The sequence below is a fragment of the Erpetoichthys calabaricus genome, chromosome 16 (genome assembly GCF_900747795.2).
Source record: "Erpetoichthys calabaricus chromosome 16, fErpCal1.3, whole genome shotgun sequence".
Lineage (NCBI taxonomy): Eukaryota > Metazoa > Chordata > Cladistia > Polypteriformes > Polypteridae > Erpetoichthys > Erpetoichthys calabaricus.
This window is the reverse complement of record NC_041409.2, coordinates 96,725,983-96,798,071: the sequence shown is the minus strand read 5'-3', so window position 1 is coordinate 96,798,071 and position 72,089 is coordinate 96,725,983. Positions and strand designations below refer to the sequence as shown.

General features: G+C 43.9%; 1 protein-coding gene across 2 annotated transcripts; it reads right to left on the bottom strand.

Moving 5' to 3' along the window:
- Positions 1-31,729: 31,729 nt before the first annotated feature.
- Positions 31,730-63,451, bottom strand: LOC114666528 (E3 ubiquitin-protein ligase TRIM39-like). 2 transcript variants are annotated; one of them, XM_028821426.2, is made up of 8 exons: positions 63,348-63,451; positions 59,788-59,836; positions 57,575-57,990; positions 52,440-52,535; positions 47,953-48,186; positions 45,046-45,193; positions 36,349-36,375; positions 31,730-32,715 (listed from the first exon to the last, which is right to left on the bottom strand). In XM_028821426.2, the coding sequence occupies exons 1-8, from the start codon at positions 63,438-63,440 to the stop codon at positions 32,171-32,173; spliced, it is 1,608 nt and encodes a 535-aa protein (XP_028677259.2). In that variant the 5' UTR covers positions 63,441-63,451; the 3' UTR covers positions 31,730-32,170. The 2 variants fall into 2 exon arrangements, with proteins under 2 accessions (XP_028677259.2, XP_051775994.1); XM_051920034.1 differs by lacking the exon at positions 47,953-48,186.
- Between the last annotated feature and the right edge of the window lie 8,638 nt (positions 63,452-72,089).

Below are 72,089 nucleotides of genomic sequence, written 5' to 3'. Positions count from 1 at the left end.
GATGGCCCGATGGACGTCACTTCCGGTTCCCGGCACCCTGACTGACGTCACTTCCGGCTCCGGATTAAATACACTTCTTGGCTTATAAAGCTGCCATCTTTGCTTATCATTTCAGTTCACTCTTGGAACTCAACGAGAACACATCTCTCTTGTTGTCTTTACCCTTTTGCAGCCAGGGACAATATATGGATGGCTGCCCCAAACCTTTACCGTGTGTTGAGACTACTTCTTTTTCACTGTAATTTGTTTTTAATTGCGGAGATTCGGCAGGGTTTTGTTCTTTGTTTTCTTGGCTGACTCTGCTAAACAGTTGATAAAATACACCAAAGCAGCTGCAGTGCAATACTGTGAAGCTCCTCATGCTCAGTGACATTTAGTCACGTTAAAAAGACGCTGGTGTGGCACCTGATATGCCAAGCAGCTGTTCTGTGGCCTGGCGAGCTCCTCAGCCTCAGTGAATCAGATTGAAATGTCACACAGACCGGGCAGGGGCACAGCGGTCACCGAAGTGGGCTTTGACTCGGGGATAAAAGAAAGAAACGAGAGCGCAGACGTCATCCATAAAACGTGGCCATTCCTCCGTTCATCTAGTGAGTCACTTCAATAATAAGGCGCTGTAGGAAGTAAGGAGCGGACGGTGAATCACGCATTTGCAGTAATCTCCCACTTATCCCAGGAAGAGGCTCCGTTTATCCACAAATGAGATCAGTCACTGCTATCAAAGGCAACGGCCATAAAAAGTGTAATCCTGACTGGATTAGGTGTGGGGAGGCAGTCTCTCGCCGAAAATGAAATCATATAAAGATTAAAGTCTGGATCCCTGCCATCTCAGACATCCAAGTAGAAATGGTGTCCATTATCCCAATAGGAGAAACAGAGAGAGATGTGAGAGATGAGTCTACGAGGCGCCCCTGGTGGGTGACCCTTCGACTCTCTGCTTGTTTCTAACTAGCCAAAAGACCTCGGCTTTGCCCGGCTATAAAAGGTCTTTTGGAAAAATCAGCATGCAATGTGACAAAAAGACACACTCTTAGGCAAAAGCTGTAATCTAACGTGATGAGCAGGGGGCACCGTTGGTGGCACAGTTGTCAGTGCTGCTGCCACCTGTGTCCAGGTAGTTACTGTCCGGGTGGTGTCACACACGTGCGCATGGGAAACAGCTTGAAGGCCTGGGTGACAGTAATTCTCCACCGAGACAGGAGGTGGTGCTGTGTACTAACGGCCTCTCTTCTACCCCTTCTGCGGAAAGGATGATCAACATCATTCCAGCTGATGGGGTCTGTCCACCTGGGCCCGCCTCTTCTTCCCAGAATGCCTTAAATGCGGAAAAGAACCGAGATCCCAGCCAGCCTGCCTAAGATGAAAGTCGGGACAACTCGTTTTGCATCATAACGCGCGTTGTCTTTATAATTACTGCTTTGAATTATACGGGGATGGCCGCATGGTGCCCCAAACCTCTAACTTTGTCCTGTCAGTTCTTTTCATAATGGAAAGGTCTGCCATTCACTTTTTAACCCTGCCAATCTACGTATTACACGGTTGCACCATTGGGCAAAATGCTAGCCTAACGTAGGGCACACTTACTCACTCCAGCTTTCAAAGACATCGGTCAGATGAACCTGCATGCCAGTGACCAGGCTGGAGAAGTAGATCAGTGGCAAACGTGACACCAGAGGGGTGCCCTCCCCCAGCTGGTAGCAGTGCCCCTACCAGTAGGTCAAGACAAACTATCAGCTCCATCCTGAGTGAACGTAATTGAGTGAAGTTCAGGTTCTGTCCACACAGACCCAACTTCCAGGGCTGACACTTTCTCATTATGTTGAGGACTTTGTGGTGCCCCCCTTCTAATTGTGACAACTTGAAGCAGATGCCATTGCTACATTTCAGCTCCTCTGGCTGCACCGTTGGCCATCATGGACATCCGTAGATCCCTGAAGAGGCAGCGGGTCATACACACATCAGAGGCAGATTAGGCGAGGGTCTTCGAATTGCAAAATCTGGCAGAGGGTCATTTGACTGAAGTCCCTGAAAAGACAGAAGCCATCTGACCGACTTTTTTCTAAACCCCTGAAAACCCCGGACTCGTCAGATGATTGCAAAATGTGGCAGAATCTCATCTGACTGGAAGTTTTCAAAGTTCCTACAGAAGTAGGGGGGGTCATGCAGAGAATGGAGCCCAGCTGTTACTTGAAGTAGCTCATGTGGATGTGGGGACTCACAAAGTCAGCTGGCACAGAACAATGGAAGGTTACTGGAGCAGCAGTCCTCATGAACGTCGTTGTCATCATCCATCACGGCTCTTCATTCTTGTATGCTGGCAGCAAAGGAAATGTGACCCTGGACTGGAAGGTAAAATGTCAGAGACTGGCATCCTCAGTGCCACACGATCCCTCCAGTGGCTTCCATGGTGAGGCTTCATGAGTGACAAAAGCGGGCCTGTACCCACCCCGGATGGCTTTTCCAGCTCTGTTTTAACGCCAAGGGCTCCATGTAGAGACGCGGCGCTCCAGAAGTTGATTGATTTGTTTTTACCGCGTGCACATGGCAGGCAGCACTGCGTCTCATCTTGCAGAAAAAAACTGTCAAGAGAAAGTTGGAGATGAAAGGGGCAGACGGCGAGATTTGAGTCCAAGGGAGGGGAATTAAGGGGCGAAAACATCATTGGGAGTAGACAGACGAGGGGGGTGGGACGCCGGGCTAACACAACTGTCTTGGGCGACATCCAAAGAAAACGAGGAATCGAGGCAGAGCGCTGACTCAGACAGTACGTTTTATGTGTCTGCTTTCCGTTGGCGTGTTCTCCCCGTGTTCACATGACCAGTGGGAGATGGGGGACCTCATCACCATCTGTGACACTCCATTTGGCCATCTGTTGTCCACTCAATGACCTCCAGCAGCAGAGGATGCTGCCACCTGGTGGCTCTGTGTGTCAGTGCATCTCTGACCATTAAACCCACTTTAAGAGTTCCAGCTGGAGCTACTGCCCCCTACTGGCCACACAGTCCTTTGTCCTCTCTCCTGTGTCATGTTTTCTTACTTTCTATGCCTAATGGCTTGCAAGACACATGAATACAAAACGTCATGTTTTAGGTGGAGGAAATAAATGTGTGAACAGCAAGTGGTGGCTTGTGTCCCATTTCATTTTGTGGAGACCTTAAAAAGCGTTAGGACAGGACAGCACCACGCTATGACCAGGATTTGGATGTCAAAATTATTTCTTTTTCCTCTCTTTGATGACATGGTGTTCTCCTTCTCATAATCCACATGAACAAAAATGTAGATTTGTCACATGGGAAAAAGCAAGCCCACCCGTCCAGTTATCATCACATCAGATCCATCAATCAGAAGCAGGTGAGGCGAGGTGATCAGAAACTCCTGCGGGTGGACCTGAGTGCCATATTTAACCTGCAGATATCGAGGGTCTGGTGTTCTCTTTGCTATTGACGTGTGTGGTGTCATCGTACCAAGAGGTCCTCAGAGAGAAGGTTATGGACGCCTAGGAGTCTGGCACGGGATTTCAAAAGAACAGCAAATTATTTAGAAATCAGTCATTCTTCTGTAAGGAGAATCACCTACAAGTGGCGTAGATTTCAAATGACTGCTAATTCGTCCAGGACTGACCAGCCCAGCAAATTCAGCCCAAGAGTGGACTGTTTGATACTAAAGGGAGTCTCCAAGAACCCCATCACGGGATCTGTGGGTAACTAATGCAGATGTTAAGCTGGCGTGGAGGTGAACACCTCTACAATCAGAAAGAGATGACATAAAGTTCACCTGTAGGTGAGGAGTGCCAAGCAAAAGCCCAAGAGAACTTTAGAGGAAGACCTCAGTATGCCATTGAACCTCTAGACACAGCCCAGGCCTTCTGGAATGGTGTGCTCTGGACAGGTGACTCAAAGATACACTCGTCTGGCACACAAAGTAACAGTAGACATGTTTGACAGTATTTCAGGAGAAGAACCTCATGGCAGCGATGAAGCCTGCTGGTGGAAATGTTCTGCATTGGGGCCTGGGCAACTCGCAACCATCGAGTCAGGTAAGGATTCCGTATTAAATGAAAGTGTGTGAAACCACCTGTCTGAAAGTTGAAGACAATACCAGAAATTGACCTTGTGACACAATAATAACACACTAGCCAGGAATGGCAGAAAATGAAGAAATGGAGGGTTATGGACTGGCCTGGTCAAAGCCCTGATTTGAAGCCCATTGAGATGTTGAAGAGAGCTGGACATGCAAGAAAACCCACAAACATCTTTCAAGTGAAGGAATTTGGCATGGAGGAGTGGTCATACATTTCACCGGGTTGATGTCAGAGACTGGTGGGCAGTTATATTAAACCCCTACAAGCAGACCTTTCTGCTAAAGGGGGCAATACCAGCTTCTGAGGCCAAGGGTGGACTTACTTATTTTATTCCCCAGTAGACCATTCCATCTGTTGATATTTTTGTTGATTGAAAAGACAGTTTTTCCTTTTGTTTGTATTCAAGTTCATCGCCTTTATCTGACAGCACTGTTTGCATGAAGATCTACTGTCTGGCCGATCAAATATGTTGACAAAGTCAATACTTACTATGGGGTGTACTTACTTTCTCACACTACTTTACATAAGAAATGCACAACCATGACTTTTGGCACATCAAGTATCAAAAGTATAGTGACGGCCTAGTGGCTTGGCCTGCATTAGAAGGGCACAGCGATGAACTGGGGGCTCAACTGACATACCTCTGCACCATGATGACCGAGTGGCTTGGCCTACATGAGGAGTGTACAGTAGTAACCGGACTCATTGGACAATATAAACAGTGCACAACTATGACTTGGAGAACAGGCTCTTTGAGATGATCTGGGGCTGGGCCTGTGCAAGGAATACACAAGTTATGACCTGGGAGCTTGGCCTACATGAGAAGTGTGCATAGATGACCAGGGAGCTTGATGGGGTAGCTTAGTCTAAATGAGAAGGGCACAGTGATGACCGTGGACTCGCTCTGCCTTAGGAGTGTACAGTGCCAGGGAAGTTGGCCTACCTGAGGGGTAGAATCATTTTGTATGTGAACAGTAGGGAGATGACCTAGGGCTTGGCCTGCACAAAGAGTGTGTAGTGATGACCAGATGGATTGACCTGTGTGAGAAGAGCACAGTGATGACCTGGGGCCTCAGCCTACACCACAGTGCACTGTGATGACCCAGTGGCTTGACCTACCACAGAAATGTACAGTGGTGATGGTACAACTCAGCCTTCTTGAACAGCACACACCCAGGGCTTGGGGATGAGCCTTTATGAGATGACCATGGAGCCTGAGCTACATAAAGAATACACAGTGATGACCTAAGAGCATGGCCTTTATGAAGATTGCACTGTAATGACCAGAGGTTCAGTCTTCATAATGACTAGAGAGCAGGGCCTCATGAAGACTAAACCATTATGACCAAAGGCTTGGTGTTCATGAAGACTGCACAGTAATGAACCGTGAGCTTGACCTCCATGAACACTACACAGTGACAACCAGGGGCTTAGCCTTCTTGAAGACTACCAAGCGATGACCAAAGGCTCTGTCTTCATGAAGAGTGCACAGTGATGACCATGGGCTATGTCTTCATGATGACTTAGGAGCAGGGCCTCCGTGAAGACTACACAGTGATGACTTGTGAACATGGCCTCCATAAGGACTGCACAATGAGGACCAAAGGCTCAGTCTTCATAATGACTAGAGAGCAGGGCCTCATGAAGACTAAACCATTATGACCAGAGGCTTGGTGTTCATGAAGCCTGCACAGTGATAGATAGATAGATAGATAGATAGATAGATAGATAGATAGATAGATAGATAGATAGATAGATACTTTATTAATCCCAATGGGAATGATGACCCATGAGCTTGACCTTCGTGAAGACTACACAGTGATGAGCGGGCTCTCAGACTCCAAGAGGACTACAAAGTGATGACCAAAGGCTCTGTCTTCATGAAGACAGCACAGTGATGACCTGTGAACATGGTCTCCAGGAAGACTACACAGTAATGACCAGGGGCTTGGTCTTCATGAAGACAGCACAGTAATGACCTGTGAACATGGTCTTCATGAAGACTGCACAGTAATGACCAGGGGCTTGGTTTTCATGAAGACTGCACAGTCATGAGCTGTGAACATGGCTTCCATGAAGGCTCAACATTGATGAGCAGGCCCTCAGACTCCAAGAGGACTACACAGTGATGACCAGGTGTTTAGCCTTCATGAAGACTACCAAGCGATGACCAAAGGCTCGGTCTTCATGAAGACTGCACAGTGATGACCAAAGTGTCGGCCTGCCTGTGTATTTTCCAGGGATGACTGGGCAGCTTGGCTCAGTTCCCAGCTCTTCTGCTGCCCTCTCCCAGCTGTCAGCGCCTCTGATCATCTGTGAAGGTGGGACTTTCCATCTGAGTCTATGGCCAGCTGCCGGAGTCCCAGGTCCTTTAATCCCCTGACTTCACTGTCAATGAGTCTACTTTTATTATCTCTGCAGTGCAGATTACTGTGTGGTTTCTTCTGTCTGATTCACTGGTGGCGCCTCCTACTGGCCTTATGCAGAAGCCTCTCCTGCCTCTGCTCACCCTGACGCACAGAATGGCTCACTGGTTAAGGAGATGTACTGCAGGTTTAAAGCCCTCTACTGACTCAATGTGGTGCTCTGAGGGATTGACATTATAGCCGCTTGTAGCTCATCTGTGTTCATTAAAGCCGTCACTATAGAAAGGCACTATATAAAATATAAGGCTGTGCGTTTAGCTGAATTCCCCCTCAAAGAGATGACTGATAAGGATCAGCACCTCCTGCAGGCAGGAAAGCCTTCTTTTGAGTAATGTGAGTCCAGTTCAAGGTACTATGTGGCAGCAACTTAAATGCCTACCTGAAGAGACCGATCAGTGCCCCCCACAACCAGTGATGTGTTCTGCCTGACTGTGTAGAGAAATTAAAGCCTCAACTGGTGCAAGTGAGCTGCCGCCATACAGTAGAGGAGGCCATGAAAGAGTTAAGCATCTGTGCGGCTCCTCTTCAAAGCCGCCCGCTGTGCTCTCCATTTCTGTATTTATTTTGGACTCCTTAGATGGACCAAAGCCGTGGCGCACCGTTAGATGAGCCCTCGCTCACAGCACGTCTGCTGGCTGGAAAGCGTCCAGAAGCCAAAAAGCCACACAAAAACTGCTGTGTGAGCGGCTGTGCGTTTCCAGGCCTCTTCAGAGGGCCTCTTAAAAAGAAGGGCAACTGTCTCTGAGCCCCCACGTCGGCTCTTTGAAACATCGAGAAAGTGACACTGGCCACGAAGGTGACATTGCAATGTTGGCATCTTCAACAGATGGGCATTGGCTTTCCAGGACAGGCTGCCAACTCTAAAATGCTCCAGAAGCCTTGTCCATTCCTTTCATCCAATACCCTCTCCACCTTTGCAATAGCCAGACATTCACTAGCACTCGAGTTACCATGTTGTGTGCCTGCTGTGAAAGGTGCTATAAAATCCAGCGCCACTCTGAGGAAGCTGAGGCCCACTGCAACAACCTGGTCAGCTGAGATTTAAACAGGTCTGCCCAGCAAGCTGTCACTTAGCCCCAGCTGAGCACCCCCTAGTGTCACAAAAGTCACTTCAGCTTCTGCTCTTATATACACTACAAAGGAGATCAAAAAATATGGAGAAAGAGGAAAGGCATTCTATAATAGAGTGAAAGGTGCTATATATCTATCTAATATAGTGCCCTTCGCACTAAAACAAGTGGAGATAGGAAATGCATTTTACAGTGTAATAGACAGATAGAAAGTTAGACAGGATAAGCAAGTAAAAGTGCTATATAATATAGTGCCCTTCACTCCTAGATAGATAGATAGATAGATAGATAGATAGATAGATAGATAGATAGATAGATAGATAGATAGATAGATAGATAGATAGATAGGAAAGGCACTCTTCTCAGTTCCATCATCCTAGCTAAATTCTTCATACTCCATAGAGTCATAAATCATTTGATGATCATTTTTTAATTTTGTGTTTTGGAATTTGATGATCGTTTCCTTCTTGTTAGTTATGGATGTTGATGACCATTGATGATAGTTTCTTGCTTTTGTATTTTGCATTTTCCACAATTTATTTTTTGGTGTACATGTTCACAATCATTTCCTCCTTCTGTAAATTGTAGCTTGATGGTCTTTAATTGAATAAATGGTTTGGCTTTTGGTGATCATTTCTTGCTCCTGTGTTTTAGATCTTGACGATTGTTTTTTATTTTTCTTCCTAACTCCTCAACAGAAACCAACAACAAAAATGGCACCCATGGTTTGGATTATTATTATCATTTCTTGCTTCTGTATTTTGTATTTTTTGCTGTTTCTTGCTATGAATTTTGACGTTTGTTTTTTGCTTCCATGTTTTGGATTATGATGATTATTTTGTATTTTTCAAAATTTATTTTTGCGTACATCTTTTGGATGTTAACAATCATTTCCTGCTTCTGTAAATTGGACTTTGATAATCTTTTATTGTAAACATGGTTTGTCTTTTGGTGATCATTTCTTCCAACAAAAATATCGCCCATGTTTTGGATTATTATTATCATTTCTTGCTACAATAATTTGGATTTTGATGATCTTTTATTGTATAAATGGTTTGGCTTTTGGTGATCATCTCTTGCTCCTGTGTTTTAGATTTTGATGATTGCTTCTTGCTTCGGTGTTATGGATGTTGACTATCATTTTTTTTCTCCCTAACACCTGAGGAGAAACCAACAACAAAAATGTCACCCATGTTTTGGATTATTATTATCATTTGTTGCTTCTGTATTTTTGATTTTTTGCTGTTTCTTGTTTTGGATTTTGATGATTGCTCCTAGATTCTGTGATTTGGATTTTGATAATCATTTCCTTTTTGTTTGTTATGGATGCTGATGATCCTTGATGACAGTTTCTTGCTTTTGTATTTTGCATTTTTCAAAATGTATTTTTGTGTATAAGTTTTGGATGTTGACAATCATTTCCCGCTTCAGTAAATTGGATTTTGATGATCTTTTATTGTATACATGGTTTGGCTTTTGGTGATCATCTCTTGCTCCTGTGTTTTGGATTTTGACGATTGTTTCTTGCTTCAATGTTATAGATGTTAACTATCTTTTTTTCTTCCTAACTTTCAAGGAGAAACCAGCATCAAAAATGCCATCCATGGTTTGGATTATTATTATTATTTTTTGCTTCTATAGTTTGGATTTTGACAATTGTTTCTTGATTCAATAATTTGGATTTTAATGATCTTTTATTGTATACATGGTTTGGATTTTGTTGATCATTTCTTGCTTCAGTGTTATGGATGTTGAATATCATTTCTTTTCCTAACTCCTGAGGAGAAACCAAAAGCAAAAATGTCACCCATGTTTTGGATTATTATTATCATTTCTTGCTTCTGTATTTTGTATTTTTTGCAGTTTCTTGCTTCAATAATTTGGATTTTGATGATCTTTTATTGTATACATGGTTTGGCTTTTGGTGGTCATTTCTTGCTTCTGTATTTTGGATTTTGACGCTTGTTTCTTGCTTTAGCAGTTTGAACTTTGAGTTTTAGTTTCCTTTCTACTTTACTTTGATTACACATCTGCTCATTTTCTTCTCAGTTTTACCGTCCCAGTCATACTCTTTAGACTAAATGGTAACAAATGTGAGAAAGGTTACCCATATTGCCAAACCCTAGACAGCTGCCATGCGACTGTAGAAATGAGCAGAGCCACCGGGCTCACTTTCACGTTACATATGGCCAGGGCTGTCTTAACATCTTATGGGCACAATGGGCGCTGGTGTCCCCAGGAACATAAGGACCCACAATGCTTCTGATGCCAATGTTTTTCTGTTTTGCCAGGGTCCCAGTGCACTTCTTTGCCCAGGGGTCTATGATGCTGTTAAGATGGCCCTGCATGCGACCCTCATGTTTCAGGAGCTGACCAAATAACTGGCCATTTGTGCTGGCACACCAGGTTATAGTGAATACAGGACCACCACTGAAACCAGATGGACTGTCATTATGACACTGGCATTTAGGCCCTATGAATTGTCAATTCTGATTTGCTCTGATTGCTTGTGATCCTGTTCTCAGCCTTTCTTATTTTTGCTTGTTCCTCCTTCCAAACACAATTTGCACTGCTGTCACCAACAGGAAGAAGCCCAAAGTTATCAAGCAGTCTTCCATTATAAAGCACCCATTAAGGTGTAGGCCCAGCCCTGAGACAGGCTGAACGAGCCACCAACAGGTCACAGGCATTGTTAACAATGTGAGTGATGAGGAAGAGCCAGGGACCAAAGGTGACAGGTGGCATCACTCAGAGGGGAGAGGATAGGCTGCCACAGTGCTGAGCCGGCTACTTGCGTGCGTTGCTTGTTTAAATTTTCAGCTCGTCTCCAAGTCTGCCTGCAGCGCCGGCGAGTCTCCCTCACTTCAAGAGGCCTGATCGCTAATAATTCATCATGAGCTAACTTGTGGTCACTTTGGATGCGCTTCATGAAATCGGAGACACACAGAGATGAGCAGGGGCCTGCATCAGAACTGAGGTCACATCAGCTGTAGGATTCAAACAGGGGCCTGCCCTCAGTTTTTTACTATATAGCGCCTCTCTTCTGCCCAGATAAGGCACTTTACCAGCACAGAGCTACAGTGCTAATGTTTCTAAATGATGAGACTCATTCGGGATGAGTCCCTGAGTCAGATTACAATCCAAAGTCTTAACTGCTAGGCCACCGTGAGGGAGGCTTCTCATGTGTCAGACGAGTTGCCGCTCCTCTCCTCTCGTCTCCCTGGCTGCCATCGAGATTAATATAATCCTCCTAGTGCTCTAATTCTCGTCTCGCCATCCGTCTTAGTAGCACTGAACCTCCTCAATCCTCTTACGAAACACGTTGCTATAAAAATAAAATGATAAGTGGTGTGCGGGCGGCCCCTTATGAGAGATACGCGGCTCTGGCGCCTGAGTGAAATGTCCTCAGAAGACCAGTTGAACACTCGTGGTGCTCACTACCTCCACAATGAAGGCGAGACTAAACAGAAAACATGGGGAGGTTCAAGGACCCCAGACAAATGGCATGAAGCCAGTGGCAAGTTCCCCATTAACAAAGGAGGACCCTCCAGGGACCTGGACGTTCTTACGTGGGTGAGTATCACTTTAGAACTTCAGTCCATCTATTAAGCCCCTTATTGTGTGGAACTTCTGAACATCTTGATAGCAGCACATGACCTACGGGTGGACATCAATAGCCCCTTCTCTAAAGTGTCACCCAAAAGGGGCTTGCATCACACTGTCTGAGCCCTACCACAACTGTTGGGGTACAGCTGAACAGAGTCACCAGAATAAAGCTGTAGTTGCCCAAAGGTGTTCACCAGGGTCTCAAATGGAGGGTCACACTAAGAGCGAGGCTGAGCAGAAGGAGACACAAGGACTGGGGTAGATGGGAACCGCAGCCACACTTATATAAAACAACAAGCCGTCTGTGGAGTTTTATCTCTGAATGGATGGAAAGGCCAAGGGTGACAAAATCTGCCAGTCTGAATGAGCCTGGTGTCATTTTAAAGAAGGATATTTTGTGTCATGCTATGAAAGGCGCTATACAGGTGTGCCGAAGAACTTTAACTCTTTCAAGGCGGGTTGTCGACTTCTAATGACATATAGCAGGGGCTTCATGCAGCTGCCGGCCACTATGGGGTTACAGTCAGCACTGTGATCAGCTGGAGACTCCAGATCTCCACTTCAATTGCATCAAAATTGGAGTTCGATAAGTCAGACTCCGACTCAGCAATGATACACAAAACGTTGTCTACGCCGTATTTTACTTGGTGCATTCGCTTGACTCTCTCGCCAGATTCACCTTTAGCTTCAGTGGCCGGCAGCTTCTCTACTGTGCGTTCCTGCTGAAAAAATATTCAGCCCTCAAAGAGTTAAGGAAGCTAAGTGGCTTTACAGTTTAAGGAGTCACATATCATCAAACAGCCTCATCGATGTTTGCATTTCACCACTGGGGGGCAGCAGGGAGTCACCACCATCTATCTGTCTGTCACCTTCTTGGACTGTAGGGGGCTCTCTTGAGCCAATCCAAAACCTACATAATAATCAAGGAGCCCAAAGGTAAAGAACAAAACATGCCTTAGTATAAAGGAAGGATAACAGAACAGGAGTGACAACTGTCACACACGTGCGCATGGGAGGCAACAAAAGGGCCTGAATAAGGGCAATTTCATGCCAGACCAGGGGGTGTCGGAGTGTACTGATCCTGTCTCTCTTTCTACTGAATACCAACTGCAGGAAGTTCCGCCTGCTGCTGCTGATGTCACTTCCGGTTACAGGCCCTGATGACCTCACTTCCTCTACTCTCCCTTAAAACCTCCATCTTCACCTCATCAAGACAGTTCTGTTTTGAACTCAAATCTGTACACAGATGTATTCACAATTCAACTCTTTTGCAGCCAGGAATACAGTCATATGAAAAAGTTTGTGACCCCTCTCAGCCTGCATAATAATTTACTTTCAACAACAAAGTTAACAGTGGTCTGTCTTTCATTTCCTTGGAACATCTGAGTACTGCTGTGTTTTCCGAACAAAGATTTTTAGTGACGCAGTATTTAGTTGTATGAAATGAAATCAAATGTGAAAAACTGGCTGTGCACAAATGTGGGTCCCCTTGTCATTTTGTTGATTTGAATGCCTGTCACTGCTCAATGCTGATTGGTTGGATGAGCTTGTTAAGCCTTGAACTTCATAGACCGGTGTGTCCAATCATGAGATATAAAAGGTATTTAAGGAGGTCACTTGCAAGTTGTGCTTCCTTCCCTTTGACTCTCCTCTGAAGAGTGACAGCATGGGATCCTCAAAGCAACTCTCCAAAGATCTGAAAAAAAAGATTGTTCAGTCTCCTGGTTTAGGGGAAGGCTACAAAAAGCCATTTCAGAGGTTTAAACTGTCAGTTTCAACTGTAAGGAATATCATCAGGAAATGGAAGGCCACAGGCACAGTTACTGTTAAACCAGCAGGTCTGGCAAGCCAAGAAAAATACAGGAGCGTCATATGAACAGGCAGGATTGTGAGAATGGTGACAGACAACCCACAGATCACCTCCAAAGACCTGCAAGAACATTTTTCTGCAGATGGTGTATCTGTACAGCGTTCTACAATTCAGCGCAATTTGCACAAAGAATATCTGTATGGCAGGGTGATGAGAAAGAAGCCCTTTCTGCACTCACGCCACAAACAGAGTTGCTTGTTGTATGCCAATGCTCATTTAGACAAGCCAGATTCATTTTGGAACAAAGTGCTTTGGACTGATGAGACAGTCATAAGTTATCTGGTCAGAACAAAAAGCGATTTGCATGGCGGAACAACAACACCACATTCCAAGAAGAACACCTGCTACCTACTGTCAAATTTGGTGGAGGTTCCATCATGCTGTGGGGCTGTGTGGCTAGTTCAGGGACTGGGGCCCTTGTTAAAGTCGAGGGTCGGATGAATTCAACCCAATATCAACAAATCCTTCAGGATAATGTTCAAGCATAAGTCACAAAGTTGAAGTGACGCAGGGGTTGGATATTCCAACAACACAATGACACAGTTGGAAATCTACAAAGACATTCATGCAGAGGGAGAAGTACAATGTTCTGGAATGGCCGTCATAGTCCCCTGACTTGAATAACATCGAAAATCTATGGGATGATATGAAGCAGGCTGTCCATCAAATTGAACTGAACTGGAGAGATTTTGGATGAAGAATGGTCAACAATACCTCCATCCAGAATCAGACACTCATCACAGGCTATAGGAGGACAGCGTCTAGAGGCCAAAAGGAGGCTCAACTAAGTATTGATGTCATATCTCTGTTGGGGTGCCCACATTTATGCACCTGTCTAATTTTTTTATGATTCATATTGCATATTTTCTGTTAATCCAATAAACTTGATGTCACTGCTGAAATCCTACTGTTTCCATAAGGCATGTCAGATATTAAAAGGAAGTTGCTACTTTGAAAGCTCAGCCAATGAGAAACAAAAATCCAAAGAATTAAGAGGGGTTCCCAAACTTTTTCATATGACTGTAATTATACGGGTGGCTGCCCCAAATCTTTTTGTGACTCTTTTGTCTCATTTTTGACCCAACAAGAGGAATAAAAAGACCAAATGCCCAGGAGCCTACTTCCAGAATTGATGGTTGTTTATTACCCAGTGGGGTGGCTTAACACACAAAATACCCCACTAGACACTTCCTGCCCTTCTGCACCAAACTCCTCCACACTCCTGGTCTCTCCTCCATCCAGCAGTTGAGATTGTGCCAAAAACTCACCTGCCCACTTCTGCGTCACCAGTCTGGTAAGTTTAAGGAGATTTAAGGCTTATCTAGGGATGACTATGCCATAGAAATCACATCCAGGGTCCCAGGTACCCCATATGGATGCTTAGACAGGCTGTCCACCCAGGAACTTGGTCGAATCCAAACATACTGTCCTCTAGTGACTTGAGGGGCTTCTTATATATTAATGGAAGATCTCCACTGAGCCCTGGCACACTGTTCAAGGTCTTGTAAGACCCTAAGGCCATCAGGCAGTGCCCTCTGGTGACCATCAACAGGGTGTCTCCCTGTATCCCTTCTACCCAACACTGGAATACTGGATATGATGCCAGCCTGTGACGGGGCACATAAGGCCAAACAGCCTCCCACACTCACGACATCCTAAGGACTGCCAAGGAGATTGCCGAGATTAGTCGCTGCCCCCATGTCCCATGGCACGCTTATTCAAGACGTTCCTCCTGGCATTCCTTTCAGGCAGCGGCCATGTCTGTGCAAGTTGTTCTTCTTTCATGGCTATCTAAGTTTCATTTGCTCGCTTTTGTTCTTTGATTTTCTTCCACACTGCAAACTCGAGCAATGAAACGATCTGAACTCTGATAAAGTGTCAAGCACGCATCTCGGCCCCCCCACGCTGCTGTAGGTTCTTGCTGATGACCCGCACGCCAAGGAGAACTCGACAAATTGGACGGAAATTTGAAGATTTGCTCCCCAGTGTTAAAATCAGGAAAACTGTGAAAATCACATCATTGGACCTCAGTTAGGTGAAGAAACGATGGGAGGCACAAATAGAAAACGGGCACTGGAGGTCTTGGCTGGCCCTCCTACTGGTTACCTGAAGCTCAATGCCTGGCAGAGCCTTGGTGGTGCTAAACAAGTTAATGGCAGTGAGTGTGAAGGTGAGACCTGCTGCTTCAGTTCTGTTTCAACAAATGTCACTTCAGCAGGTTTCACTCCCTCTGCCCAAGCAGATCTCATTACGGCGCGTTATTCAACAGTGGCGCAGTCCTGCAGAGGAGCGTCCTTTTTCATTTGACCTTGGCTCCCACTACACTGACGGCTGAGTGCTGCGCATGTTTGAGCTGCCAGCAGGCATCACGAAGGTGTTGTACTGCGTCAGCTTCTATCTGTTGTGCTTACTGCATAATTTACTAATCGCCTTTACTTTCTGATTTACCCTCTTTTTATATATATATATGTATGTGTGTGTGTTGGCGTGTGTGTTGTCACACACGTGTGTATGGGACACATTAAGGGCTCAGGTGATGGTACTTCTCCACCAATCCAGGTGGTGGTACTGTGTGATAACGCTCTCTGTCTTCATCCCTCTGCAGACCAGAAGACTGACAGCTCTCTTCCAATGACATCACTTCCGGTGTCCGCCCACCTGGACCCGCCTCTTCCTGCCTGGCAGCCATCATATGACCAGAAGAACGCCCATCAGTGACAGTTGGAATAGGATTCTGTCCTGAGGAGAATTGTTTCACGTATTAAACATGCTTTTTTTTTCTTCTATTTCAATTTTATAATAGGTAGAGTTGGCCGCAAAGTGCCCCAAAACATTTTTATTGTCCTGTGTTTCTATTAATATATATATATATATATTATATATATATATATATATACAGTGGTGTGAAAAACTATTTGCCCCCTTCCTGATTTCTTATTCTTTTGCATGTTTGTCACACAAAATGTTTCTGATCATCAAACACATTTAACCATTAGTCAAATATAACACAAGTAAACACAAAATGCAGTTTGTAAATGGTGGTTTTTATTATTTAGGGAGAAAAAAAAATCCAAACCTACATGGCCCTGTGTGAAAAAGTAATTGCCCCCCTGAACCTAATAACTGGTTGGGCCACCCTTAGCAGCAATAACTGCAATCAAGCGTTTGCGATAACTTGCAATGAGTCTTTTACAGCGCTCTGGAGGAATTTTGGCCCACTCATCTTTGCAAAATTGTTGTAATTCAGCTTTATTTGAGGGTTTTCTAGCATGAACCGCCTTTTTAAGGTCATGCCATAGCATCTCAATTGGATTCAGGTCAGGACTTTGACTAGGCCACTCCAAAGTCTTCATTTTGTTTTTCTTCAGCCATTCAGAGGTGGATTTGCTGGTGTGTTTTGGGTCATTGTCCTGTTGCAGCACCCAAGATCGCTTCAGCTTGAGTTGACGAACAGATGGCCGGACATTCTCCTTCAGGATTTTTTGGTAGACAGTAGAATTCATGGTTCCATCTATCACAGCAAGCCTTCCAGGTCCTGAAGCAGCAAAACAACCCCAGACCATCACACTACCACCACCATATTTTACTTTTGGTATGATGTTCTTTTTCTGAAATGCTGTGTTCCTTTTACGCCAGATGTAACGGGACATTTGCCTTCCAAAAAGTTCAACTTTTGACTCATCAGTCCACAAGGTATTTTCCCAAAAGTCTTGGCAATCATTGAGATGTTTCTTAGCAAAATTGAGACGAGCCCTAATGTTCTTTTTGCTTAACAGTGGTTTGCGTCTTGGAAATCTGCCATGCAGGCCGTTTTTGCCCAGTCTCTTTCTTATGGTGGAGTCGTGAACACTGACCTTAATTGAGACAAGTGAGGCCTGCAGTTCTTTAGACGTTGTCCTGGGGTCTTTTGTGACCTCTCGGATGAGTCGTCTCTGCGCTCTTGGGGTAATTTTGGTCGGCCGGCCACTCCTGGGAAGGTTCACCACTGTTCCATGTTTTTGCCATTTGTGGATAATGGCTCTCACTGTGGTTCGCTGGAGTCCCAAAGCTTTAGAAATGGCTTTATAACCTTTACCAGACTGATAGATCTCAATTACTTCTGTTCTCATTTGTTCCTGAATTTCTTTGGATCTTGGCATGATGTCTAGCTTTTGAGATGCTTTTGGTCTACTTCTCTGTGTCAGGCAGCTCCTATTTAAGTGATTTCTTGATTGAAACAGGTGTGGCAGTAATCAGGCCTGGGGGTGGCTACGGAAATTGAACTCAGGTGTCATACACCACAGTTAGGTTATTTTTTAATAAGGGGGCAAATACTTTTTCACACAGGGCCATGTAAGTTTGGATTTTTTTTCTCCCTAAATAATAAACACCATCATTGAAAAACTGCATTTTGTGTTTACTTGTGTTATGTTTGACTAATGGTTAAATGTGTTTGATGATCAGAAACATTTTGTGTGACAAACATGCAAAAGAATAAGAAATCAGGAAGGGGGCAAATAGTTTTTCACACCACTGTATATATATAGGGCGGCACGGTGGCGCAGTGGTAGCGCTGCTGCCTCGCAGTTAGGAGGCCCGGGTTCGCTTCCCGGGTCCACCCTGCGTGGAGTTTGCATGTTCTCCCCGTGTCTGCGTGGGTTTCCTCCGGGCGCTCCGGTTTCCTCCCACAATCCAAAGACATGCTGGTTGGGTGGATTGGCGATTCTAAATTGGCCCTAGTGTGTGCTTGGTGTGTGGGTGTGTTTGTGTGTGTCCTGCGGTGGGTTGGCACCCTGCCCGGGATTGTTTCCTGCCTTGTGCCCTGTGTTGGCTGGGATTGGCTCCAGCAGACCCCCGTGACCCTGTATTTGGATTCAGCGGGTTGGATAATGGATGGATGGCTGGATGTATATATATATATATACAGTATTTAAGCTTTCAAGGCAACTCAGGCACCTTCTTCAGGCAAGAAGGGGCCTGAATTGCCTCGAAAGATGGATATTGTAATCTTTTTAGTTAGCCAATAAAAGGTGTCACTTTGCTTGACTTCTCACTATATACATTGTAATAGGCACTATATAGCGCCCGACCCGGCACAGACTGATGCAGAGGCACGTGTAAAATCACAAGACTTTTTATTTTTCTCTTCAGCCGTGGAGCACGCCTTCCCCATGTCCCACAGGCCCAACACAGTCCCAAAGCACTTAAACACAGCACACAAACACTTTTTGTTCTCCACCTTGGCACCACCACTCCTCCCAGGCAATGCCTCGTCCTCTTCCTCCCGATTCTGGCCGTGGGGTGGTGGCCCCTTTTATAGCCCACCCGGAAGTGTTCCAGGTGCTTGACCACCTGGTCCCAATTGCACTTCCGGGTGGGGCTGAAGACTTGTCCATGATGGCTCAGGGATCCACACAGCACCCCCTGGCGGCTACCCCAGATCCCCACAGGGTTGTGGAGAACTCCATTTCCCATGGAGCCCTGTGGGAAACTGAGGCACCAACATCACCCAGGGAGGCTGCCACCAAGCGTCCCAGGGGAGGTACTGATGAGCCCACGGCTGCTCCCCTGGAACATATGCAGCAGGGGCATCCCTGCCAGGCATGGGACTCAGCCGCCCGTTTTATATATATATATATATATATATATATTCACGGCATTCGTAGTCTGTGTCACAATCTGATTGTATGGGTGGTTACCTACCAGGTAACGCTTGTGGTTGGCCAGCAATCTGCTAACATCCGCCACGGTGCCCTCAGTTTGTGAGGAGCAGATCATAGAATGGTTAAAATAGTTTACTGTCAAATAAATGCAAAGAGTACACGACACGACACGAGGGCGAAACACGTGTCGTGTACTCTTTGCATTTATTTGACAGTAAACTATTTCAACCATATATATATATATATATATATATATATATATATATATATTATTTAATTTATTATAGTTATCTATCGGGTCCTCCCTGCGTGGAGTTTGCATGTTCTCCCCGTGTTTGCGTGGGTTTCCTCTTGGTACTCCGGTTTCCTCCCACAGTCCGAAGACATGCAGGTTAGATGGATTGGTGATCCTAAATTGTCCCTAGTGTGTGCTTGGTGTGTGTGTGTGCGCCCTGCGGTGGGCTGGCGTCCTGCCCGGGGTTTGTTTCCTGCCTTGCGCCCTGTGTTGGCTGGGATTGGCTCCAGCAGACCCCCGTGACCCTGTAGTTAGGATATAGCGGCTTGGATAATGGATGGATGGATAGTTATATATATATATTGTGAATACTAGAGGGCACTGTCGCTCCTCAAACCCAACAGACAGGCAGCCACAGAGGACACAAGTTAAAAGCACCAAGAACTCGTTTTATTCTTTGTATTCTTCACAGTGCTCACCACCACCACTGCCACAAGTAAACAGGCAATACTGCCAACAATTATTCTCTATTTCTTTCGTTTCTTTTCATTTCTCCTCCACACCTTCCAGCAAGCTTTGTTCACCCTTCACCCGACTCTGGCTCCCCGACTGGGTTTAAGGTGGTCCTTTTTATATTAGTCATCCCAGAAGTACTTCTGTGCTACCGCTCACGTGGCCTGCCAATACTTCCGGGTTAGGCGAAAACCTTGTCCCCACATGGTCCTTCTACAGCACCCCCTGATGGCACCCACGGCACCCAATAGGACTGAGATACCGAACTCTAAGTGTTGTGTACTCTGACAGTAAAACTATATATATATATATATATAGAGAGAGAGAGAGAGAGAGAGAGAGCATAAAAATGTATATATATCTATATATATAATTCACTAAGCTGCCAGCGTGCAAGACACCCATGGAGCACGCAGGACGGAGCCACGGCTACCAAATGGGATAGGACGACAACTCACAGAGCCACGCCCACCAACTCAGACGCGACAACTCACAAAACACGGTGTCATTCGCGTTCGTCTCTGCTACAGTCCACATGCACCTCTGAGCCACGTTGACTTTTTGGTTACGACGCACAAACCGCGTCCACCATCGCAAACTGTTTTACATGCTACATACAGTGATTCGCATCCGCGACAAACATGCTTCTTCTTAGATGGTCCTGCAGGAACATGGAAAACGTTTGTCTACACAATACTCCTTATTCCCCGGCCTGCGTCCACCCTCGCTCTCCAGGCAACAAACTCCGCGAAAGTCACTTTCGTCTCCATGGCACACACACGACAGAGCCCCGTCCACCAACAATTCGCACAAGAGTGAAAGCATTTGCCAAGAATGTTTTCATTAATCAAGAACGAAACTCGGAGGTTCGAACACCATCACATACCATCGTAATTCTGACCATACACGATGCCGACTGGCGATCCGGCTGCGTTATTCCCATGATCCGCCGGGCAACCAAAGTCTTTGGGTTCCGGGGGGAGTATGGTTGCAAAGCTGAAACTTAAAGGAATTGACGGAAGGGCACCACCAGGTGTGGAGCCTTTGGCTTAATTAGACTCAACACGGGAAACCTCACCCAGCTCGGACAAAAAAAACAATGAAAAGTCAACGTGGCTCAGAGGTGCATGTGGACTGTAGCAGATGCGAAACCGACCGAGGCGGTGTTTGGAAAATGAATAGTCAACGTGACTCACAAGTGCATGTGGACTGTACACAGACGAAAGCAATTCAGGTGAGGAGTTGGGGGCGGGCACATGAGCAGGCAGTGCATACTGAATGACGACTAAGAGATGACTGTTCACCCATCAATAATACATCGTCCTCACTGGGCGTCCTTCCCCTCACACCCCGTTCCGCCCTCCGCACGCGACCGACGTCCGGCCCGGTCCCTCGCTCTGGGAGGTGGTGGCGTGGCGGTGGTCCTCCAGTTTTCAGTCACGGACAATTGTATGGTGCTCTCTCCAGAGTTCCCTTACAGTGGTATCCTCAAACCCACCCCATAAGAAGAAGCATGTGTATTGCGGATGTGAATAGCTGTGTGCGGCGTGTAAAACAGTTTGTTTGTCGCGGATGTGAATCGCTGTATGTGGCATGTAAAACAGTTTGCGAGGGGTATCCCATGGTCTTATGGTTGGTGGGTGGGTCTCTGTTAGTTGCTCTTGCGAGCGGGCACATGACCAGGCAGTGTGTATGCTTTGAGAGCGAGGGTGGATGCGACAGGACCATCTAAAAAGAATCATATTTGTCGCGGATGTGAATCGCTGTATGCAGCGTGTAAAACACTGTATTGTATGTTGCCCTCTCCAGAGTTCCATCTTTTCATTCACCTACAGTCGTATCCTAAAAACCAACCCCATTTGGACAACTGTGTCTTTCAGGAAGTGTTCACCCATCAATACATAAGTATGCGGCGTATGTTACGCCGCAGGTTGGCTAGTATATATATATATATATATATATATATATATATATATATATATATATATATATATATATATATATATATATATATTGTCACACACGTCTTTGTGAGACAGCCTTAGGGCTCATCCACTGTTAATTACATTCCAAACCAGAGGGTGGCGCGGTTGCCAAATGACTTTTCTCTTTCTCTCTCTCTTTCCAGAACAGATGATTGACAGTCGCTCCACTTCTGACATCACTTCTGGTTACCGCCCTCCTGAACTTGCCCCCCCCTTCTGAGCGTCCACTTTGAAACCCGCGTCCGGCGCCATCTTGTTGCAGTCTGTAGAATTCAACGTTACTTTTGTTGATTATTTTGTTTTTTCCATCCAATCCTTCATGAATATTCAGGGACCACCTAGGTGCCCCAACACTTTATAACATGTCCTTTGCTTGACTGACAATATTTTTATATATAGTTCATAATTCTGGATGCTGCTTCTATGTTTTTTTTTCAGCTATCCATACACCTTTTGCTTACCCCCACACTACCTGCTGTTCTTGTGTGGCGCCTGCTCAAGTTTAGGTGACTCCTGTACTTTGATATTACAGGCTGCTGTTTCCGTAGGAGTGGGGCAAATGGTGGTCCGAGTCCAGGCGGGGCTGGCTGTCGCATTTTTGCTGCCCTAAGTGAAGCTGTATGTGGCGCCATCTGTGTTTTTGAGTGGAATCATCACTGCCAGACTTTTACATTGAAACCTGGAGAGGGGCTTGAATATTAAACAGTGGAGTTTACAGCAAAAAACACTTTGGAATAAGGCGGCAAAAGAGGGCATTATTTATTTATTTATGGATGAATGTGCACTCAAAAAAATGATTTCTTAAATAAAACTAACTGTCATGAACAGCAGTTGCACAAGATTAGTTTGAGTAGTTTTAAAATTAAATATTGTTTTTAAGTGGATGCTTTCACCTTAACCTAGTGAAGGTCATTTAAATGAATGTCTTTAGAATTAAAATAACGGACTCCCTTTAAATCAAACGTAAATTACATGCGCACTCTTTGTTCATTAGTTGAGTACACAGATTTTTTTTCTTAAGTCAATTCATGTTCAGCGTATTTTCCAGCACATGAATTAAAACTGTAAACGGGGACTTCATCGAGGAAATGCAGAGAACACAAAAGTTTGGTTAAAAAGTATAAAAAGGTGTGGGGATCCCTTGGAATGTGTGGTCAGCAAAAGGGGCGGAGCTTTATGCAAATATGGGACAGTCATGTACATAAAAAGTCAATTATTTTAAGTTGATTGAAGTTATGTGTGTGTGTAGGGAAAATTGGAATACTAGGTTTTTGAGGATTAGAAAAGTATTAATTTTGTGTCAGATTAACATAAAATAAGTGAGTGCGAGTTTGGTTAGTTGTGTTAGTGTGACATCTAACAAATTAATGTCAATGTAACTCGAAAAAGTTAAGTAACTCTTTTAATTGCAGGTATTATTTTAAGTTAAAGTAACACAAATTAGATGCATAAATTAAACATTCTCAACTGCTCATTTTTGAGTGTGTATTTATTTTTTATATTTAACGTTTTTCAGTATGGAACTAAAACACGGAAAAATTTGCTGGCGTAAATACTATAGGTCTCTATTTAAACCTCCAGCCATACGTGTATTTTACGATGATGGTGACAGTGAAATTCTAATGTTTACCACAGTACCTCCATAACAAATACATTTTATTTAAATTGATAAATTAGTCAAAAACGTAATATAATCCTAAAATTCAATGAAACTGAGGTATAACGATTATCTTTTACCCACGATTCCGTTTAACTATTTCCTAGTGTATGCAAATATGGCACAATAACTATCCAATCAACGCTCGATTTTATAGGTTTTTTTTTCAGTTAGAGGCGGACTACAGAAAACATTTTAGCGCGCCAAGAGTGAATCTCAAAGATGGCGGTGAACAACGGAGAACAACACTTGCAAAGTTTTAATACTGGATTTAATAGTAAGCCCATTTGGGAGATGTTTATAGCTCGAATTGAATCGGCCTTTAGCAACGCGCTCATGAGCTGCAGTCATGTTGCCGTTTTGATCTTTCAATTTTATTTTGCCGTCTCTATGCCTCGCATGCTGCAGTTTGAGGACGTATCGTTTTTGATGTTCTTGTTATCGTTGGGTTGTGTAGATCGTCAGGCGTTAAAACAAACATCGCTAGTACGCGAAAAGAATATAAAACAATATGATCGGACAGTCGAACTCAGTCCCGAGTGTTCATAAGTCAGAGTCTATAATGTTTTTAAAAATGCCGCACGCCTAAATGGCAGAACTAACGTTCTGTCGAGTCGCGCTACCCGTGGAGCAGTGCGGCTTAAGAATACTGCGCAGGCTCACAACTCAATTACGTCACGTTTTCGCGTGGTTTCTTTTTTTTACAGGCCCATAGAATCTTGCTGCCCGAGTTTCTGACAGATTGTTCGACATTTTGCCTGCAGTTTTTAAAACATTTTTCTAGAGTGTTTGAGTGAACTGCTCAATACTAAACATTTTGCTGTGTCACTGGACATGGACAATTGTGTTTGTATTTTTTTGAGGTTGCTCTGCAGTGTGCTTGTGTTAGCCTTAAGTGCCATGACAATGGTTCTGACTGAGTGGGAGCATACTGTAGCACGATAAGGCATGTCACATTACCCATTAGCCATTGCTCAACAGCAGATGTTCCCAATCTGGAGTGTGATATGGCATTTCAGGGAGTGCAATAAAGAATAAGGCTGTGTCGCGATTCGCCTAAATTGAGTGAAGTGAGTCGTCCGACTTTATTGTGGTGCGATCGGTGTCTTGCAGTGTGCTGTCATTTATTCGTTGGTGTTCCTGTACTATGATATGAAAAGAAACAAGCATTGCACGCGCCATTGTCACCTGTGAATGAGCCGCAGAAATGTGCGATCTGGCGGGTACCTTGCTGTGGCGGAACGCCCGTAAAGGTGAACAACTTGTTTTTTAATAGAACTGAATTTGGACCTTGTGATGATCCTTTGAGAAGGCCGAGATCGGGTACTGATTTCTGTGCAAGCTCCGATTGTCAAACGTCACTGATTTTGAGATGTGATCTGACTATTTTACCCTGATCAGTTGGATGCACCACCCGCTGCATACACTCAAAGCCCATCACTCCTGCTGGTGGTCCTGGCAGTAGTGCAGCAATTTGAACGGTGTGGCACATCTCTTTTTGAACTGCAGTGCAGATGTTATGGAGGACAAAGCCCGTCGACGGTGTTTCTTTGCTTAGTGGCTCACCTTCACCCATTGCTTCACGGGGGTCTCCAATCCCCCAAACCTCTTGATTCTTTATCACGTGTCATTTCCTCGCTGTGCTTGATGCTTCACGGGATACCTCAACCCCCGGATCGTCAACCAAGTGTCTAAGCTTCAGGAGGGGACACATTTAAAAGATTATTGAGTTTTATAAAGGTAAATTGCTCAATTTATAATTACATTTTATGCACCGAGTTAAAGGCTTTTTTTCATTCGTTTTACTCACCCGCAGTACTGTATGTAGTTCAATTTGAGGTTCAAAAATGAGAAATTTGATATCTTCATCTTCAAATGTGTTTTGACTTTTGTGGGGGGTGCGGACAAAAATGAAAAATTTTCCGGGAGTGCGGGATATAGAAAAGGTTGGGGACCCCCGCTCTACAGTATGTCTTTATTAGACTTGGGGGCTGTGACACTCTTGTGACTGCCTGGAAGAACATCCAGATATTGAGATGCGCTGCCCTTTGATTTGAGCATGGGAAAGGCACTATATAAATAAAATGTATTATTATTATTTTAATCCAAAAGTTTGTCAAAATTGGCATCACGTGCCATAACATACTTCTGGCAGCCTGGCAGTTTATGTTAATAACGTAATTTACACGATCGAGATCACTCGTAAAAATGTCTTTTACATTCCTGGTAAAAGAAATAATTCTCTCAGTGTGTCCTACGGAAAGTTTTCAAGTTCCATCCATCCATTTTCCAACCCGCTGAATCCGAACACAGGGTCACGGGGGTCTGCTGGAGCCAATCCCAGCCAACACAGGGCACAAGGCAGGAAACAATCCTGGGCAGGGTGCCAACCCACTGCAGGACACACACAAACACACCCACACACCAAGCACACACTAGGGCCAATTTAGAATTGCCAATTCACCTAACCTGCATGTCTTTGGACTGTGGGAGGAAACCGGAGCGCCCGGAGGAAACCCACGCACACACGGGGAGAACATGCAAACTCCACGCAGGGTGGACCCGGGAAGCGAACCCAGGTCCCCAGATCTCCCAACTGCGAGGCAGCAGTGCTACCCACTGCGCAACCGTGCCGCCGTTTTCAAGTTTGTCAGTCCAATTTATAAACTCACGATTTATTTAAAGTCATTTTCCTGTCCAAAAAAAACGACCTTTAATTTCTCTTGGCTGTTAAAGTTGCCTAAATTGTGCGCGGTAGTAAATTTCGATAGGGTAGCACAGATCGACAGGCATAACTATCCGTTTGTACTTCAGTAGTACAATTCGACAAAGCAAAGACCGCCGTTGCATACCGTGGATTCAGAACGTATTTACACCCCGTTCACTTTCTGCACACTTTATTGTGTTGTAGATTTCATTTTAAATTGATACGTTTGTAATTTCTGCCCATTAATCTACTCTCAATAACCTTTAATGACAAAGTGACAACATGCGACCAGAACAGCTTGTAAATGTCCATCCATCCATCCTCTTCCGCTTATCCGAGGTCGGGTCGCGGGGGCAGCAGCTTGAGCAGAGATGCCCAGACTTCCCTCTCTCCGGCCACTTCTTCTAGCTCTTCCGGGAGAATCCCAAGGCGTTCCCAGGCCAGTCGAGAGACATAGTCCCTCCAGCGTGTCCTGGGTCTTCCCTGGGGCCTCCTCCCGGTTAGACGTGCCCTGAACACCTCACCAGGGAGGCATCCAGGAGGCATCCTGATCAGATGCCCGAGCCACCTCATCTGACTCCTCTCGATGCGGAGGAGCAGCGGCTCTACTCTGAGCCCCTCCCGGATGACTGAGCTTCTCACCCTATCTTTAAGGGAGAGCCCAGACACCCTGCGGAGGAAACTCATTTCAGCCGCTTGTATTCGCGATCTCGTTCTTTCGGTCACTACCCATAGTTCATGACCATAGGTGAGGGTAGGAACATAGATCGACTGGTAAATTGAGAGCTTCGCCTTGCGGCTCAGCTCCTTTTTCACCACGACAGACCGATGCAGAGTCCGCATCACTGCGAATGCCGCACCGATCCGCCTGTCGATCTCACGCTCCATTCTTCCCTCACTCGTGAACAAGACCCCGAGATACTTGAACTCCTCCACTTGGGGCAGTACTGTGCTCCCAACCCGGAGAGAGCATTCCACCCTTTTCCGGCTGAGAACCATGACCTCGGATTTAGAGGTGCTGATTCCCATCCCAGCCACTTCACACTCGGCTGCGAACCGATCCAGAGAGAGCTGAAGATCACGGCCTGATGAAGCAAATAGGACAACATCATCTGCAAAAAGCAGTGACCCAATCCTGAGCCCACCAAACCGGACCCCCTCAACACCCTGGCTGCGCCTAGAAATTCTGTCCATAAAAGATATGAACAGAATCGGTGACAAAGGGCAGCCCTGGCGGAGTCCAACTCTCACTGGAAACGGGTTCGACTTACTGCCGGCAATGCGGACCAAGCTCTGACACCGGTTGTACAGGGACCGAACCGCCCTTATCAGGGGGTCCGGTACCCCATACTCCCGGAGCACCCCCCACAGGATCCCCCGAGGGACACGGTCGAACGCCTTTTCCAAGTCCACAAAACACATGTAGACTGGTTGGGCAAACTCCCATGCACCCTCCAGGACCCTGCTAAGGGTATAGAGCTGGTCCACTGTTCCGCGACCAGGACGAAAACCACACTGTTCCTCCTGAATCCGAGGCTCGACTATCCGACGGACCCTCCTCTCCAGGACCCCCGAATAGACTTTTCTAGGGAGGCTGAGGAGTGTGATCCCTCTGTAGTTGGAACACACCCTCCGATCCCCCTTCTTAAAGAGGGGGACCACCACCCCGGTCTGCCAATCCAGAGGCACTGTCCCTGATGTCCATGCGATGTTGCAGAGGCGTGTCAACCAAGACAGCCTTACAACATCCAGAGCCTTGAGGAACTCCGGGCGTATCTCATCCACCCCCGGGGCCCTGCCACCAAGGAGTTTTTTGACCACCTCGGTGACCTCAGTCCCAGAGATGGGGGAGCCCACCTCCGAGTCCCCAGGCTCTGCTTCCTCATTGGAAGGCATGTTAATGGGATTGAGGAGGTCTTCGAAGTACTCCCCCCACCGACCCACAACGTCCCGAGTCGAGGTCAGCAGCGCACCATCCCCACCATATACAGTGTTGACACTACACTGCTTCCCCTTCCTGAGACGCCGGATGGTGGACCAGAATCTCCTCGAAGCCGTCCGAAAGTCATTCTCCATGGCCTCACCAAACTCCTGCCACGCCCGAGTTTTTGCCTCAGCAACCACCAAAGCCGCATTCCGCTTGGCCTGCCGGTACCTATCAGCTGCCTCCGGGGTCCCACAGGACAAAAGGGACCGGTAGGACTCCTTCTTCAGCTTGACGGCATCCTTCACCGCCGGTGTCCACCAACGGGTTCGGGGGATTGCTGCCACGACAGGCACCGACCACCTTACGGCCACAGCTCCGGTCAGCTGCCTCAACAATAGAGGCACGGAACATGGCCCATTCGGACTCAATGTCCCCCACCTCCCTCGGGATGTGGTCGAAGTTCTGCCGGAGGTGGGAGTTGAAGCTACTTCTGACAGGGGGCTCTGCCAGACGTTCCCAGCAGACCCTCACAACACGTTTGGGCCTACCACGCCTGACCGGCATCCTCCCCCACCATCGAAGCCAACTCACCACCAGGTGGTGATCAGTTGACAGCTCCGCCCCCTCTCTTCACCCGAGTGTCCAAGACATGTGGCCGCAAGTCCGACGACACGACCACAAAGTCGATCATCGAACTGAGGCCTAGGGTGTCCTGGTGCCAAGTGCACATATGAACACCCCTATGCTTGAACATGGTGTTCGTTATGGACAATCCGTGACGAGCACAGAAGTCAATAACAAAACACCGCTCGGGTTCAGATCAGGGGGGCCATTCCTCCCAATCACGCCCTTCCAGGTCTCACTGTCATTGCCCACGTGAGCATTGAAGTCTCCCAGCAGAATGAGGGAGTCCCCAGAAGGTATGCCCTCTAGCACCCCCTCCAGGGACTCCAAAAAGGGTGGGTACTCCGAACTGCTGTTCGGTGCATACGCACAAACAATTAGGACCCGTCCCCCGAAGGCGAAGGGAGGCTACCCTCTCGTCTACCGGGGTAAACCCCAATGTACAGGCTCCAAGTTGGGGGGCAATAAGTATACCCACACCCGCTCGGCGCCTCTCACTGGGGGCAACTCCAGAGTGGTAGAGAGTCCAGCCCCTCTCAAGGAGATTGGTTCCAGAGTCCAAGCTGTGCGTCGAGGTGAGTCCGACTATATCTAGCCGGAACCTCTCAACTTCGCGCACTAGCTCAGGCTCCTTCCCCTTCAGAGAGGTGACATTCCACGTCCCAAGAGCCAGTTTCTGTAGCCGAGGATCGGACCGCCAAGGTCCACACCTTCGGCCACCACCCAACTCACACTGCACCCGACCTCCTTGGCCCCTCCCATAGGTGGTGAGCCCATGGGAAGGGGGACCCACGTTGCCTCTTCGGGCTGTACCCGGCCGAGCCCCATGGGTGCAGGCCCAGCCACCAGGCGCTCGCCATCGAGCCCCACCTCCAGGCCTGGCTCCAGAGGGGGGCCCCGGTGACCCGCGTCCGGGCAAGGGAAAACGCCGTCCAAATTTTTTATTCGTCATAGGAGGTCTGTTGAACCGCACTTTGTCTCATCCCTCACCTAGGACCAGTTTGCCTTGGGTGGCCCTACCAGGGGCATAAAGCCCCGGACAACAGAGCTCCTAGGATCATTGGGACACGCAAACCCCTCTACCACGATAAGGTGGCGGTTCGAGGAGGGGCTTGTAAATGTATTAAAAATAAAATCAACAGCCTAAATGTATGTCGGCTCACTGTGAGCTGACTCCGCTTTTCGGTTGTAATACACAAACCCACCGAGACTGAAGAAATGCTGACCTTCGGTTATATTTAGACATGTGGCCAATACCTCGTCAGCCCAACGACAATTTTTTGGTTTATTTGAATGCAAGTAGGACGACTTTGAGTCTGCCGGCCGCTTATGAAGATGTGAGGTGCACCACGCAGCGACCCCTCACCCCGATTGATTTCGTACATTTAAGAAATGGGAGTAGCAATGAAAAGACGGGAGGGCTTGGACGCCGATTTACTAAACAAATGAAGATGTGCGTTCAGATGTCGCCATCTAGTGGGAAACTTTAAAAATGCCGAGAGATAGTACAGTAGTGGGGTCTGGCGGACACACAATAAGGATCGTCTGCTAACGTTGGGCTCAAATCTGAAGCTAGGCAGAGGGAGCGCCAGCCACCACGTGCCCACAGAGAAAAGCAGTGAATAAAACTCGGCGAAGTGGTAGAAATGGACAAGTGTTTGTGAGCCGTGACGTGTGATCGCACAAATACGGCTAGGCTGCTTTTTGTTGTGGCGCTTTACATGATGACCGCGATAAAGTGCCGCACCCCGCTAACACGTTGACTTTATCAGTCGCTAGTCTTGTTCGAGGATGGAAACTTCAATCAAATCCGTCAATGATTTACAATGGGGGGTGGCGTCCGTTGGCACGGGGGTGTCGCACGCAACGGAGACGTGAAGGGTAGAGGGATACAGGGGATTTAAAAATGGGTGGGTTGGGGATGTTGATTGTAGAGAAGACCACGTGCAAGTTTTGGAAATACGTTTCATGAGCTTGAATCACCAGGGTTAACTGTGCATGTCAGACGATGGGAAACTGCATTTATAGCACACGGCAGTGCCAGAGAGGAAAAAACAAAACAAAACAAACAGAATTGGAACTGTTTCAGTCATATTCGGTATATTCATTATTCTTATTGAAAACAGAGGACGTTAAGTTCTACGACACAGCCTTGCCTGTGAAAATATTTTTTTCTATAGAGAGCTCCAAGGAAACAAAGCAACGATAATTATTTTAAGAACAACGATATGTTAAAATAATATTTTAAAGGTTCCAGTAGATAAGGAAACTACCTGAATAAAAAACACAGGACATCGTGTAGGGAGCCCGAGGAGGAGGGCATTTCTCATAAAGGGCTGTTTTTTTAATGTCATTGTGCAGAATTTTTTGGTGTCAGGAAATGTGTTATTTTTTATTATTATTTTACCTACTACATATTTTAAACATTTCTGTGTTTATGAAAGTTAAATTAAAGAATTTAATTTACACGTGCGCCAAACTGAAAAATGGCATTTTTTGTCTTTCTTTCTTTCTTTCTTTCTTTCTTTCTTTCTTTCTTTCTTTCTTTCTTTCTTTCTTTCTAGCTATCAATCATATAGAGACTTACATTTCAATACATTATACAGTGCCTTTCATATCTATCTATCTATCTATCTATCTATCTATCTATCTATCTATCTATCTATCTATCTATCTACAGTGAATTCAGAAAGTAATGAGAAAGTATTGAGTCTTGAAAAGCTCTCAAAGTTCTTTAAACCGTCGTGTACAGGACACAAAACTCTCTTGGCCAGATGCTGCACAGGGCAGGTTTTGTATGATGGAGTCCCCTAAAATGACAACAACACTTTGGTGGGCAGCTTGTGCCGAGCTGAGAGTTTCAAAACAGATGCTTAACTGTAACATCTGCGCCTCTCTGGACGCATGAGGAGGAGGCCTATTTTTTTGTTGGTGCTCCCACATTCTGTCCTGCGTAACCGCTGGGATTAAATAGATACTCACTTGCTTCAAGCGCTGTCTGGGTGAGGCCAAATCTGGCAGACAATAACCGTAAGGAGAAGGCGGTTTAGGACACCCTGATGCATCGTGCTGTAGCTTAAGGGCCGTCTATTGGAATGACAAATGCACTGCACATGTCTCTGTTTTATGCAATTTGGTATGGGATTTGTAAAAGCAGTGTTAATGTTTGTGATGCACCATCTGTTGGAATGACAACACAATATGTATGACTCTGTTATATGTCATTTGGTATGGTTTTTGTAAAAGCAGCATTAATAATTATGATACACCACTTGTTGGAATGACAAATGCAAGGCTTTTTATTACTGCAAATGTTAGTGATGCGCCATCTGTTGGAATGATTGAGATATAACAACCAGACAGACACAGATGCAAAGACACCCATACTTTTATTAAGGTGGATAATATTGTTGAGCTATGGAGAGTTAAGATTTGTCGCTTTAAATTTATATGGATACGTCAGTAGAATAAGATATAGTTCATCCCCATCTGTCTGAGTAAAATTAATAACTTATAATAGACAGAAATTGAAGGGTCTTGTTGTTTATTTTTTAAATATAATGTCTGCAGTTTCAAAAAGCTGATTTTGTCCTCCAGGACGACGCTCGTGGTTTTGAGATAGGACGTCCAACAAGCTCATCTAGGCGTGAAGGTCAGGTGTCCACAAACCTTTGCCCATGTTGTGTACTTTCATTTCAATATTGACTTTGTTTTTATGCCTTGTGTTTTAGTGATTGCAAGTCCTCTTTTACTATTTGTAAAGCACTTTGAGTTACACTTTTGTATGTGATCACGTTACAGCTGCTTATCAGGGAGGTGTTGTGTCTTTAATAGGAAGCATTTAGCCGGCAAATTGCCATGGGGCCTGCGTTTTTGCCATTCTGATAGGATGCGGTACCAAAGAACGGGTAGACCTTTTCAGTGAAGACATCACTAAAAGTGAAAATGTGGGATTTGCCCTCAACATTGTAAAAGGAGACTTGGCCTTGATCATAATCCAGAAAGAGGCCAATCTTTTGTGCCTTGAGACGCCGTGGCAGCGACATAGAGGGCCAAGTGAGAGCCTGAAAGTCGTTCCCGTCTTTGAGACATATCACCCAGTATCCTGCCTCGGGGCAAAGGGAGGTCCTCCTCTTCCGGTCTACAGACTCTCTGGCGACTCCCAAGTACCATTCAGTCTTGTTGCCCACTTCCACTTCCCAGTAGTGCCTGCCTGTGGCGAAGCCTTCCTTGCCCAGGACGTTGGGACCATTTTCAAATGCCATTGGCTTTTTCAGGGCTGACTGACAGTGACCGCCATTCCTCAGCACTTTGCCATCCTCAGACACAACGATCCACGGATGTGCCGTGTTGGAGTCCAACACCACATCAGCTGTAAAAGACAATTTAGGTCTGAAGTTCATCCTTGGGGTGTAACAACAGTAGTATTGAGGGAAAAACAAGCAGTGGGTGAACAAATGTAAAGCGCCGTGAAGCGAGGAGATCAGCGAGGAGAAGAGCTTTAGAGAACGAAGCAGAAGGAATTGAATTCTCAAAGAATCAAACTTGTTTGTGAGAATTTAGCCCCGGAAAGTTTATGCCCACCAAAAGACACCATCTTTGTGTCTACGGCACCAGGCTGCACCTTTGGATGAGCATCTTGTGCCAATTAGGACATTAGAACAGTCTGGACGAGAACAGGCCATTCAGCACAACAAAGCTCGCCAGTCCTATCCACTAAATTCTTCTAAAATAACATCAAGTCCAGTTTTGAAAGTCCCTAAAGTCCTACTGTCTACGACACTACTTGGTCGCATATTCCAAGTGTCTATTGTTCCCTGTGTAAAGAAAAACTTCCTAATGTTTGTGCGAGATTTCCCCTTCACAAGTTTCCAACTGTGTCCCCGTGTTCTTGATGGACTCATTTTAAAGTCACCGTCTCGGTCCACTGGACTAATTCCCTCCATAATTTTAAACACTTCAATTATGTCACCTCTTAATCTCCTCTTTCCTCATCACTCATCCCCTGTAGCCCTGAATCAGCCCAGTCGCTCTTCTCTGGACCTTCTCTAGTGCTGCTATGTCCTTTTTGTAGCCTGGAGACCAAAACTGCACACAGGACTCCAGATGAGGCCTCACCAGTGTGTTATAAAGCTTGAGCAGAACCTCCTGTGAGTTGTACTCCACACATCAAGGCGCTATATAACCTGACATTCTGTTTGCCTTCTTAATGGCTTCTGAACACTGTCTGGAAGTCGATAGCTTAGAGTCCACTACGACTCCTAAATCCTTCTTATAAGATGGACTCTCGATTTTCAGACTTCCCATTGTGTATTCAAACCTCACATTTTTACTTCCTATGTATAATACAGGGTGGCCCATGAAAGTCTGCCGCCGGATAGAGTGTATGTGAAGATGCTGAAATGGGCACAGAGATGTATTGACGCACAAGGAGATCACTTCCAGCATCTTCTGTACATGTGAATACTAAATTTGATCATTTTTTCTCTTCACCACATAATGCAGTTGTCTCAGTAGAGGCGGGCCACTTTTTCATGGGACACCCTGTACTTTACATTTACTGACATTAAACTTCATCGTCCACAAATCTGCCCAAGCCCATCTGCTGTCCAAGTCCCTCTGTGAAGATTCAATGGATTCTCGATTATCTGCCAATTCAGCTCTCTTGGTATCATCTGCAAACTTAACCAGCTTGTTACTTATATTCCTATCTAAATCATCTTCTTCTTCTTTCATCTGCTCCCGTTAGGGGTCACCACAGTGGATCATCTTTTTCCATTTCTTCCTGTCCTCGTCATCTTGCTCTGTTACACCCATCACCAGCATGTCCTCTCTCACCACAACCATGAACCTTATCTTAGGCCTTCCTCTTCTCCTCCTACCTGGCAGCTCTATCCTTAGCACCCTTCTCTCATTATACCCCTCATCTCTCCTCCGCACATGTCCAAACCAACGCAATCTTGCCTCTCTGAATTTGTCTCCAAACCTGAGCTGACCCTCTAATGTCCTCATTCCTAATCCTGTCCATCCTCATCACACCCAATGCAAATCTTAGCATCTTTAACTCTGCCACCTCCAGCTCTGTCTCCTGTGCCACCGTCACCATCCCATATAACATAGCTGGTCTCACTACCCTCCAGTAGACCTTCCCTTTCACTCTTGCTGATACCCGTCTGTCACAAATCACTCCTGACACTCTTCTCCACCCTGCCTGCACTCTCTTTTTCACTTCTCTTCCACAATCCCCATTACTCTGTACTGTTGATCCCATAAATATTAAAAATAGCAGCAGTCCCCGCGCTGACCCCTGCTGGTCACCAACCTAATGAAATTCCTCACACCATTACCCTCAGCTTCCTGCATCTGAGCCAATTCTGCACCCATCTACACACCACACCCTGGATTACCACCTCTTTTAGTTTGATGCCCACCCTCTCATGTGGTGCCTTATCAAATGCTTTCTCAAAGTCCAAATAAATAGCATCATCTGCTCCACTCTGGTCGTATCCTTTTGTTGCTTCCTCATATAATTCCAGCATGGCGGTTAAACACAACCTCCTCTTCTGATCCCATGCTGACTGTTCAGCAGATCTCCTGCTCTTGACATGTGTTCTTCAATCTTATTCTTAATAATTCCCTCCATTAATTCACCTGTGATGCACGTTAAGTTTACTGGCCTATACTTGCTTGGATCTGCTGGTCACCCTTTTTATATAATGGGATAAAATTAGCCTTCTTCTAGTTCTTTAGAACTTCCCCAGTGTGCAGCGACTTCCTAAAAAGACACATCAAGGGTTTATATCTGTACTCACTAACCTCCTTAAGAACTTGAGGATCAATCTTGCCTGGTCCTGATGATTTGTTTGATTTCATCCTACAAGGCTGGTCCACTTCTCATAGATGCCCAAGGCCCTGAATTTCTTGGATCTAACCAGGAGGTTGATTCAGAAATACATGGAAACTTGAACAAAATATAGACTGGTAACTAAAGGAAAAGTTTAAGACAAAAGCAAAGCACAGATTGTGGAACACAAGGAGACCGAGACAATGAAAGTGAGTCACATAAGGGGGCTCAAGACTAAGCAATGGATGACACAAATGCTTCCCCTTAAAGACGGGCCCAGATTACACAATACAAGTTGGTTAAGAAGAAGCTGGGGCTTAAGAATTGTAGGCATCAATAAAAGAACTTTGTAACACATCCACCATGGATCTGAATGAGAATGTAAAAGTTTATGCACTTAATGGATCAGAGGAACAACACAAAGATTTTTAGGAGGGAGAGACGTCAGAATCAAAGTCGGTGGACTCGAGTTACTACCTTAAATCCCCATCATGACCAGTTTAACGCCCACTTTACAGGTTCACGCAGTTTAGCTGCTTGCTCCTGAAATCTTTTCCTCTACTCCTTCTTGAGGTGAGGCCCATTCTTTTCCAAACATCTGACATTGTGTCTTCATCAGCCTTCCTCTTGGCTTCTTCCCTTCCACCTCCATCTTGGTGCACCTCTTCAGCTCATCATCCTCCGCCTATTCACACAGCCCATGCCCAAACTCCCTTCCTCTGTTTCTCCTATTGTCTCCACACCGTCTTCCTCTTAACTCTGCATTCGTCCTCCTCTCACCCAGTGATACTCCACTCATCCATCTGATCATTCTCATCTCTGCTCTTTCCACCTTGACTTCATGTTCAACTTTCACAGACTGTTCCCTTCAATGCCACAGAGGCTCCTTTAGAAGTCACAATGGCGGACAGCTGCAGAGATTTCCTCCGTGCTCTTCTCATCCTGACTACCACTTTTGCACCTGCACTCATTTTGTCCCTTAAGTAGAAGAACACCTGTCTACTGAACAGAATCCATAACAGAAAAGGTCAGGGAGGTCTTGTTAAGACCACTTCATGAGGGCTGTAATATTAGACATTTCTATGAGGAGCCCGTGTGCCTCTCGCAGCCTTCTCTATAGCTTCTGGGTATAAAAGTGAAAAGAAAGTCAAAGTACTGTACCTGCGTAGCGGCGCATCCTGTCGAGTTCTGAAAGAGAGCAGAGACAGCAACATTAGCAACATGGGGGTCAGTGCTGGGGCCGCTGCTGTTTTAAATATTTATAAATGATTTGGACAGGAATATAAATAACAAGCTGGTTAGAGTATATCGTCGCAGGAGTGTAAGGAGGGTTCAAGCACGGGTAAAATGCCTGCTGAAAGAAATTTCTCAGTCCAAAAGTTTGTTTTAAAATATTTAGTGAAAATTCAAAGCAAATAATCCACACGAGAATAAAGAAAAAAAAAAGGTTATTACACACGTAGAATAAAAGGCAAAAAAATGAGAAAAAATGTTATCTTCTCTAAACTTAGCTTTTCTTGTAAAACTTTAGTAGTTTCTAAACTTAAAGATTCTTTACTTCTTCTTCTTTTCTACGCTTTAAACGTACGACGCAGCACATTTAATTAAGTACAGGTAGTCCCCAGGGGCCTCATGTATAAACGGTGCGTACGCACAGAAATGTTGCGTACGAACCTTTCCACGCTCAAATAGCGATGTATAAAACCTAAACTTGGCGTAAAGCCACGCACATTTCCATGCACATTACCTTGGTGTACGCAATTTATCCGCCCGGTTTTGCAGACTGGCGGCACCCAGTGTCAAAGCAGTGCTACTGTTCCTGTATGGTTACCCTTTCTTAGATCCACATCCACGGCGGCGGCTTTATCAAATACACTGAAATTAACCGCATATCGTTCATAAATTTAATGCATCTGATTGTAATTAACCTGTAACAATATAATGGTCCACAGAATGGTCAAACTACTGTTCCTGTGTGCTCATCCTTTCTTTCTTAGCTCCACATTCCTGAAGCGGCTTTATAAATACACTGAAATTAACTGCATATTGTTTATTAGTGTAATGCATCTGATTGTAATTAACCTGCTGCAATATAATGGGCCAGGGAATGGCCATAGTATTCCAAATACCAGAACTGCTTTAGCGTTGTTACGCTCACTGCATCTTGTTCTTCTTTTTGCTGTTCCCGTTAAGGGTTGCCACTGCGGATCATCTTTTTCCATATTACTCTCACTGCACCACTCGGAGTATTTATATCACTGTATCTGAGTGTGAATCACAGCAGCAGATGATCGGAAAGAGAATTATCGGTATACAGTTTCAAGTACACACTACCTCAACCACGGCAAAAAGCGTCAAAGCCTTTCCTGTACGGACCTCGCGTTTCAGAAACAGTTTCATCCCAAGAACTATAAACGCACTCAATCACCTCACTGTAAACTTGCACTACAGTTATAATATTGCACAACCTGCGCTACTTTATAAAGCGCGTATGATGGCAATATCATTTTTAAGATGAAATGCAGCAAAATGTGTTGCTTATAGTATACAGATAAAACTTTAACTTCATTTAAATAATCTGTATTGCTAATAATTAAACATGTGAGGACACGGTGCCGCAGCGTATAGCTAGTTCAAGGATAGCTCCTGCCTTGCGCTGTATTCTTGCTGGTGCTGACGCGACACTGGAAGGATAGATGAATAGAATAATTAAACATGTACTACGAAGATATTTCAATGTTCCTTAAAAGTTTTGAAGAATCGGCGTTCTAAGCTTACAAATGGCTTAACGTCTATTACAGAGCTGATTGTGTGGCGATTGGAGAAAGAAAAGTATGGACAGGAATTGTAGGTTAGTACGTTTGAAAGAGACAGTACTTCTGTAATAAATAATTTCATCGAAGATCACACATGGCGCAGCAAGCCTCTTGCGTGAGATATGAACAATCACTGCGCCACCGTGTTCCCATGTTTAATAACATGCTTTCATTCCGATCATCATGAAAATGATATCACGTATACCTCTCAGTATTTTAATTATTCAGAGAGCTGTAATATCTCGAATGTAATGCATTCTAAGTCCTGTCGGAGAAAGAGAAAGAACGGAAGCACGTAGTGATTCACACACATAGAGCACATAGAAGATCAAACACAGAAAAAAGCATTTAACATGCTACTTGAGAAACTAGTAAAATAAACGATTTTAAGATGAAGTTTATGATGTTCTACTTTAATGGCAAAATAAACTACATGATTAAAGTGGAAATTTCGAGATTAAAGTTGACATGTCGTGCTTTTTTCCCACTGTGTGCCTATGTTTTTTGTTTGTACCCTAATACGCTTTCATATGACACTCAGACGGTGGGCTACAACTCGCCTTTTCACAGCGACTTTGATATGTGATTTCTTTTTTATTTCGGGCACTGTGCGACTTTGTGAATTTGATCTTTCGAGTTTTTCCGACACTCTGTCACTCGATCAACTTCCTTTTGTTGATTATCCCACTGTTTAAACCAACAAATAGTACGTTTTTCCTTTGCCTCTACTTGGTATTCGCTGAAATTCTTATATTTTCCCCCGTGCTTTTCCCATTGTCTTTTCACAGAAGGCTATTTATATTGATTTGCATATTCAAAGAGGCGTAATTCTGGGAGGAGTTGGGGCGGGACAGAAGGCGCGTGCACGTGCGTTACTTTTCACGCAAATCGGGATTTATGTAGTGGAAGAACGTGAAAGTATGCGTGCGCACAGATTCCTGCATCTGGATTTTTCTGTGCGTACGCACAATCCCGCTTTTGTGCTTACGCCATGTTATAGTGTGAGTTCTACGCACGGCGTTATACATGAGGCCTCAGGTTACGGACATCCGACTTACGAATGGACTGCAGCTGCGACGCATGCGCCTCAGTAACTGCCGCTCCGTCATCTTCGGCCTGGGGACGCTGCAAGCGGAGGGGGGCAATTTCGCTGCTCGCGGTGTGTAGTGTCCCTCAGGCGGCTCCTGGCGGGTCACCGGGGCCACAGCTATCACTCGTGTGCAGGACGACGGTTCGCTGCCCGCCCACTATGCCGCCGCAGCTACTACTCCTGACTGGACGCAGGCTGGATGGAGCGGAGGGGGGCGTTTCACTGCCCGCCCATCACACACGGCTGCCCCATTCGTTCTCAGTGTTGCGGCTGGTGAAGCTGCAAGCGGTGACCCGGTTGTGGCTGCACGGAGGCCATTGACATTGAGCGGGGCGGTGGGGGGTAGCATTGTAGTGTGTATCGGATGGCTGCATGTTGAATGGGGGCGGTGGTGGGCGATTCACTACCTGCCTTTGGCCGCACCGTGTTCGTTGTCGGTGGGCGGACGCTGCAGGCAGCATACTGTAGTGGAGGTGACTGCGTGGTGGGCGGGTGGTGAATCGCCCCCCCCCCCCATTCATTCTCAATAGCAAGCCTGCTTGTACAGTTACGCACATAGCAGGAAGTTATTCTCTTGTCAGTACATCAGACGTGTTGACGACGGGTGCCATCCTGCTGTGGTAGCGTGGGCAGTTCTGTGCAGAAGAGCTCATCTTAACTTTTTGTCTTCACCCTTCAACAATGTCTCTGAAACACAAATCTGATGCAAGTGCTGGTGATACAGTAAAGAAGAGAAAAACCATCAACATATAAAATAAAGTCAAAATAATAAAAAGGTCAGAGAGAGCTGACACTCCATCATTCATTGAGAAAAGCGCTATATAAATGTAATGAATTATTATTATTATTATTGGCAGAGCACTTGGCTACAGTCAGTCAACAATAGCATTTATTAAAATAATGGACCTGCTCCGACTTACATACAAATTCAACTTAAATACAAACCTACAGTCCGTATCACGTACATAACCCGCATTCTGCAGATTTTATTTTTTTCTCCAGCCGTCTGGAGTTTTTTTTTTCTGTCCCCCCCTGCCCATCGGACCTTACTCTTTTTCTATGTTAACTAATGTTGTCTTATATTAATTTCGTATTTTGTCTTTTATTTTTCTTTTCTTCATTATGTCTAGAAAAGGTCTAGAGAAGAGCAACGAGGATGATTCCAGGGCTACAGGGGATGAATTATGAGGAACGATTAAAAAGAGCTGAGCCATAAAAGAATCTTCATTAAGAGTCGACATGACTAAAGTGTTTACACTAAAAGAGAATTAGTCCAGTGGATCAAGACTGTGACTTTAAAATGAGTTCATCAAGAACACAGGGACACAGGTGGAAACTCGTTAAGGGTAAATTTCATGTAAACATTAGGAAATAGAGAACCACAGGCCTATGGAATAAGTGACCAAGTAGTGTGGTAGACAGTGGGACTTTAGGGGCCTTCAAAACCCGACTTGATGTTATTTTGAAAGAATTAAGTGGATAGAACTGGCAAATTTTGTTGGGTGGAATGTTTAGCTTGTTCTAATGTTCTAAATCAAAGACAGCCTTTTGGGTCGCGTCATATTATGTTTTAAAATGAAGAGCTTTGTATGTGGCAGACTGTCTTGTGTTTCTGTATCAAACAGAAGCACACCTTCTCAGATCAAATATATATTTGAGTTCATGAAATCCTGTGAATAAGCCATAAGCATGGGAGGTGGGGAGAAGGCGAGAGCAGAAAGACGCAGCTGAATTGCGGCTGAGGGGTCTGGTGCAGCTTGTCACCCAATCATCAATGACACTTTAGAATGTAGGCTGCCTGCAGTACATGTATTAGTCCCTTGTTTATTTATAAGAACCCTTAAAGACTTTAATTCTTTTTAATAAAACTTATAAACCATCAGTGACCCAAAGTGCATCTGCTAGTGACCTTGTGCTGTGTACCAAGAGCTTAACAAAGGCTATGATAGATCTTAATAAGACTAGGGGGCTTCGCCCCCTGCTAGCTTCGCTCGCCATCCCCCCTGCCTGCGCTAATCGGTAGCCTCTTTGCGGTTCTGCCGCTCGCGTATGGGGATGCGGACGTACAATTTAAGCAGATTTTTATTTTCATGGGAATTGTTACATAATGCATCCATGCAACTGAGAAAGCAGAAAAAACATTATTAACTGTAATGATTATAAGTATCCATCCATCCATCCATTATCCAACCTGCTATATCCTAACTACAGGGTTACGGGGGTCACATGGCGCAAGGCAGGAAGCAGACCCCGGGCAGGGCGCCATCCCACCACAGATGATTATAAGTATTTAATTCACAAATACCAATGACTGTATTTTGTATTCATCATGCGGCACAGACCTATATGATTTATTACTTCTATATGAATTTGTTCTTCATTTAGATAGAAAACAAATTAAGCTTGTGCACAGAATTATATGATTAATTTACATTCTTCTATGAGAAAATGTTGACCTCTTGATACTAACAGAACACCCTGTGATATTATAAATCAATGTCATTGTTTCTTTACTTTTGTTTCATATTATAAGAAAACATGTCACTTATGAATTAATAAATAAGGATCTATATTACTAAACGACAGTTAATTTATGCACGGCGGACGCACCGAAGCGCATGCGCACTGCGGCATGGCGCCCCAGAGTCAAACGCAGAGTCAGTAGGTGGCGCCCCAGAGTCAAACGCAGCGACTTCCCAGAGTCAGTAGGTGGCGCCCAAACAACACAACCTGTAAACTACACTTGCTCTACTCCACTGTGCCAGGAGGCTCCCACAACGCGCTTCACACACACCAGAAGCAAAGACATCACGGCTCCACAATGAAAGAGCTCAACTAACGGAAATACAAAACGAGCCCGTATGGATAAACACAATGAACAAGCGTGCCCACAACGCGCTTTTGACACAGCACAGGCAAAGGAGGCACGTAACCACATGGAGGGAGCTCAACGATTAGTAATACAAACACGAGCCCGTATGGCTACGACCTGTAAACGAGCCCGTATGCATAAAAACAATGAACGAAGGCGCCCACACAAAGAAACCGCTTTAGTTCAAACAGGGTTATTGAATTAAATGGAAACTTTACCATGCCTGCGACCTAAACCTGAGGTAAAGCGTGCACGCCAGGTTGTACAGCTGCCCGGACGCGACTGCCCACACCACCGCATATACAAACGACACAGCCATTAAAAAACAGAAACGAGACTGCATGAAGAGAAACAATAACAGAAGTGCGTTGAAATGAACTGTCCCAGGACGCACCCACCCTCCATGATATTTCATCACGCAGCGGCTTCCCACCGAGGCGCATACGTACTGCGCCATGGCGCACGTCCCAGAGTCAAACGCAGCGGCTTCCCAGAGTCAGTAGGTGGCGCCCAAACAACACAACCTGTACACTACACTTGCTCTAATCCACTGTGCCAGTAATATAGATCACATAACGGCCACAGACTCAAACGCAGTGGCTTCCCAGACTCAGTGGCTGGCACACGAACACCACAACCTGTAAACTAAACTTGCTGTGCTCCACTGTGCCAGCAGTCGGTGTCAGCAAAGGCAACGGAATCACGTCTCCACAAAACGAAACCGCTTTAGTACAGATATGCTTATTTAATTAAATGACATTTCCCCAGACGCACCCACCCTCCATGATAAGTCATCCATCCAAATATCAGATGGAACAGAAACTGATTGCCATTCTTGGATTTACGATTCTCTAGAGAATCACGGGCTTACTTGTTATTAATCTAAACAAACAAATATAATCTAATGAAGATATTAAAACTAGAAGAATGTAATCTCTTTATAACTAATGCAATGAACTATAAGTCTTGTGTGTGTATAATGATAGCTCTTTGTTTTGGTATACTGTACTCCTGTATGTCATAAATTAAGATGTAACCGTAATCTATGTATGACCTCAAAATGAACTGCTATGTTTTTTTTCTGTTCTCTCTTTGGCTAATGAACAAGTTAGGTGATAAAAGAGAGAACATTTTTGTCTTTTAAGTTAGTCTGTCTGAACCCAAATCAGTTGACTGAGCTCGGGGGGCAGTCTCGCAGTCTTTTTAACTCACCAAGAATAAAGAAATTGCTTTTTATTTTTAAATTGGTGTTTTTCCCGTTGTTTTTCGACTTCAGTGTTCACACAACGTATAACTGCCCGTGACTGAATTTCGTTTCTTTCTCTCTATTAAATAGAACGACTTTTTCGAATGTTTGGCTCTGAGATTTGTTAATTGTCTTTGCAGAAGCTCTTCTAACGGGAAATTGTCAACGTTTTAATATGAATGGTATATCAAGATCTCCTTTGTTGTGTAATGTTATCCGCAGAAAATGTACTACATTACCTTTCTTGGATACATCGTTCTTTCTACAGTAATTCGTGCATTGTAAGACCGGACGCTGTTAACGGTTGTAGATATTCTTTGGGATATTGTAACTTGTTGTGTTCATCTTCCACACGATCACCACCAACTATTTCAGCATAGTCTATTGATACGCATTTAACCAATTTGCAGTGTAACCGTTTGACATTTTTGGACGCATTTAACCAATTTGATGTGTAAACGATCGACATTTTTGCCGTTGATTCGTTTGACTTCCTCCTTTCTCGGTGCTAGGATTGCGCTTGTACTCATTTGTTATGTTGATAACCCTTTGTGATGAAATTCTTCAATACGATTTGGGCATAATATGTCTTCTTTAATTGGGAACTTGAAGTGAGGAAATCGTTAAAATGTATAAGAGCTGAGAGTGCAGGAAGTGTGTCTGACAAAAGCATTCATACGAATGAGAGTTGAGAGGACCGTGGTCTTGTTTGAAAATGTTTGAGAGGAGGGCGGGACTTGAAAAAATCTCAAAGCAAAAGTCTCGTCTCGCGGGACTTGGAAAAATCTCTCTTCCAATAAGTCTTGTCTTCAAAAAGTCTCATCGCATTGAAGGATTTGTTTATATAATAGAGAGACTTTTCAATGCTGTGGGTGTAAAACATTGTACAACACATATATCTGATGTCTAATATTATTAATTTATTGATTTTGTTCAAGTGTGTTGTTAATATTTGGGTGTTGGGGTGGAAAATACTGTAAGGCTTAGGTGTTGGCCTAATTCCATCCTTCCCTCATTTTACAAGTGGAGCGGCTTCATCGCTGTGCAAATCTGTTGGCAGCCTTGTCACCACCAATAAGTTGGGGATCGCTACACACTTGCACAACACCGATGACACGTTAGAATAAGGATAATTTAACAGTCTCTCTTGTCCTATATATCAAGACATTATAGTTTTTGCTTGGTTTTAATAAGACTTGTAAAGCACCAATCATATTAAAATGGGGCTATGAAAGATGCAATCCAACATCTAAACTACGTGTAAACACAAGTGGGACATTTAATTTTGGTTTTATTGTGTCATAATTAAAAACGTATCAACCAAGCGATTGAATGCTTTTCACTACGGCACACAATTTTCGTGTCCATTTAAAACATAATGCAAAAGCACATCACATTTTAATTCATTTCTACAGATCGCATGTCACAACTAAAAGCAAAGTGGCCGTATTGCATTTCACTTAGAGGCAGCTCCATGTGTGCTGCATTTCTATTCGAGACCATGCTTTAATCATGCCAAAACTAAATCGAATCACCAATCAGCGTCGAGAGGTGGGGCAAGAGGTGTCAACAGAAGTTGTGTTATTTGTGATGAAATGTAATGCCAATTCAGGACCCAGCAGCGGATCGTGTTGTCAGGGCAGCCCCCCGATGTCGCCTCTGGTAAATCGCAGCCCTTAGTAGACCTGATAGACTTTTAGTGAATATCCACCGCTGACCAGCAGCTCTTTGAAACGTGACCATATCCCTGTGGAGGGAGTCCCTCAATGTTCAGCTTTCTAGTTATGAACACAGAAGTGCCACCTTCACCCAAAAGGCCGGCATTTATACAAACCTCCTTCTATTACTTCATCCAACTCCATTCGCAGATGCTCTGCCATCACAGAGAACTCCTTACTGAAAACGCTCAAATGGAAGTTGGGGGCTGTGTCATCAGCTGGCAGACCTTCATCTTCAGGTGCAGCAGAAACATCAAGGGGAGGCTGTGAAAGACAATCATGGAGTCAGCAGGTCTGCACTTCATTTTGTTGCAGGCAGCGGTTAGGGATTAAAGACCACCAGCTGCCTACTCAGAAATAGAAGCTCCATAGGAAAAACAGGTGGCAGAGTTAAAGATGTTAAGATTTGCACTGGGCATGACGAGGATGGACAGGATTAGAAATGAGGACATTAGAGGGTCAACTCAGGCTGGAAGGTTTGGAGACAAAGTCAGAGAGGCGAGATTGCGTTGGTTTGGACATGACAGAGGAGAGATGCTGGGAATATTGGGAGAATGGTGCTAAGGATAGAGCTGCCAGGCAAGAGGAGAAGAGGAAGACCTAAGAGAAGGTTTATGGATGTTGTGAGAGAGGACATGCAGGTGATGGGTGTAACAGAACAAGATGACAATGACAGGAAGATATGGAAGATGATGATCCACTGTGGCAACCCCTAATGGGAGCAGCTGAAAGAAAAAGAAGATAAGCAGATCTTTTAAGAACTTATTTAAGGAGTTTGAATAGAGGTTTTTTCAGTTTTCATAAAATCAAATGTAGGACTCTTATTGATTATTAATATGTGTACAGTGTAAATAAGGATTTGGACATTTTACATAAAAATTGATTTACAGAATATCCCTCGGGGATGTTCATCCTCCATTAACCCGAACATTTATGAGTTTCATTTTGCATTCAGGTCCTGGCACACACCTACACTCACATACGGAAACTTTACAATCCCCAGTTATTTTATCCTGCATATCTTTGTGGAAACCCACCCAGGCATTGGGATAACATGCTGTCTCCACATGGACAACATCTGAGTGAGGCAATCGATCCCAGGATGCTGAACCTGTGAGGTGGTAGGGCCACCACAAAAGAAACACTGCAAAAAAACACGGCAAGGGTGAATTTCATGAAAATGTGTTTGATTCCATCTTTGCCTGAAGAAGGGGCCTGAGTTGCCTTGAAAGCTTGCATATTGTAATCTTTTTAGTTAACCAATAAAAGGGGTCATTTTGCTTGACTTCTCACTACATTCATAATGGCTAACACGGCACAACACCCTCACACTATGAAAATGTGTTAGAAAGTTTTCCTTCACACACTGAACCAGTTTATCTCTGGGTTCAGAAATGGACAAAGTGAAATGGCCGTCTCAAGAAACATGTCAGTCTGTTGTTTTTCATGTAGAGTGGAGGTTACTGCATGTGACAGATTAGACAAGAAACTGAACATTTCATACAAAGGTGCCCATTGAGAGAAGTGGGCACACTGGATATGACTAATATAGAAAATAAAGGGGGAGACCCTCACAATGGCAGCTCGAACAGCTTCAATATTCTCTGGTGTGTGGGCTGTTCGAACACCACCTGGGGAGAGTGAGATCTGGGGTTCTCGGAGGCCATGGAATGTCACCGTTGCGTGAAATGACGCGCCTTCCAAACAATCATCGAATAGCTGCCATCGACTGTCGGCCAATATGTGAAGTGGCTCCTCCTGGGGATTTCCTTTTTAAAGCTGAACCCGTTTCTTCGAAATTACGCACCCAGGTTGTAATCACATGAGCAGACGGGACACGATCATAACGTCCTAACTGGTAATGATGCCGAAATTCCTTTTGCACAGCAGTCACACTATCACCATTCCTATAAAAGGCTTTCACAGCGAATACTCGTTGCGCTGCACTCCTCTGCTCCATTATAACTAATGGCAAGGGGTTCTAAATGAGGTTGCATTGGTCACAAACAACTGTCGACATCCCAGGGTCACTAACACCTAGTTCCAAAATTTCCTGTTTCCCTGTGCCATCCTGTACAATACAATACAATACACAGAACAGAACGTAAGTAATCCTCAATACAATACAGTAGTGCAATAGTAATGTTACAAGTGCAGAGTAAAATTCAACAGTAGATGATATCACATAATAGGACTCGAGACCTTGGCCATCAAGCTGCCTCCTCCTATTGGCCATTCCACAGCTGAGTTAGTGCTGGGGCAGCCAATCTGATGAAAGGACCACCTCTACCCGACGATTCCTGCGATCCTCCATCAGAGATGACTTTTCTTTAGGCCGGCTAAACCACTTGGCAGTAGGGCAGTGGCACCAAGTGCCATATTAAATACAAGTGGCATCTCCAACAGAGAAAAGACAACTCTGAGATTCTGAGCGTAAAATGCTTTTCTAGTTGTCTTCTGCCCAATGTCCGTGTTCTTTTGCCCATTTTAACCTTTCCTTTTCATTTGCCAGTTTCACTTATGATTTATCTTTGAAACTCTGCCACTAAGGCCAGCATCCCGGGGTTGTCTTTTCTCGGTCACAGCTGCCACGAGTTCAGCAGCAATCTCCCCACCTCCTTTTTCTATTTTCTATTCTGCCATTGGGTGTCAAACACAAACACCAGGCCAACGAGGCCGTTTCTTGAAGCTACATTATTTGCATCGTCACTGGTTGTCCCCTATCGCACTCACCTGAACGCACACCTGTGACTTGAGACAAAATGAAACCTGCGTGGGCACCACTTACAGTGAATCCAGAAAGTTTTCAGTCCCCCTTCCCTCTCTGCACCCTTGTTTGTATCATAGATTTAATTTTCAATGGATAAATTGGCCACTCTTGCCCATCAGTCTACTCTCGATAACCCAAAGTAGAAACCGTGTGATCAGAAAGGTTTCTCAGTAAGCTGCTAATTCTCAGTGGGTTCTTCTCATCTATGTGACCTACTGTATGGTCTTCCTATCGCCTTTCTTGTGATAGTCACCTCCTGCTCTGCTGCACAGTCCACTTTTGAGAGAAGATTCTGCAGCCTTCTGCTCCGGTGCTCCAGCCGGGTGATGTCCTCCTCCGTCTGTCTCACGCTGGCTTTAGCCCACTGCAGTTTGCTTTTCTGCTTCTCCTTCATGAGTCGATTCATCTCCGCTTTAGTCTTCTCGATATGCTGTATCAGCCTGTCCAGTATCTTCTCGCTCTCCTCTTTCTCATTATGGGCCACCTTCTGTTGAGCAACACAACGACATGCACCACGTTATTTAGCCTTTACCCTAATTGTTCAAATTCTTTTTTACACCTTTAGGTTTTTTAGAAAGGTTGAAACTTAAGGAAAAAAAAAAAAAAAAACTCGTCCCACTTGTTCCAGTTCAGTGTCATGGTTGTCAAGGTGTATCCCAGCTGCATTAGCAGCAAGTTGGAATACACCCTGAACAAGGCAGCAGACAATCTTGTGGGCGCACACATTTAGGGGACCCACCTAACCTAACCTGTATGCCTCTGAAATTTGGAAGAATGTCTAATTCCCGACAAAAGACGTTTAGGTTTAGACTACCACAGTGTGCGCAATTTCACCCATAATGCATTGTACTTCCTGTAGTGAGATTGGTTCCATCAGTTGTGTCCTCTGGTTGGTGAGACTGCACTGGGTGGCATCATCAAAGGAGGTGACACCCAAATGACTCAGGTCAGGTCAGTTCAGGTTAGGGAGTACTGGTGCAGCGCATCACCGCACCCACCACACAACGAAACAACTGGCATCCCCCCAGGCAGACCCACCATCTGGAAATGACCCTCTATCTGCCGCAGCCAGGTGTTACATGGGCGTCCCCTTGGCCTGGTCCAGCCACTCGGGTCCTCAACAATGAGCCGGATCACCCTCAGGGAATCATACCGCAGTGCCGTAACTGACGCTCTCTCACAATGCAGGTCATGTGCCTCATTTGGGACTCCATGAGCAACACAAAGTCAAACCAGCGGTACCCAAGGATTCTCTGAAGAGACACATGAAGGAGTCCAGTCTTCATCTTAGGTCACTGGATAGCGCCAATGTCTCGCAAACAGGAAGCACAAGGACTCTAAAGACTTGGACCTTCGTCCTTTTACAGAGATATTGGGAGTGCCACACACCCCTTTCCAGTGACCTCATGACCCCCCATGCTCTCCTAGTCCATCTATTGACTTCATCGGAAGAGTCACCAGAGACATGAATGTCGCTGCTGAGGTAAGTAAACCTCTCGATGAGATCGATACTCTCTCCGCAGACAGACACACTGCTGATGGCCGTGCCCAAGAGGTCATTAAAGTCCTGGCTCTTGGTTTTTATCAGGACCCTCACAAGAACAGACACTCAGACTCCTCACTCAGTCTCTCGAGAGCCCTCATCAGAGCCTCCGTTGACTTAGTGAAGATCACAGCATCGTCAGCAAAGTCAAGATTAGTGAATCTTTCTTTACCACCAAATGACCGTATTTTTTGCAGTGTTTCGGGCTGAAATATCCATGGGGATCAATGAATCGGTCGAGTGACTAGGAGCCATTAAAAGTTTGAGATACTGCAGTGCATTAAATGACTGGGTGTCCGTGTGGTTCGTCGTTTAAACTATTGGCGTGTTCATGTGCCCTCAGAGAGATGGTAAATCCGAGTTGTCTATCTAGAAGTACTACATGAACATTTGGAATTACAACTCGGACAAAACAAAGCTACCCAAATTTAGCCAAGTTGTGACGTAATACTGACCTTCCACCTTAGTCAATCGTCATCCTGAAACCTCGTCAGCCCGAAATGCCATTTCTTTTTAGTTGACTAGGGGGCTCTGCCCCCCTGCTCGCTTCGCTCGCCCACCCCCAGGTTTGGTTAACTGGATATACAATTTAAAAGAAATTGTTATTTTCATGGGAATTGTTACATACTCTTTCTATTCTATGTTGCATTGCTTCTCCGTGATCATAAATATGCACCTGACCGAATTGTGGTTTCTTCTAAGTCAAAGTTGTTGTAGCTTTAATTGTTGCAGGACCACAAATTCTCATAGCGTATGGTCCATTATTGTGTACATCTACGTTCTGAGCATTGTATGATGCGAACGCAAACAGATTATTGTAGATTTGGATATTTTTTGCCGCTCGCGTTTGTGGATTTCACTTTCACCAAACAACAAATCTTTTGATTCTCGCGGATACGCCTCTTCATTGGGAAGAAACATACTTTTCCCTGATGGCAACACGAATTAGACTTAAACTTTAAAGCCTTACAATATCTACATACTTCTGACATATCGCCTATGTCCATATATTTGTGGCACTTGGTGCCATGGCCCAGCTGCCAAGTTGTTTTGCCTGCCTAAGGAAAAGTCATCCCAGATGGAGGATCGCAGGAATCGTGGGAGAGAGGGGTCCTTTCATCGGATTGGCTGGCCCAGCACTGTTTCAGCTGTGGAATGGCCAAATGGGGGAGGCAGCTTGAAGGATGAGGTCTCCAGGACTCTATACAAATCCAAATCTTATTATGGGATATATCATCTACTGTTAAATTCTGCTCTGTACTTCTAAAATTTATATATATATTTTTTTTTTTTATTTCTTACTATATTGAGAAATTGTTCTGTGTACTGTACTGTATTGTATTGACCCCCTTCTTTTGACACCCACTGCACGCCCAACCTACCTGGAAAGGGGTCTCTCTTTGAACTGCCTTTCCCAAAGTTTCTTCCATTTTTCTCTACTAGGTTTTTTTGGGAGTTTTTCCTTGTCTTCTTAGAGAGTCAAGGCTGGGGGGCTGTCAAGAGGCAGGGCCTGTTAAAGCCCATTGCGGCACTTCCTGTGTGATTTTGGGCTATACAAAAATAAACTGTATTGTATTGTATTGTATTTGAACTCTTTTTGCTGTTCCGTTATTTCACCGAGTAATAATTTCTGTTTGTTTTGTGCTAATTTGATCTTTACTTTCTTTTTTTTGAGACTTTCGAATTTTAGTACTTTCATAATTTCTAACCTGCTCTGCATGTGTATCACGCCAACGTTTTTGAACGTCATTATGAAATCTGTTATTTCTGAACCCGATTGGACCTACGAGGTTTTCAATTCCACTTGGTCCGAGCTGATTATTACTTTCCTTATTTTCAGAATTTGCACATAGAAAATTATTGTTCTTTTTTTCCTTCTTTTCTCTCCAACGCTTTTGGGTCTCTTTTCGACGCACTGCTCTTTTTTCTTCGCTTAGTCGTTGACGTGCCATCTAGAACGTATAAAATTTTTAAGAGCCGAGAGCGCATGAACTGTGTCTGCCAAAAGCATTCCAACAACTGAGAGGTTAGATGTCTGTGATCTTATTTTAAATTGGTTGTTCTCACGGGACGTCAAAGTGTCTTTCCGAGAAGGTCACATCTCCACCCAAGATTTTTTTTTTATATAATAGAGAGAAATGCATTTGGAGTGAAGTGATACAAATTCAGTAAGTTTATTTTGCTCTTTATTTCCACAAAAAATGCCATTTATATTGAATTGTTATTTTACTTTTGTTGTTTTGCAGATCAATTTCCAAATCAACAGCGACCTCACATTTTTCGCATTAGTCTGACTAGAAACCCACGTGAACACAACGATGTGGGAAGTTGAAATGTCATATCTTGGAGCCTCGAACAGTCCGAGAGCACATGAACGTCAACTTTCTGCTGCAGAGCTCTATTCATCAAATCATTCATGGGGGTCTTAATCCGGCCTCGCTTACCAAATTATGGTGACACCAACCCTGGTGACGCCACTGGGTCTCGTGTCAGATCACATTCAAACTTCATGCAAATCGCTCCAGGGTTTGCTCGGTACCACACTATATAAAGGGTCCAAGGGGTCTCTTATGGTTGTTTTGGTCTGTACCAGAGTGCGATTGGTGTGTTCACATCTACCTAAACGAACTGGACTCCCAAGGAAAGGGGCTAGGGATGATGCTAGGGATCTGCACTGGCAATTGGAAGGTTGCTGGTTCGAATCCCATAAATACCAATAGGGACTCTGCTCTGTTGGGCCCTTGAGCGAGGCCCTTAATCTGCAATTGCTGAGCACTTTGAGTAGTGAGAAAAGCACTATATACATGCAAAGAATTATTATTATTATTATTATCAGAGCTTGAAACAAATATGCACCAAATGAACTTGGTGTGAAAACACTTTTAGACAAGAAGCTCTTTTTTGTTTGTGTTGTATGTCATTTTATGTCCATTTTGTGTGAATGTTTTTCTTTGAGTTTCAAGTAAAAATCTGTAAGTTAAATTACTTAGAATTTCTTGTGTTATGTGTCATATTTAATAATGGAACCTTTGGTACCATCATGAAAACCGTGAAGCTACTCACCTAATATAGCCAATAAACTTTACATTCTATGTCTGGCCTTAACTAGTTGTTCACACTCATCTCAGAGTTTTACAATTTTTTAAACTAGACCTTAAAATGGAACCATTATTTGATGAGCACACGTAGCGTCTTACTCTGATGGACTTCATTTGCTGCTTCAGGTCATGTATCTTTATCTTCCTCTTGTTTATGTTCTTCTGAATTTCGACCTGTGAATCAGCCAGTTGTGTCTGCAAAAAAAAACAAAAAACGAGGACGTTTATGAAATGTCAAGGCACTACAAAGCCATACGTTGGCAACATGTTGATCATAAAGCGTCATGGAAGTCATGCAGATAGGAGAAAGCTTAAAACAACGTATCGCAACCTACCGGAGGCAGCCCATGACCCAAAAGTTGGTTGCAGCCCAGTGGTTGAGAGATGCTATTTTCTGTTGTTGCTACTGTCTGTAATGGTAGCAAGCAGCAAAGAGTGTCACGGCAGGTCACCAATCTGGCAATCATGCTTATCCCCCCCACCCCACTTTCATGATTGTGCTCAGTTCACCAAGGAGGAAGTATTCTGACAATCTCACTCCATACACCAGGTGTGTCACAAAGACAATTACATGATATGGACCACCAAGGGGGTGTACCAGTTACCCTACCCAACACAGGCAGACGCGAGACACAAGTTCTGTCCAGCAGACACCTTTATTTACAGTGGGGCAGCGCTTTTCCTACGCTGCCGACTACAGAACACAGTACACAAACACAAACTACACCGTCCTTTCTTTCTTTTCCTTCTTCTTTCTCTTTTCTCTGCCTCCACTCCTCTCCCGGCAAGTTTTGTCTTCCTCCTCCCATCTCTGGCTCTCTAAATGGAGGGAGGCGGCCCCTTTCATGTTGCTCCTGGGAGGGCACCAGGTGGTTCATTAGAGTGACCTGGAATCACTCCCAGGTGTGATAGGAGTTCAAGAAAAGGCTCTGCAGCTCCCCCTTGTGGCCCCCATGGAACCCAACAGGGCTGCACTAAACTCCAACTGCCAGCGTGCCCTGAGCCGTACAGGAGGGCTGCCCTCTAGCGTCCTAGAGGAGGTAGTGCCTCACATATGCTGTCTCCCCCAGTCCTACCATCAGAGGGGCATCCTGGCCAGGCAAGGGCCCCGACCATCCGCCACAATGAGAAAATGTGAGTCACAACACCAAAAAGGTTGAGAAACACGGGTCAGAAAGGTGAAATACATTATTCTAGATCAGGGGTCTCCAATCTCAGTCTTGGAGGACCACAGTGGTGGCAAATTTTTGCTCCAGCCAATGTCTACTTTAGGGGGCAGTTCCTGCTATTAATGAAGTGAGATCTTTACTTCTGTGTTTCTCTATATTTTCATCCTGCCTCCTCAAGACATTTTGATATTTTCGATTTTGTTCTTCTGAGGATGTTATTAACGGCAAGTATCCTCAGTCTGGTTCCTGGAGGGCCGCTGTGCCTCTTGATTTTCATTCCTAAAATGTTCTTGATTTTAAGTCAATCATTGCTACTAACATAAAAAAATTTTGGGGGGCTCAATTTTATTTCAGACATTATGATTCACAACCTTTCATTGCTTCCTTCACCCTCAAAACTGATTCATTCAGATTTTTAATGGATTCCTGTTTTCTTAACTTGTTGCCAATTTACAAAGAAATCAACAGCTCAGCATTTCCACCAGTGTGTGGTCATCCTGAAATGACTTTTTCATTGTAGCACTTGGAAAGGAAACGAGAAAAGTGAAAGGCCGAGACATGCTAACCTTGTAGCAGGGCTACAACTTAATGGACTCCAATTCCCAGTTGCCCCGTGGGTATTGCCCTGATTGGACGTCTGCAACAGGTGCAGGGGCTGCTGGGGACAAGAAGGCCTGGCGGAAACTTTAAAAGAGAGCCAGCTAAACAGAGGAGCACCGTTGTTTGTTTGTCAGCACTGTCGCCGTTTGCCAGTATGGATATTACATGGTTGTCCTGCATTACTGTTTTATTGGATTTGAGTTTTGTCTCATGCTCGTCTGCATCGTCTTCATTGGAAGGAGTGCTCCAACGCATCTCAACATGAAACATTTCGGAAACGGTAGAACAAACTTTATATTTACCTCTACAGTTTACAGGATCTGCGCCCTCCCAGCTTCAGTTGCATCCGTTACATGGGACTGACTCATGGCCATTGTCGTAGGTGTTTATTGTTGTATTTGTTGTCGCCATTGGGGAAGGGGAGGGGATTCTGATTATGTGTACTTTATATTTATTTTCCATTTAATATATTATTATTATTAATTCATTTATTTGATTTATTGGATTTTGTGTCTCTGTCTGTGAGTGAGTGTGTTCGGGCCAAGGCTGGGTGCGTTCCTGGAATCCCCACTGAAAAAAATAAATAAATCACTGTCCCCTCGACGGTGTGAATCTGAGAGGCACCAGACCGCTATAACCTGCTTTGCTAAATGAAGCACCATAATGACGTCATGTGAAACACAATAATCTACAAATCTGAAATGCATGTCAAGGCAGGATGAGGGTGTAGAATAAAAGAACACATTTCATTAAGAAAGGGAATTGACTTTTAATATGGAGACTGGCTGGAGGAAATAAACGACAACCACTGTGGGCCTCTGAGAGATTGGGGAGACCTGTTATAGTGGCATGCCCCCCAGTTAAGTGCCACTTCAAGCAGCGCTAAAGATTCTGACAAACCAATCATAAATTTGGGTTTGACCCCTACATATCCATATGGATTCAACTACTTTATACTAGCTCATAAGCCTGCATTAAGAACATGAATTTGGATTACATTAGATTAGAATGAGACACTCGACAAGGGTGCCCAGTATCGCCAAAGCTTTTTGCTATAGCCATTGAGCCACTGGCTATTCATCTCCAGACTAAACCAGACATAAAGGGGTTATCAGAGACGGACTCAAACAGAAAATATCAACATATGCAGACAGTATGGTGCTCTTTAGACGTGTTAGGGGAATCTCATAAGATCTCTGGACTCAAAATAAATTTAAATAAAAGTGCTTTTCTCAGTGAATTCTCTAGCACATCATACCAAACTGGATATTTTTTCATTTATAATATCAAAACAGCTTAAATATCTGGGGGATTGCCATCACTAGTAAAAATAAAGATATTTTGTCAATACAATTTTGAAAAAATAAAACATGATGTTAACTGGTGGTCTATCCTCCATGTTAGCAGGGAGAATTAGTACTGTCAAAATGAACATCCTGCATAAGATGCTATATAGATGCTTTGAGTACTGAGAAAAGCGCTATATAAATGTAATGAATTTATATATTTTATTGATTTTATATATATATATATATATATAAGATGCAGGCGGTCTCGTGGTTTGGAACCCCTACAGATTTTATTTTTTTTCTCCAGCTTTCTGGAGTTTTTTTTTGTTTTTTCTGTTCACTCTGGCTATCGGACCTTATGCCTTTTCTATGTTATCTAATGTTGTCTTATTTTAATTTCTTATTTTGTCTTTTATTTTTCTTTTCTTCATTATGTAAAGCACTTTGAGCTACTTTTTGTATGAAAATGTGTGATATAAATAAATGTTGTTATTGTTATATCCATTCCACAGTGGCCCTATATACATCATTAAATCATACTTTAAGAAATCAGACTCAATCATAACATTATTCATCTGGAAAATTAAACAGCCACCTATCCAAAAAGTGACTCTACAAACGTCTAAAGCAGAAGGCGGCATGGCACTACCCAACTTTCAATTTTTGCACTGTGTGGCAAATATACGCATAATAAAGTATTGGAAATTGGCAGAAATGTACGAATATATATCAACCTGGTTTGCCATAGAAATCAGACCTTGTTCTAAATGTTCATTGTGGGTGCTAGTCTGTGCCCTGATCAACACTAAGTATTGTCAATTTACCAGCAACCCAGTTGTTCATCAGTTATATAAAATATGGAACCAACGCAGAACACATTTCAAGGTAGAGAAGCTCATATCTGTTATTCCTACACAAGTTAATCACCATTGCCAATCTTTTCAAAAACTACTCAGTATTAACCCATGGAAATCTCTTGAGATTAGAAGGCTTTTTACCTACATATACAGTAAATTAGAAATTTTGTTTAAAGATACCTACCCAATTTTCCATAACCTCACATTCATCCCTAATATTATTCTTAATGGTTGCCCTCATGCTGTCACACACCCTACGATTCACACTGGAGTTATTAGTCTTATGCACCTTATTTGACTGTTTTTTCTTTTGCAGCTTCTTTTTTAACACTGAAGAGTTTTTTTATTTCCTCCTTATTCCAAATTTTGGGGTGTACCCATCCTGCATTATATGTAAAACATTTTTTAACCTGATCCACTGCTCCTCGACAGTATCCACACTTAAAAGCTTATCCCATTTCATCCTCCTTTGCTGTGACTTTGCCGCATTTGTTCAAAATTTTCCCTACCAAAGTTAAACTTAACAGCTTTAGACTTTGCATCCTTGCTTTTCTAAAACACTGAGAATTGTATTATATGATGGTCACTTGACCCTAGTGGTTCAATCATCTCTACACCTGCAACTCTATCCTGATTATACAAAATATTAAATCCAGACAGTCGTCACCACCGCCTTGGTGTTTTAACATACTGTGTTAAGAAATAGCCACTGATTACTTCTAAACATTCCTGCTCCTGTGCTCCGCTATTTGAAAGGTTAACTCAGCTAATGTTCAGGTGGTTAAAGTCCCCAATTGCTATAATAAACTTGCCTTTTTAATATTATTAAACAGACATGCATTGAAGTTACTGTCTGCATTGGGTGGCCTATAACACACTCCTAAAATAAGGTCTCTTTCCCTAATGCTTTCCAGACAAAGCCAGATGTCCTCACTAAGATGGGGCTCATCATCCAATTGAAGAGTAGGGTTTATCCCGATGTCTTGGCTGAATGTACCATCACGACTTTATCCTTTCTGGCTCTCTCTTCATCACCTGTCTCTAATTGACTAACTATCTCACCCCTTTGCCAAGTAATAGATAACGTGTGGTAAGCATAATGATACAATAATGTCAGCTGTTGCATCATCCAGGTGGGTGTTACACATTGGTGGAGGCTAAAGTGGTTCCCTTCTGTCTATGTAAAGTTCTATTTAAATGTAATTAATTATTAGCTGATTTTTGTTTCACAGCTTCTCCCTCTCCATCCCAACAGTACACCCATCACTTTTAAATGAGAAATGACTAACCAGAACGACATTCTGCATGCTGGCACTTACCATGAACGTGTCAGGGTCATCCAAGGAGTGCATCCAGTGGTTGACATCCTTGAAATGTTCCTTCAAATGTCGACTGCAATAAGATGTTAGGCACTCCAGACAGGACTTGATAGCCTTCTGCTTTCCAACAGTGCAGATGTCACATGTGACTGATGTGTGTTGCCCGATCACACTCTGCATTTTCTCTGATATTTCTGCCAAAACGATGTTCCGATTGAGTGTAGGTCTTTCTGGAAATTCACTCTTGCACAATGGACAGAGAAAGACCTCTTTGTGGTCCCAAAAGTGTGTAATGCATTCTCTGCAAAAACTGTGACCACATGGGGTGGTGACTGGATCGGTGAAGACATCTATGCAAACAGAACAACTAAGCTGGTCTTCACAGATCATAGTGTCCTCCTTATGAAAAGTAATGGCTGAGGAGAAAAAAGCAAAGGAGAACATTTAAAGCCCCAGGAGAGGAGCTCAAACTGTGTGACATACAGTATGTGGTGTGCCTGTTATACTTTTCCAACTTGCTTTAAGCCCCCTATGGGAATTGAACATAACAGAGCTGGTCAAACATGATGACATAGGCGGCCACCTAGGCTGCTGTCACCTGAGGGGAACCATTTATGACAGTTGAGGGGTGTGTGATCCAGACACTGAGGGGGTGACATTTATGTCACTCAGGCAGAGCCTTTCTGTCCTCCCCTGTCCTGCTTATGGGCATGAAGAGAAGCCATTGTGGTAACACAAAGGGAGCGCATCCCGGACACTAAGGAAGACCACCCACCCCAGGATTAACAGATCCTGGATGTATACGCAGCTCAAAGACAGTTGAAAACCTGTCTTAGGGCACAATGGACTAACCCAATGAATAACTTTGTTGACGACCGGGCAGGGAGTGGTGTCTCTGAGGTTAGGGATCTGCACTAGCAATCGGAAGGCTGCCGGTTCGAATCCCGTAAATGCCAAAAGGGACTTTGCTCTGTTGGGCCCTTGAGCGAGGAAGGCCCTTAACCTGCAATTGCTGAGCGCTTTGAGTAGTGAGAAAAGCGCAATATAAATGCAAAGAATTATTATTATTAATTATTATTATTCAACGTCCAGGTTGGGTCCCCCTTGGAGTTTTACTGCTGTTAATATATGGGGGGAAACGGGGATACCCTTTGGAGTTTTGCCATTTGGGCAGCCATATGTATTCTTTGGAAACAGCACAAAAAATTGCACACCACCAAATCAATTTTTTCCCAGGTGCAAGGCTTTCACAAATATCCCGATTTGACGTGAAAACTGCACATCTGGCAACCTTGTCCACCCCTGTCCCCAAAGTCTAATAATACTGAGTATGAGTTATGGACATTGAGGGCCCCTGTTTAAGTAACTCAAGCGGCATGCACTTCACACCTCCCTCCTCCTCCTGTTATCCACACTATTGACACCAAGGGGTGCCGTTTTGGTTACTCAAGGGCTCAGCATACCCCCCCCCCCCCCCCCCCGACACCCACCTAGGTCTCCATATGGGCTTCGATTTGCACTGGGACACAGATAGCCATCCCTAGAAAATAATGAACGTTCTATTACCTAAATGCTAGCCTTAAATTAAATGGTCATGATGTAACATATTTCAATTTATACATGTAAAGTTTTGAGTACATCAGAATTTAAAATGTAAATTAAAATAATTAAAGTGTGTAATATAAGTGATTACTGAACGGTTAAATGTTAAACACTATCATGCATGTGAATCAGTGGGTAACCTTTTGTGTCCATCATCCACTCCAGGACATGAGGGGGCGCTGTTGCTGACAGTATTGTCTCTTTTTCCACTCCCAGCTCTGAGAAACCTCCCAGTGAGGGCAACTGACTCCGCCTCTTCCGGTCTGGAGACTGTAAAGCCGAGTCTTTACTCAACTCAGAGGGAGTTGTCTCACTTTGGGAAGAGCAGACCCACCCAACGGAGCTCCGACTTGACCCCGTGACCTCTCTGTAGATCTTGGCACCCTTTGTTAGAAAGACAATACAGCCTATTTGTGCTTTCATTTCCGTTTGTGCCACTGTGCACCTGTTTATTTTTTCTGGGCATCTTAGTTAGTTAGTTAAGACCTGGTTGGCTCCCCAACATTTCGTTGTTAGACTTGTGATCCCTCAATCAGTGACAACATTCAGAACATCAGTCAAGAACTGAGCTGATGTTACCAAAGTTTTCGAAACTGCAGATTCTGTCTTACCTCTGTCAAGGTTCTCTTCTGCTCTGCTCTCAGGCAGCTCCTTGTAAATCTGTTCAAAATTGTAGAGTCCAACATTGTTTAGGTCAGGAAGTGTTCTCATTTAACATATTGCGAAACTTACAAATGTTATATAATATAAAATAAAAAAAATCACATTTTATTTGTCACATGCAGTTATACACTGTACAATACGGGATGAAATGCTTAGTTGCTGAACTCCAAACCTGTGGATTAGAAGAAGAATATAAAAAGACAATCAATAGTAAATACGAGTATTCTATAAATATAAACGGGTATCAATGTATACAACGACAGCATTATAATAATATAAAAATATATACTAAGCAAACAACTTAATATAGAAGAATTAGGGCATCACAGAGCTCTATTCACTGTCCTCATTTATGATACGGATGGACTGTGGACAGAAGCTCCTCCTCAGTCTCTCTGAAGGTTTTCAGGCAGCCATAGCATCTCCCTGACCCCAGCACAGAGAAGAAGTCGTTGTTGGGATGGATGGCATTTCTAATCATTTTCTCTGCCCTGGTCTGACATCTCTTGGTGTAGATGTTTTAGAAGTTTAAGAGAGCACACCCAGTGATGTCCTCAGCTAACTGCATGCAGTTTCCAAACCACCATCCTATCAGGATGCCTACGAAGGTGGATGTGTAGAAGGTCTTTGGTAACTGGGAGGGCAACCTGACATGCCCGAGGTGTTTGAGGTGGTAAAGACGTCGTTGCACCTTTTTCACCAAGATGTCACTGTGACATCACCAATCCTGAGCCCTCCTTCTGACTATTTAAACCTGAGTAGAGAAGGCTCAGCAGTAGGAGATCATTCACTTTGTATTGGAGTTTTTATGAGTGTTGTTATTTTCTTTGAATGCTTCTGGGCTGTTCAGTCCCTATACAGCTGGAGTGGTAGCTTGGTTCACATTATTGGCAGTAAGTTAAGACTCCACTAAGACTTCCCTTTGTTACTAATCCTGTTCATAATTTTTCTGGACAGAATTTCTAGACACAACCAAGGGGTGGAGTGCATCCAGTTTGATGACCTCAGGATTGAGCTCTCTGCTTTTTGCACATGATGTAGTCAGGTTGGCTTTTTCGGTTGCTGAACTCAGGTGCACACTGGGGCTGTCTGCAGCCGAGTATGAAGGAGTCAGAGTGAGGATCAGAACCTCCAAGTCTGAGGTCATTGTTCTCAGCCAGAAAAGGTTGGATCACACTCTCCATGTTGTAAAGAAATGCAAACTGAAGGTGGAGGATTTTAAGTTTCTCAGGGTCTTGTTCACAAGACACCGAAAGAGACAGCCAGAGATCAACAAGCATGTTAGAGTGGCATCAGCAGTTATATGGACATTGTACAGGTTAGTCATGGTGAAGAGAAACCTGAGCCAAAAGGAAAACCTCTCGATTTACCGACCAATCTTCATTGTTACTCTCACCTATAGCCATGAGCGGTGGAAATGAGCTTCCTTCACAGGGTGTCTGAGCTCAGTGGCGTAGCTAGGGATGGGCAGAGGGGGTGGTCCGCCCCGGGCGGCACATTTTTGGGGGCGGAATTATTGGCGAAAAGGCTCAGAAAACTTCACGTGTAAGCAGCAGGGTTCGGAAAAATATCACTCATGAATGAAAAAAAGGCAAATTCTCTAATTTTCATCCACAAATGCTTCAAAAATCATTTTCAGACGGTCCTTCTGTGACGGCATCAGACACGGCAGTTGATATTTATGAGGCAATAACAAAAATAAACAGAAACATTACACCGATAATAATTTCAAGGAAAATAAACAACTAATTCACAATGTATAATTTCGTTTTGTTAACAATCTAAATGCGTTCTTGCTCATCCCCACCTATCACTTGTACACCACACCGGTTCTGGTTTTCACAGCGTAATTATATTAAACTAATAATCAGAACACAGCTTATCAGTGCGTCTATACTATATTCTTGTCTAGTTGATGCTTATAAATAATTATATGTGAAAAAAATTGCTGTTTCTCTGTATATAAATAAATCTATGCAAAATGTATCTTAATTTTTCTCTATACGTCATTTTAATTTTCTATTTAAATAAGTTAACATATTCAGATACGTTGGAGGGCGGCAAGTTGAAGCCCCGCCCCGAGTGGCGCAAATTCGAGCTATGCCACAGTCTGGGCTCAGCATTTGAGCTGAGCTTAAAGTAGAGCCACTGCCCCTCCATATCAAACAGAGACAGATACTCCTGGATGCCACCCTGCACAGGTGCTTTTTGTCACATCCACCCAGGAGGAGACCTCAGGAAGGCCCTGGACACACTGGAGAGATTAGATCTGCCAGCTGGCCCCATGGGAATGCCTTTATATTCCTTTGGAGGAGGTGGCAGGGAAAAGGGACGTCTAGATATCTTTGCTTGGACTGTTGCCCCCAATGAACAGGACCAGATAAGCGATAGAAAAGGGATGGACAGATCTTCTGGTCTTGCTGACTTCTCGCTTCTGTTTAAGGATTACAATTTCTGGGTTGCGTGTTGGGGCTGGTTTGCTTTGGATTGCATTTTAGACAACTCCTTTTGTCAATTTTTGCTCTTTTGAGTATTCTCTTGTAATTTTCTATTTTTGTGAATAAAAATAAAATGTAATAAAAATAAATAAATGTTATGCTGTTATTTTTTAATTCTTATTAAATTTTTAACAAGTATCTTTGGTTTCTTTTCTTAGAGCCTCGTGTTTTTATCGGCTGTGCGGTAGCAGATGCTGCGCGTGCACGTTGGCGACGCGCAGGACGGGGTTTGGGAGTGAGCATGCGTGAAATCAAAGAGGAAAACTGCGCGGAAAGGTGCACGAGCACGAAGAGATCGGAAAAGCTCTGCAGTAAATGAAAGGAGCCGCGGAATGAATGAAACACAAAGAAAGAAAGAAAGAAAGAAAGAAAGAAAGAAAGAAAGAAAGAAAGAAAGAAAGAAGTCTTGAACGTTCCTAATTAGCTGAAGCGACTGGAGTCAGAACCGTTTTTTCTACAATATTTGGAGAAACATCCTGGAATTAATATTTACTGTATGTTAGCATGTGTGGTGTATTAAGATTGTATGTTTGTGTTTTTTGGTATTTTGGAGTTGCCGTAGTTGGAAGCTGAAAGAGTAACAAAAAAGGTGTTTGGGGCATTGTTTAATAAAGAAGTAAAGTTGAGAACCAAAGTTAAAACAGCAGCGTGTCTGACTACATGTAGAATTTAAGAGAGAGGGAATGAGGGACAGCAGGAGAGGAAAGACAGAAGCGGCAGCACAGCAGCCATAGTCACGAGGAAATAATTCTATAGCTTTCCATTTCAGTCTAAACAATTTTTCCTCACTAGATCCTCAAAAGGGATCAAACCAAACTCCATTGTCAAGCAGCACACTGCGGATTTCGCTTTTTCATTATTCATTTCTACTAGCAGGAGAGCGCGAGCTGAACGTCCTTCTAAAAGCACTGAAGAATAGAAACAGGTCGCCACCTGGTGGCAATTTTCTGAATCAACATTGCTATCGAACTGACGATTTAGTTGCTTAAAGTCCGACTTATTTACTACACCTTATTGCCAGGAGTGTCATGTCCTTTGTGATTTGACCTCCGTTTCTGTTGCTTGTATGTGTCAAGCGTTGCTTTCCTTTTTCTTGCTTCCATATTTTGGGAAATTATGCAGGAGTAGGAGCGTGCCGTCTGGAGTAAAATAAAAAGCAAAGTTTACTAGGGATTTGGTGAATTCTGTAGGGTTTCTTAAATCAAGTTGTATGTTATATAGCTCCCTTCACAGACTTTACCATTACAAGGCAATGCAAACAAGAGTATCAGTTCAAAGCATTCAAATGAAAGATTATAGGGAATATAGAATTAATGCACAATGCTGGATTTATCATCAAGGATAGTAAACGTCAAGTTATATAGTGCCTTTCACACAGCATATCAGTGCCAAGCAAACAAGCAAATGAAAGTGTCATGTTATTTTTAAATATTTGAATTCAGGACAAATTACAGGTAATTTTGGAAGTGGTGCCCACTATTATAATTTAGCACTCTGAAAGGTAAATCCAGTCATCAGTTGCGTGTCATATAGCGCCCTTCACAGAGCAAACCATCACAAGGCACTTCACAAAGTGTCTGTTCAGCTTAATGAAATAAAAGATTATTCAATACATTATACATTATAGGGAATATGAAATCTGTGTCTACTATTAGACTTATCGTCCAGGGTGGTGAATGTCAATCTTCAATTAAGTGTTATATAGCACCTTTTACAGAGCATATCTTTGCAAGACACCACATAAAGCAAACAAGAGTGTCATTTCAATGTAATAAAATTAAAGATCATTGCATTCAGAACAAATGAGAAGGAATATGGAGTCTGTGTCTGCTATCAACATTTTCCACCCCAGGAGAGAAATCCACTCTCCAGCAGATTTCATTTAAAATTAAATCTACAACACAACAGAGTGTGCAGAAAGTGAAGGGGTCTCAATCCTTTCTGAATCCACTGCATTTTGATTTGACTCACCAAACGTAAAAATAAAGGGGACAAATAAAGTTCTATCTATCTATCCTGCCGACTACACTAAAATTAAAATCTATCTATCCTGCCGACTACACTAAAATTAAAATCTATCTATCTATCCTGCCGACTACACTAAAATTAAAAATCTATCTATCTATCTATCTATCTATCTATCTATCTATCTATCTATCTATCTATCTATCTATCTATCCTGCCGACTACACTAAAATTAAAATCTATCTATCTATCCTGCCGACTACACTAAAATTAAAATCTATCTATCTATCTATCTATCTATCTAAATGTTTGCCCATGCAGAACCCAAAGTGTTTTCACTTTATTCGTTGTTTGTTTTTTTTAAACATTGCTTTATGTAAAACTAGCTGACATATTTGTGTAACGGGTTGAGGTCAGAAAGCCGACATTAGTGTATTTGAAAATGTTGTCCCTTTTGTCATTGCTGGTTGTCCCATCGTCATCTTCACTCTCTCTCTCTCAATGTCTGCTCTCATGAGTCTCATGAATTTGCTCCTTTTATGTGTAATTGTATTCCACAAGGGTGGGCACCATGAACGCCACTTCTTTCCGTTTGCTTGTTTCATGAATAGACTGGCTGTGCTCCGTGTGTGTCTAAGTAATCACCATAGACCTCAGAGTTAACGTTCCCAGGGCACCATGCAACGCTCATATCTCTGTTATATGCCACGTTTTTATATCGTAGCCCATCACTGCCTGCTTAAAGCTGAGCTAACATTTCAAGATGCCAAGAGCCACTTACCTGCAGGGCAGCTGCCTCAGAGCGATGTCCAGGAATGGAAGTTTTTCCTCTGCCTTAATCTTTTAACGAGAGGGCACTGAATGCATTTCCGTAGTTGGCCTTATCACTAATCACAAACTCAGTATCATAAATCAGACATAAGGAGCCAAACGGGCACACTGCCTGCTGATTGCGAGCATGAAGACTGCAGTAGGTGGCAGTGGAGCCAGCAATGGCAGTCCAGTAGGCCTCATTACGTTGTCGTCAAACTGACTTTTGGAGTTTTCTTCAGAGAGTTCAACCCTAAAAAAGGCCAGCAGGACAATGAAAGTTCTCTGAACAATGCTACCCAGCCGATGTTCTCATTCCTCCTTCTGGATCACTGGCACAGTTTCTGCCCACAGACTGTAAGTTTACTGAACAGCCAGTCCTAGTAATAAAAACTGTTACTGTATGTGCTCTTGCATATGTGCTGTTGTAATGGAAAACTTGGATGGACTGGCATCCCACCCAGGATTCATGGTGTCTCCTTACATGGAGGCCATCATAATAGTTGGGCATCCTGACTTGATGGACTGATGTTCCCTTTCTTGTCAGGAGGCCACAATAATGAACAGACACAGGAGGACTGCAACACCTTTGGTGGACGTTCCACCATTTGGACATCCACAGAATTGTATGGGAGACGCAGTCTTGACGTAGGGGGTCACAGAGCTACTGGAGGGTCCTGCTGGAGACTCCCAGCTAAGTCTGACCTGGAAGAGCTACTCAGCTGTACCTTTAATGTGCCAGGGGTACGTCCATGTCTAAGTTTATAACCCTCCCCCCCAACCCACCTCAGCCAGGAGAGTCGGAGTCGAGAGCCAAATGGGACAACACACACCTGGAGTGGAGGTGGAGGAAGAGAAGGCAAAAAGAGACAGAATATTCAAAAATGGCATTGCATGAAGAAGGTATTTGTAGAAAATAAAAAGTGTTGTTTGAAAGTGTGACTTGTGTAGTTTAGTTGTGGTCTGGGATTAGGGTGTGAGATGCCCCCTAGTGTCCACACTGTATATACTGTATATTGTAAATCTACGTTTCATTCTCTGCCTTCTCCAGGGGCTTCAGTTATAAAAGTTTGCGTGAATTTGAGGCTGAAAATATGTGTACTGCAAAAAAACAGGAAAAAGCATATGTCAAAAAAATAAATACATATATATATTTATTTATAAAAACTGGCGTACGCACATTTCTACGCAGGTTACCCTTTATAAAACACATATACCTTGTAAATATGCATATGTGATCGCACCTCAAATGCCGTCCTGAAACATCCATATATGGAGCATGCTAATCAAACTCATGCATATCCAATCACAATGCTGTTGAAGTTCATTGGCTGGTAGATGCATCGAGACTCCACCCTCTGCATTCAAGAGTATCTGGCTGTGCTCCGCAACAGAGAGTGCAAGTTCATGTACGGCATTATTACACCTCTCCTCTGTGTTCTGGGGGTCCGGAAAAGGCCTAAGGAACCATCATCTGAGCAGGTAGCAGCTATCATCTGGCACATGTAATGACACGTTTTATGTTACAGTGCCCCCCTACGCCTCTTGTAAGAGCCAAGCATAGAGTTAATAAGCTCTAGGTGTTGTTTAGAACAGGTCCCAGTAAAGAGGGACTTGATAAACCCATTTTAAGTTTAGAAATGGGATACGCATACAGTTTTCTGACCGTTTTGAAATGGTTCAGAAATTATAAGTGTTTAGTAACGATTTTAGATGTAACAAGATTAAGCTTAGAACTAAATTTTTCTTATTATAATTTTTCCTTTTTTTTGCTATTTTAATTTTCTTTTTTGTGTGAACTGTTTTACTTTGAAACCTAACTAAACTTTAAAAAACGAAGATATTTTGTCTGTGGAATCATTTCTGCGCATCAGGCTTTTGTTGAATCCCATTTTTTGAGTTAGAGCTGCTGAATTTTGGAAACTTTGGGAAAACGCAGCTACACCTCTATTTGATATACATCAATCGTTGATTATCAATCATTTGAGCTGCACACCTCAAACGGACCCCCCCTGAACATTACATTGGTCGTGAATGAATCAATTATTTCTAGAAAAAAATTGCAAGTTTGGCCTTTGCCACTGCTTTGCAGGTGAAGGGCACAGACATTTGGGAGAGTAACTCAAAATAAAATCTCCGCTTCGAAAGGATCCAGTTCAGGTGGTCTGAACATCTAATTAGGGTGTCTCTGTTCCAGAGGTGTTTCGGGCATGTCCAACCAGGAAGAGACCTCAGGGCATAGGATATACTGGAGATGATGACACATAGCTGGCTTGGGGACGCCTTGGTCTCCCCTCAGAAGAGTTTGAAGAGGTGGTGGGAAAAAGGGCCATCTTTGTAGTAGACTGCTCCCCCTGTAGCCCAGAACTGGATAAATGGCTGAAAATGGATGGATGAATGTTTCATTCCATATATTTTGCTGCTGTTTTTTTTTTTAACTAATCCAAGGAGAAATGCAAGTAAGAACTTCATTGTACCTTGGGCCCATGAACTTGATTTTGAAGTTGGAACAGAAATGTGGGCATTGCTTTGCGTTTTTGACTAAAACACAGCATTAGCTATTTGTCACCTTATCACATCAGGCTGCTTTTATAATCTGTTTTGATAGTAACGTAGCGACGCGGCTCAGCTTGGGCAGCTCAGTCACTTTTACTTTCACTTGGTTGTTGACTCGGCTCTCATTTAGAACATCGGCCTGAACACAAAGCTCTTATCGAGACTCAGGCTGCTCCTTGTGAACACTTTCATTTTTACGATTATCTCACCATTTATGACTTGTATCCCTAGTGATGAAAGAGTTAAACATATGCACAGGGAGCTCCATTTCTTTTAACCGTTTACTAAAGGAACAGACTCCATTTTCAAGAAAAAATAATAATAAAAAAAAATAATTCATTTTTGAAGATTGTTCACAATTCCTGAATGTGCATTATGTGCAAGTGGAAGCAGAGCCAGTCAATCCATTAGGACAACATACAGTAGGTGGCATCCTAGGGCGTCATCACCCGAGGGGTGCTGTTTATGAATGTTAAGGGTTGCATGCACTGGACATTAGGTGGGCACCATTTAGATAGATAGATAGATAGATAGATAGATAGATAGATAGATAGATAGATAGATAGATAGATAGATAGATAGATAGATAGATAGATAGATACTTTATTAATCCCAATGGGAAATTCACAACAGCTGCTGAAAAGGCTGCCACTCTCGGTGGGGCCGGATGTATATTGATATCATCGTATATTTATGTAACTCAGGTGGCATGCATTCTGGAGTCCTACCTCTGCACCCACCGGTCCACTATGGACACCGAAGGGTGCCATTTTGGTAACTCAAGGAGCATATTCTCCAGACATTGAAAGGCTCCATTTGTATTGAATTAAATAATAATCAATCTACTTCCATGGCCTGTGAGGCCAAGTGCTCCATCACCTTGCATACATACTGTTGTGATGTGCAAAATCTGCAAATTTTTATCTAATTTTTCATTATATTTTGCTGAAGACAAAAACAAGATGAACTTAATTACAGGTCACTTGCATGGGCAGTTTAACACCAAAGCATTCTGTTTTCCTGAATTGTACCAATATCAATCACAGTACCTTCTGTTTGAACTGAGCAGGAATTCAGGAGACACCTCAAGCTGTATTAATGATTTTATCAGCTGTGAAGGGAAGGGCACCAAGACTAAACTGGTTTATTGTAGCTTGAGACAGGAGATTCTTAAAACATCAAAAACTTTATTGCTTGAGAAAATGAACGCACAAAAACAGGTTAAAGAATCTGAGCAAATTTATCCATCATATTGAGAGCCAGCCAATCAGGTGTATCTAACAATCATGTGTTGCGAAACCACCACGTAGAAATTTATAATAAATATGCCTCGTCTGAACAGCTGCGTCAGAAGAGGGCGCCAGCAATGTGCGGCCTTTTCCATCTAATCGTCAGCAAAGCATCTCATGAACAACTTCGAGTGGTAGATTACAAACCGTCTGCGACATTCATCCTTGACATCTTTTTCGTAAGTTTTTCCTAAAGACTATATCCAGACTTTACTATCAATCTTATTTTCTATTATACCATGCTGCTTTTAACTTTCTATACTTTGTCTTCATATTTAGAGTGATTCAGGTAATAAGGTAATTTTTATTAAGAGCACCTGGGGCAGGCGGAAGTTTGCCATATGCTCTGATCTGGGAGGTTTATTAAGGCTGAGGGTGAGAGCTCCACCCAATAACAGGGAACAGTACGTAAAGTAAGGCATTCTTGGTTGATAAATGGCCTATAGTCAAGGATGTTGAGCCTTTGTATGTTTGAATATATTCCTAGAGACCAAAGTAATATTTAGGTTTGAGATATATTTAAAACATTGTATGTTGTTCGTGCCGATAATAAGTAAGTCTCTTGAAGTGCTAAGAGAGTGACAAGTTGTGTATGTGTCATTCATAAGGCACTTGTGTGATTGAAAGTGCTACAGATTAACCCGCTGTGTGTGTGTCACTCATAGGGCACTGTTGTGGTTAGGGTCTGTGTGTATGAGTATATCTATATGTGTGTTAATCTTAAGGTGCGACAGTAGACCAACCCGGTAAAGAACCTTGTAACGGCCGACCGCTTACCCGGCTGGCAGCTACACCTCCAAGACCTGTGACCTGGATAAATTACTGAGCCGAATCTAAATAACAAGCCGTACCTCTAACAAATGAAAATTTTCCCCACAATCGACGGTTTAAACAAGCACACAAAAAACAGATGATATGTAAAATTAGGTAATTAATTATATTAAATGAGCAATAACAAGGAACAAAAAGGCACAATAAATATATATATATCCCTCCACCAAAGCAACAACACCATATATATATATATGTACACAATAAACCCTCCCTTGCCCTTGTAACATATAACAAACAACATAAATAACAAAAACTGAATGATATACGGAATGATCGTGAACTTGAGTCCGGTTATAAAAACTGTCCTGAATACGGTTGACTGAACTAGCGATAAATGAGTCGTTTGATTTTCCTGGAACAAAATGGAGCAGCCTCACCGTGAATCCTCGGCGCGTGGTGGATGATGAAGTCCGACCCCAGGGTCTCTCGTGATGAGGGTATTGAAGTAAGTCCGGCGGATTGAAAAACAAACTGGATGAAAATGCGCGATGTGGAATACAGCAGGTACAGATGGCTCGTGGTCGTGAAAATGAAAAGCCTCCTTCTCTCCTCTCTCCTTCCTTTCTCTTCCTGCTTAAATAATCCTGTGACGGCTGTAATTGATTAATAGTGAACAGGTGCTTTCCAGGTTTGAGGCTGCAGTCTTCTTCCATCATCCGTCCCCCTTTACGGGGACAGCATTCACTGATACACACATAAACAGCAAACGGGACAATGGAAACAAGACACATTCAGTACTGACATTTGACAACACTATAAACTATGTAGCCCCGCTACAACCTGATGAGTACAGTTTTCCCTGAAATAAATAGGTAAAGGACTAGCAGAAGAAAATGTCACGATAGCACACATACAAATGTTGTAAGAACTAATGTGGGTGGAGGACAAGAGAGGAAAAGTAGACAAGCACGTTAAAATCTGATGTGAAGTAAGAAACTGTTTAAAGGGTTTTGTAGAAAATTAAAGAGTCTTGATTGAACCCGGGACTTGTGTTGTTTAGTTGTAGTCTGTGGGTAGGGTGCGAGATGCCCCCCTTATGTCCACACTGTTTATATGGCCTGTATATGTTTCATTCTACATTTGCTCTATGTTAGTGGGATTTTTGGACGACATCAGAGATTCACTGACAGGACTGAGAGCAAGTGAAGTGACCCAATGACAGAATACAAGTGCACCCCTCTAACGTGCTTGAAGCCGGGAGGTGACGTGACGACCACAAGAAGACATTAAGAAGGCTGCCGGATCTCACTCCTTAAGTCCTTGACACCCATTCAATCCAAATTCCAACTCCATAAGAAAAGTTAAAATGGCCGAAGAAAGTCATACAGTAAATTGAAACGATAGAAACGACAATGGGGATGAGTTTCCGATATTGCTTCATGTTTTCTATTGAAACGACCACTAACATTTGGTTCCCCATTTCTCATTACTATGGACATGAGAAAACATTATGTGTCCTAAGGTGAATATTTGACCAAAGGAGCAGAAATTTGAAAGGAACAGTCAAAAGTTAATGAGTGGCACCAAGTTTGAAAAGAGTTGATTGTTAAAATACAAAACATCAGACAAAACAGAAGACAAAAAAGACAAACATGAGCTCTCTAACCTTTGTGTAATCCTTTACTCTGACAGAGCAATAGTGAACCCTGCCAAATTCATCACATACATCACATGTGATGAAGACCATGGAGAGGCTGCTGCTTCACCACCTGAGGCCACAGGTTCAACACGCCCTCGACACTCTGCAGTTTGCATATCAGGAGAAGGTGGGAGCGGAGGATGCCATCATCTATATGCTCCCCCGATCCCTCTTCCACTTGGACAGAAGCAGTGGTGCTGTAAGAATTATGTTTCTAGACTTCTCTAGCGCCTTCAACACCATCCAACCTCTGCTCCTTAGGAACAAGCTGACAGAGATGGGAGTAGATTCATACCTAGTGGCATGGATCATGGACTATCTTTAAAGACAGACCTCAGTATGTGCATCTTGGGAACTGCACGTCTGACATTGTGGTCAGCAACACAGGAGCGCCACAAGGGACCGTACTTTCTCCGGTCCTATTCAGCCTATATACATCAGACTTCCAATACAACTCGGAGTCCTGCCACGTGCAAAAGTTCACTGATGACACTGCTATCGTGGGCTGCATCAGGAGTGGGCAGGAGGAGGAGTATAGGGACCAATCAAGGACTTTGTTAAATGGTGCAACTCAAACCACCTACAACTGAACACCAGCAAAACCAAGGAGCTGGTGGTGGATTTTAGGAGGCCCAGACCCCTCATGGACCCCGTGATCA

What these genes read in the sequence shown, in the direction of transcription:
- LOC114666528 (XM_028821426.2), bottom strand. Translation starts at nt 63,440, where the DNA reads ATGGAAGCAAGAAAAAGGAAAGCAACGCTTGACACATACAAGCAACAG. An exon ending in ATGACCCTGACACGTTCATG is followed by an intron (nt 52,536 to 57,574) that starts GTAAGTGCCAGC and finishes TTTTTTTTGCAG; the next exon opens with ACACAACTGGCTGATTCACA. An exon ending in CAGGATGCGCCGCTACGCAG is followed by an intron (nt 32,716 to 36,348) that starts GTACAGTACTTT and finishes TGTCTTTTACAG; the next exon opens with CTGATGTGGTGTTGGACTCC.